The sequence below is a fragment of the Choloepus didactylus genome, chromosome 6 (assembly GCF_015220235.1).
Source record: "Choloepus didactylus isolate mChoDid1 chromosome 6, mChoDid1.pri, whole genome shotgun sequence".
Lineage (NCBI taxonomy): Eukaryota > Metazoa > Chordata > Mammalia > Pilosa > Megalonychidae > Choloepus > Choloepus didactylus.
This window is the reverse complement of record NC_051312.1, coordinates 80,412,006-80,484,094: the sequence shown is the minus strand read 5'-3', so window position 1 is coordinate 80,484,094 and position 72,089 is coordinate 80,412,006. Positions and strand designations below refer to the sequence as shown.

The following is a 72,089-nucleotide window of genomic DNA, read 5'->3' as shown; positions in this document are numbered from 1 at the left end:
TTGATCAGGATTGTGTTGAATCTATAAATCATTTTGGATGGTATTGACATTGCATTAATTAGGGTTCTCTAAGGAAACAGAATCAACAAGAAATATGTATAAATATAAGATTTGTAAAAGTGTCTCAAACAAGTGTGGGTATGCATGAGTCCAAATTCTATATGGCAGGCAGCAAACTGGCAACTTCCATGAGTATGTTCAATGAATTCCTCTTGAAATGCTTCACTGGTTAGCTGAAGAAGAAGTGAAGGTCCTCTATCTTGCTGAAAAGTCATCAGCTGATTGGATTAATTTCAGCTGGGGAAAGACACTGATTTGCATCTACCAAATGGGTCATTTTATCCACTTGGTTATTAAAATCATCTTCTGTTGAAGTCACCCTCTGGTGAGATTCATATGGGACACAAATATCTTCATGTTCTTTGCCCACTCACAAATGTCTATCCACATGCTTCTTCCCCAGACTTCCTTGTCATCAATTTTTCAATCATGTTCCTTCCAAGTCCCTGACCATCCAGCAAACCACTGGCAACAGCCCATAAATCAGTACACAGACACATCTCTGGTCAGTTCTCCTTCCAAGCAAAGTGAACAACCAGGTGCACTGCTCAAAGTTCTTCCCACTGGTAGGATTTCTGCTCACTACTGTCCTTTAGGGACATCTTAGAAAGGGGCTGCTGTGCTGCAGCTGTCCACTTTTGGGTGGTGCCTGGATATCATGCAGAACCATCTGTAAACCAGGCCTGAGTTTTCTCTTCTTCAGTCAACTGATTGTAAGGAACTGGGAAAGAGAAGGTAATGTGGCAGGAGTGGGGGTTAGGAGCATTTGGTCCACTTCTTCATGTAACTTTCTTGTGCCTTCAGGACACACTCAAGCTCTATCTTTTATATACAATTTCCATTTTATGATGGAGTGCTGCTGTGCATGCCCAGCTTTATGACTTGGTGGGTCAGAGACACCCAGCTCATGATAGGTAACTCAGGTCTTATGGTAACTTGGTGGCCCATGGTTAAGCATTTTGTCTCTACTTAGGCCCAGTAGCAGGCCAACAACTGTTTCTCAAATTGAAGGTAGTTATCTGCAGAGGATGGTAAAGCTTTACTCCAAAATCCTAAGGGTCTGCATTGTGATTCTCTAATAGGAGCCTGCCAAACTCTCCAAACAGCATTTCTATTTGCTACTAACACTTCCAGCACAATTAGATCAGCTGGATCATATGGTCCAAGTGACAGAGCAGCTTGCACAGCAGCCTGGACCTGTCACAGTGCCTGAGCTTCTTCCAGTCCCCACTCAAAACTAGAAGCTTTTCTGGTCACTTCGTAAATGGGCCAGTGTGGCACACCAAAAGGAGGAATATGTTGTCTTCAAAATCTAAAGAGACCAACTAAGCATTGTGCATCTTTTTTGGTCATAAAAGGGGCCAGATGCAACAGCTTATCCTTCACCTTAGAAGGGATATCTCAACATGCCCCACACCACTGGACACCTGGAAATTTTACCGAGGTGGAATGCCCTCGTATTTTTTGTTGGATTTATCTCCCATCCTCTGCCACATACTAGATTACCAACAAATCTAGTGTAGTTGCTACTTCTTGCTCACTAGGTCCAATGAACATGATATCATCAACATAATGGAGCCATATGATTTCTTGTGGGAGGAAGAAATAATCAAGATCCCCACGGACAATATTATGACATAGGGCTGGAGAGTTAATATACCCCTGAGGTAGCACCATGAATGAATGTATACTCCTGGCCTTGCCAGCTGAATGAAAACTCTTTCTAGTGGTCCTTACTAACATCTATTGAGAAAAAAAAAAAAAAAACATTTGCCAGATCAATAGCTGCATACCAGGTACCAGGGGATGTGTTGATTTGCTCAAGGAATGATACCAGATCTGGAATGGCAGCTGCAATTGGAGTCACCACCTGGTTAAGTTTATAATAATGCACTGTCCTCCTTCAAGACTGATCTGTTTTCTGCACAGGCCAAATAGGAGAGTTGAATGGGGATGTGGTGGGAATCACCATCCCAGCATCCTTCAAGTCCTTAAGAGTGGCATTAATCTCTGCAATCCCTCCAGGAATGTGGTATTGTTTCTGGTTTACTATTTTGCTAAGCAGGGGCAGTTCTAGTGGCTTCCACTTGGCCTTTCCCACAATAATAGCCCTCACTCCATGAGTTAGGGAACCAATCTGAGGATTCTGCCAGTTGCTGAGTGTGTCTGTTCCAATTATCCATTCCAAAACTGGGGAAATAACCACAGAATGGGTCTGGGGAACCACTGGACCCACTGTGAGCAGACCTGAGCTAAAACTCCATCCATCACCTGACCTTCATAAGCCTCAACTATGATTGGTTTACCAGAGTGACATTTTGGGTCTCCTGGAATTAATGTCACTTCTGAACCAGTGTCTAATAATCCCTGAAATATCTGATCATTTCCTTTTCCCCATTGCACAGTTGCCCTGGTAAAAGGCCATAGATCCCCCTGGGGAAGGCTGGGAGGAGGATCAACAGTATAAATTTTTCACAGTGCAGCAGGGTCCTTCCTCAAGGACACCCAGCCTTCCCTTCATTCAAGGGGCTCTGGATTTGTAAACTGTCTCAAGTCTGGGAATTGATTAAGGGCCATGACTCTGTTTTTGTAATTCAAGGTAGACTTTTGTTCATTTAACCTAGAATTCTTCTGCTTATCAGCTCAAACAGGAATTTAGTAGACTGCCCATCCATTTTACTGCTGGGTATTCCATGATCTACTAGCCAATGCCATAAGTCTCTTTGAGTCAGATTATTTCAACTGCTGCCCTGAGCCTGTTTTCCATTAAGGTAGCTATGGCCACCTTGTCTTTCATGATAAACTGCTGCCACACGGCTTCTGCCAACTCAGGATTCAATTATCCCCATTGTGTTTAAGGATTCCAGTTCAGTGACAGCAGTTCCCACAGTAATATCTGACCCACAGAGAAAGGTGACTACAGAGCTCTGCAGGGATGATGGAGCTAGATTCACAAACTTATTCTTCACAGTCCTAGTAAAAGGTGTGTCCTCTGGACATTCCAGTGGTGAGCAGGTCTCCCATGATAGATCCAGTCTAATATGCCAATCTCTCTAAGCCTTTGAATCCTCCACATTGGACCAGGGCAGTTCTGGCATTTTGACCTCAGGTAATGCCGGCTTTTTCTTTTTTTTTTTTTTTTTAATTATTTTCAGTTTATTGAGATATAGTCACACACCATACAATCATCCATGGTGTACAATCAACTGTTCATAACACCATCATATAGCTGTGCATTCATCACCCCAATCTATTTTTGGACATTTTGCTTACATAAGAAAGAAGCAGAATAAGAATAAAAAATAAAAGTAAAACAGGACACCCAAATCATCCCCCCATCTTACCCCATTTTTTGTTCAGTTTCTGTCCCCATTTTTCTACTCATCCATCCATACACTAGATAAAGTGAGTGTGATCCACAAGGTTTTCACAATCATACTGTCACTCCTTGTAATTGACATTGTCATGCAATCATCTTCAGGAGTCCAGACTACTGGTTGGAGTTTGATAGTTTCAGGTATTTACTTCTAGCTATTCCGATACATTAAAACCTAAGAGGTGTTATCTATATAGTGCATAAGAATGTCCATCAGAGTGACCTCTTGACTGCATTTGAAATCTCTCACTGGCTACCTTTTGATCCATGTTTCAGCCAACCACCCAAGCAAACTGTTAATGCCTTTTCTAACCCCTCAAGGTGCAACATTACAACATTGAATGCAGAATCTCTGCTTAGTGGGCCCATATCAGTAAATACAGCCTGATTCAACTTTATGTTCCTTCCACCATTATCCCACACCCTTAATATCCATTCTTATACATATTCCCCTGATTTTGTCTGTATAAGTTGGAAAACTCATGCAGTCTTTTTTGGAATATAGCATATTTTCCCATGAGTCACACTTCATACCTCACCCTTTGGGGCCTGTTGGGACTTTAGTCTAGTTATAGGTCTTGAAGCAAAGACTGATGGTGATGGTGGGTCACTGAAAGAATTAGAAGTATCCCTCAAGCTATTTGCTTCAGGACATTCTGTTGCAGTTTCATATCATGAAACAGGATTCATGTCTCCAGACAGAGGAGGAGGGCTGCTTCCTCATGGGAGGTGATTGGCAGGCACTGAAGGGTTACTCTCTTTAGGTGGAGGTTGGATGGGAGGCTCCTCAAGGCAGACTGGAGATGTGGGGGCTGTTTCCTCATGTCACACCACTGCAGGTATATCTAACAAAGATTCAGCACAAACCAGGGTTCCAGTGTCCTCACTGCCATTATTAGCAATCCATATATCTCCTTTCCAAGTTTCAGGATCCCATTCTTTTCCAATCAATGCCTTTACCCTACAAGGTTGAGATTTTACTTTATGTTGTAAATCTGCTACTTGCACAATGAGACTCTAGGTCTGGTTTTCAGAAATCTCAAGGCTGCAGCCACAGGAAATAAGATTTTCTTTCATGGCTTACCTTTACATCTGTCATACAGCACTTAAGTTTCCAATTGGAAACCTTTAGCTCATCCCTTTCTCTTATAACTTCATCCAGCATATCTTACAGCAACCAGCCAACATCATTATACCTCTTATCTCTGCAAATCTCTCTTAAGGTGTCAAAAACACTGTCACCCAGAGCCTTGCTTCATACAAAAGTATGATTAGGAGAATCAAATTGTGATATTTTGCATGTCTCCATTGCCAACTCACACCATGGACTGTCAGTGCCATCTTGATTTTTGGAAATGAAGTCACTAGTGCCTTTGAATCTAATCAGAGTAGAAAACCAATTGTAAAAGCCCATTATAAGTTTCTGTTTCTCAAGAACCACTCCTGTTACCAAGTTGTATTAGTTAGGGTTCTCTAAGGAAACAGAATCAACAAGAGATATCTATAAATATAAGATTTATAAAAGTGTCTCACACAACTGTGGATATGCATGAGTCCAAATTCCATAGGCAGGCAGCAAACTGGCAACTCCAATGAAGATATTTGATGAATTCCTCAGGCAGCTAACTGGCAACTTTGATGAATGTGTTCAATGAAGTCCTCAGGAAATGCTTCTCTGGTTAGCTGAGGAAGAAGTGAAGGTCCTCCATCTGTCTCACTTAAGTCTTCAACTGATTGGATTTAATCCAGCTGATCACATTCTCTCATTGAGGAAGACATGCCCTACATTGATATAATCAGTCATAGCTGCAGCCAATTGACAGATGATTTAATAAACCAGCTTTCTGGCTTATTAATCATCCACCAATATCCTTGCAGTAAGGGTTAGGCCAGTGCTTGTTTGACCAGACACCTGGGTACCATCACCTGGCCAAGCTGACATGTGAAACTAACCATCACAGACATCTTAACAATATTAAATATTTTCATACATCAACATGAGGTATGTTTCCATCTTTTTAACTCTTTCAATGGTTGTATGGATGAAGCTTAATGGATGTTTCAAATGTTGAATCAGAGGTGAAATGGTAATGAAGAAGTGGAATTGTAAATCTGCTTCTGGTTTGTTTGGAACTTGGTGACCTGCCTTGATTATTAAAAAGAAATCTCAAGGTGGTCTCATGTAGATGATATATGCTTAAATTTGATGTTTGAAAATTGACTGTACATAAAGCAAATTTTGAAAGGGCATTCTGTATTGAGGTATTTTTACAATACTTAGTAGTACACAATTGATAAGAACAGGTATAACATGCATTGTGATAAATAAAAAAGTAATATTTTATTGGAAATTCATTTTTTAATGAAAGAAATGGGTCTTTTTTTCCTTGAATCTAAAGTAAATATTATTTATTAATAGAATAAAAAACAGTTCAATATCAATTCTATTTCTATTCATATTATTCCCTATCTGAAGGTGTAAATACTGCAAAGCTTCAGCACATAAATAAGAAGATGATATTGCAACAGTTTTACCATAGTGTGTGGAATTAAATGGCAAAAACTGCATGATGTTCTATTATCAAAAAATATTTCTAATGACCTAACAAATGACAATTTCATTGGGTTTCATTTTACTTTTTTTTTTTTTTTTTAAAGTAATGATGTTTAAACCATTTAACTTACATTAAACTATGTTACTAAGTCACTGGTGTCCTTCATATGATCAAAATCCATGCCAGTTGTCCCTTTTTGGGGTTTCTCAAAGATTTTTACACTGTGGAGAAAGAGAAAGATTTAAGATGCCTTTGAATGCTGTGCTTTTTTTTTCTTTGTAAATTGAGGGAAGTATGATTATGAAAAGGGAGGAAAAAGGTGTAACAGAGACCCAATTAAACTGGGTACATTCTTGGGCAAAGTAAGTTAAGTAAAGAGAGTATACAGATGCTGCAAAGGAGAGGCTAGGCCTCCCTATAATTGTGCCTAAGAGCCTCCTCCCGAATGCCTCTTTGTTGCTCAGATGTGGCCCTCTCTCTCTAGCTAAGCCAACTTGAAAGGTGAAATCACTGCCCTCCCCCCTACGTGGGATGAGACACCCAGGGGAGTGAATCTCCCTGGCAACGTGGAATATGACTCCCGGGGAGGAATGTAGACCTGGCATCGTGGGACGGAGAACATCTTCTTGACCAAAAGGGGGATGTGAAAGGAAATGAAATAAGCTTCAGTGGCAGAGAGATTCCAAAAGGAGCCAAGAGGTCACTCTGGTGGGCACTCTTACGCACACTTTAGACAACCCTTTTTAGATTCTAAAGAATTGGGGTAGCTGGTGGTGGATACCTGAAACTATTAAACTACAACCCAGAACCCATGAATCTTGAAGACAATTGTATAAAAATGTAGCTTATGAGGGGTGATAATAGGATTGGGAAAGCCATAAGGACCACACTCCACTTTGTCTAGTTAATGGATGGATGAGCAGAAAAATAGGGGAAGGAAACAAACAAACAGACAAAGGTACCCAGTGTTTTTTTTACTTCAGTTGCTCTTTTTCACTTTAATTATTATTCTTGTTATTTTTGTGTGTGTGCTAATGAAGGTGTCAGGGATTGATTTAGGTGATGAATGTACAGCTATGTAATGGTAATGTGAACAATCGAATGTACGATTTGTTTTGTATGACTGCGTGGTATGTGAATATATCTCAATAAAATGAAGATTAAAACAAACAAACAAAAAAAAGAAATCTCAAGGTGGTCTCATGTAGTTGACTTTTTCTCTGTAAAAAGTAGAAATTCTACATCTATACAAATTAAACAAGAAAAGACTGGGAAGGAAAGCTTTGAGTGGCAGGAAAAAAATCAATGTGTATGTAAGTTCTGATAGGACAAACACATCAGAAAACAGGTAATTAAATTGGGAAATTCCCTCCAAATCTAAACTCTTTCCCTTGTAATTCTCTTTCTTGTCCAAGGGTTCATGACTTTTCTTTCATTGTATGAATATCAAATATTTTTTGAACATACAGATTGATATACCTTTGACGGTCTCCAAATGAAATATAAATTAAATCACAAAATCTTTCAAATTACACAATCTTATAATGGGATTTTTTTTTCTTTTTTGCTATCTAAGAGAGATGTATTTTTTTATTATTATTAAATTCAGTTTTATTGAAATACATTCACACACCATACAATCACCTTATAATGGGATTTTACAATTGGTTTTCTACTCTGATTAGATTCAAAGGCACTTGTGACTTCATTTCCAATAATCAAGAACTTTCTCTATTGACTTGCTGATATAAACTAATAGTCACTAATAAATCTAAGATGTGGGGAACTCAAGCATGTACAGAGAAAGGGGAAATTTAACTCCTAAATTGGTAATTCTGCTTTCCTTTTAAGAAAAACTCTCCTGCAAGGAAGTATTTACTCAAAGAGAGTCCAGCCATGATATTTGAATGGCTAGAACCTAGATTCCAAGAGAAATAAAGAAATACAAATAGATAACAAGTTAGAAATTTGTTGTCACAAAAATTCACTAATAGAATGCTCATATTAAGACTTATAAACATCATGTAAAATGTCATAATGTTTTTAAAATAAATACAGAGGGATTGAAGAAGTACTCAAGTTCAGTTAGTATTCCTACCAAGGTATTACACTAGATTGATATCTTTAAAAATGTTTTATTCTGAGTTTCTTTCATTGATATTAATCCTATATGGAAAATAATGCTGCAATATAATTTTGATCTATAAAGTCTTGGGTTTTTTTTTCTCATTACAAATCTAACAATTTGGGGTTTCAATATTTTCTATGCTAATTTAGTTCAGTACGTCAAAATTTTTTCCAAAAACATATGTTTATATTAATGCACAATTATGTATGTTAAACTGATTTGGAAAACTGATGTCTTGAAAAAAATGAGTGGTTCTTGAAAACTTGAAGTTCTATGACAGGCTAGGGATTCACTCCATTTAAGGCATTACAATGGAGTAGCTAGGTAGTGATAGAGCCAGGACCTAGGTGACATTTCCACAATACATTTTTCAAATAATGGGGTAACTATGATGTTAATTTTATGATGTTTAGTCTATGGAACAAGTAATGCTTGTGTTCTATCCGAGACCGGTCATCTCTCTCTCTTTCCATTACCTGCTAATACACACCCTCTCCCCCAAAGCAACTTCAGGAAATACAGACACACAAAGAACACAGCAAAGCAAGGGAACCTTTATTAGTGGCTGAAACTTTGACGTGACTTGGTTGAGAAACCTTTGACTCAGGAAAGGTTGGTTTGGGTAGCCTAAGCTCTAAATGGCCTCTGTATCTGCTTCTAAACCATAGCTTAAAGCCAAGTTTGGATCTTGCTGCCTTATTCATGTAGAGGCCATAACACACACAAAAGTGAGAAAAAAGAGACAAGGAATGAAGTTTTGTCACAGTCTGGATGAGAACTGGCTTATTTTAGAACTTTCTCTATTGAGGTGGAGCTGGTGGACCTTAGGTAACGGTGCTTCTCCAGATTACACCCATGTGTGTTCTCACCTCTGCAGTTTAGCCAGTAGACTTGAGCACTGTTTCTTCTTAAGGCTAATGTTTGCTGGTGACCAGGCTTAACATATTTAATCTTTTCTCCTGTTAACCTTTTGGGCTTAGCAACCATGCTTTTGTGGATCAAGGTTTTGACTGTCTTACTGGGAGAGAAAATCAGGATCCTGTCATATAACTATTTACATCACCTTTATGGGACCAAGCACCAAACTCTTGACAGAGCTCTGGTATTTCCATCTTGGACCAAAAAGACAACTATCCCCAGTCTATAAATGACCTGTTTTTAACTCCAGAATTTTCTGAAATGCTGCAAGACAATGCATTACTTTATAAAACCCAAATACACACATCACAGAAAGTTGAGATTTATCCACTGTTATATTTTCAAATATTCCCACTATTGCCTAAATAAATATCAGACAACCATATCAAAGGCAAAATAACATGATACCAGCAATTTTAGAGATAACATAAAAAATATCAGTGTAGATCCCCAACCACTGGCACTCACTATTACCACAGAAATCTTAAAGTTTGCATCCTCAAATCCCTCTTTCATTTCAGATTGATGAATTAATCACTGTACAAATGAATCTTTCTTCAATGGGATAAAAATAAATTATGACTTCCCCAAGTATTATTTCCTTTTTTATTTTTCTTTTTAATAAACCGTAAATTTTATTATAATTTTAGACTTAAAGAAATATTATGGCAGTATGTAATGTTCCTATATAATCCACACCCAGTATGCCCTATTATTATCCTATTGCATTAATATGGTACATCTGTCACAATTAATAAACAAATATTGATAAGCGATTACTCAAATTCCATATTATTTTAGATTTCCTTAGTTTTTGTCTAGTGTCCTTTTTCTGTCCCAGAATCCCATCAATTATAGCATAATACCCTTAGCCCTAATGCCTCCTTAGACTCCTTTTGGTTGTAGCAGTTTCTCACATTTTGTTTTTGATGACTTTGACCATTTTGAGTAGTACTTGTCAGACATTTTGTAGAATGTCCCTCAGGTGTAATTTGTCTGCTCTTTTTTTTCATGGCTTGACTGGAGATATGAGTTTGGGGGAGGAAGACCTCAGAGGCAAAGTGGTATTCTCATCAGAGCAAACCAGGGTACATACTTATAGTATGACTTATTATTGTTGATGTTTCTCTCAATCACAGGCTCAAGGAATGTTTGTGAGGTTTCTCTACTATAAAGTTACTCCCCCTAACATTTTTCATGTTGTATTCATTGGAAGAAATTCACTATCCATAGCACACTTAAGGAGTAGAGAGTTATGCTTTAGCTCCTTGAAGGCACAGTATCTAGACACTATTTGGAACTCTTCTACATGAAGGATTTGTCTATTCTCCCATTTAAATAATCTCCTGTGGTTTGACTACTGAACCCTCTACATGCCCAAGCCTATGTAAACTACTGATCTTTTTATTGTTTCCATCATTCTGTCTTTTGCAGAACTTCATATAATTGGAATTATAATAGTGTGAAACTTTTGTAGACCAGTTTCTTTAACTTAGCAATATTTATGTAAGATTCATCCATGTCCTTGCATAGATTGTTAGCTCATTCTCCTTTCATTGCTGGATAGTATTCAATTGTATGAATGTACCTTAGTTTATTCATCCATTCATGTACTGAAGACATCTATGTTGCTTCCAGTTTGGGGTTCATTTTTTTTATGCTCATTATTTACAAAAGGGTGCCTGAATGGAGCTGGGTTCCTTCTTCGGTAGCGGTAGCCTGACTGCCTTGCATTTGAACTAGTGTAATCACTTTAGGATCTCTGGAAATTGATATTCAATCTCATATCTTTTGTAGAGCTTATTTAAATCAACTTACAGATGGTCAATAAAACAAAGAATTTCAAATTCTTAAACAGATTCTACAAATTTTAAAACACACAAATACAAACAGATTTCCATAATAAAATAACCAGCATAGTAATCTACATCCTAGACAATGAATAACTATATAAATTCTGCTGGCTAAATTCCTGTGATCAGAACACATGTAGGTAGTCTAGCTTCTTTGCCCTGGTTACCCTATTGTGTTGGTATGCTCTGTGACTTTCCCTTGCAAGAAGTATTAAATCTTTAAGCAAGAGTAAATGTGGATTAAGCTTCTCATCCATTCATGTTTACCTAATCAACACTCAGCATAATATCAGCAGACCTAGTGGACACATGAAAGAAGTATAAGATTGAGGTGAGAGGGGTAAAATCCCCTGAATCTAGAGGTCCTTGGTGTTTAGAGTTTTTTAAATTCAGTTTTATTGAGATACATCCACACTATACAATCATCCACAGTGTATGATGAACCATTCACAGCATCATCATACAGCTATGCCTCATCACCACAAATTTTGAATATTTTCATTACTCCAAAAAAAGAAAAAAAATGAATAAAAAAGAATACTTGAAACATCCAATCCCCCCATCCCACCCTATGGTGTTTAGAATTGAAACTGCAAGTAGTTATGCTGACAATATTGGTTGGGATAGGAATTTATTTTTCAAACCAGGGTATCTTTTATCTCAAGGTCTTCATGAGGATCTACTTTGCAGATGCAGAATCCCTTGCAAATCACAAATTTTGTGCTAGAAAAGTTTCTGATAGAAAGGATGTGGCCTTAATGATCACAGAAAAACTTTTATAGGCTCTCACAGAACTATAAGTTTCACATGAGACAGGGAAAAGGAGCTACAGTTGCCAGAATGCCAAAGTTGAGAAGCCTGAGAGAATGAGTGATGAAGAAAACATAAGAGTTGTTTTCTATCTCATATAACCAAGCTTACAGGAAAGAATATCCAAGAAGGAGGCCAAAGCCTAGATAGAACATTAGTCAATGCAATAAAGCTCATCTCACTGGCATAGTTTATAATACAGGTTAAAGTTTCACCAATTCAGAACCCACCTTCTTTTTTGGATATTGTAGATGCCACCTGCTAAAAGCCAGGACCATGTCATATTGTCTTAGCAACATAATTGGTTTTGTTTTACAATCATTACTTTCCAATTCTGATTAAACTGTTCCATTAATCCTATCACTTTTACTCTTGAGTCATAATACAAACATATTCCAGCATCTCTAATGCATATTTCTTTGGGAAAAAAGGTGGAGAATTCCCTGTTGAATCTGCTTGGTTTTTACAATGTAAATGAGGGGGTTCACAGGAGGTGCCAGCAGGTAGATATTGGCCATGATAACATGGACAAGTGGAGAGGCATGCTTGGCAAAGCGGTGAGTCATAGATACACCAACCATGGGGACATAGAGAACCAGAACAACCACAATATGGGACAGGCAGTTATCGAAGGCATGAAGTCTCTCAGCCATGGAGGCTACCTGCAGGACACTTCTAAGAATCATTACATAGGAGAGCACAATGAGCAGTGGGTCCATCACAATAGAAAGCAAGAGCAGAGCAAATGCATACCAGCTGTTTACCCGAGTGTCAGCACAGACCAGGCGAATCATGTCCTGGTGGAGGCAGTAGGAGTGAGAGAGGTGGTGGGAGCGGCAGAAGGGCAGGCGCTTGAGTACGAACAGAGAGGGAAGAATGGCCAGCACACAGCGGCAAATGATGGCTAAGCCAATCTTCCCAATGACTTCATTGCTGAGGAGTGAAGTGTAATGGAGTGGCCGGCAGATGGCCACATAGCGGTCAAAGGACATAGCCAGTAGGACAGAGGATTCCATGAAAGAGAATCCATGGAGGAAGAAGAACTGGGCAAAACAGGCTTCAAAGCTGATCTTGCAAATGTTGAACCAGAGGAGCTGCATGACTGTGGGCAGAGTGGTGAGAGTGAGACCCAGGTCAGTCAGGGCCAGCATGGAGAGAAACAGGTACATGGGCTGGTGGAGGGATGTCTGTGTGTGGATGACAGTGAGGATGGTGGTGTTGCCCATGATGGAGATGGTGGAGAGGCGGCAGAAGGGGATGGAGATCCATATGTGGGATGACTCCAATCCAGGGATGCTGGTGAGGATGAAGTAGGTCTTGGGTGTTATTTACCTGGGACATCACTGATGAATGCAGGAGCAGAATCTGTGTATTCCACAGTAAGAAGTTCATCAGTGTGCTACTGCCAAAGAGTCAATCCAGGTCCCTAAGAAGCGTCTGGAATTGCCCTTCCTAACATCAGTGAGAAGTACACTTGCCTGATCTCTAATAACTGTGGATTCTAATGCCATAAATTTTTGTTTAAACCGAACTTTTTTAATATTCATGCCTTATGCTGTGTATGACAATACGGTTTTAAGCTTTCTGTAAACTATGGTAATACATTTCCAACCCACTTCTCTATATATGTATATGTATGTATATTTACTATATCCATTTACCAACTGAGAGTATTCTCAATATTTCAAATAACTTTCTAATAACCAATTTCAAATATTTGTCTTAGTCCATTTTTTACTTGAAACCACAGAAACAGTGGAAATGGTATTGAGAGAGAAGAAATATTCATAGAGGACCCAGGCTTCTTGCTTCAGAAATTGTGGGTTATAGTGATAATTACTTTTATTTGGGGCACCATGGTAGTACGGTAGTAGGGGTGTACAGGTTCAGTGTGAGCATGTTGAGTTTGGTGTTCATAATTGTTATCGCAAAGAAATGACAATAAAGCAGATAGATATAAGGCACAAGAGCCCAGGATATCTGATAGTAGCTATCTTTGGCATATTGATAGTAGTTGAGAACCAAGAATTTGGAGTGATAACCTAGGCAAGAATTTGGGGTGAGAAAATAAGTAGTGCTGGAATAAATATGAGGAAATTTAATTTATAGTATATTTAATATATATTAAATAATATATAACTTAGCAGCTGTGTAGATATAGAAGAAAAAGAAAGAAAATTGTAAAGGACTTCTCAGAGCTGTGAGAGTACAACACAGGACAATGGGAATCCCAGAGGCCAAGGAAGTAAAGGGAGTGGTATTAAATAAGATGAGCACCAAGAAGCATTGATTCAATTTCTGGACAAGGATATTGGTGAGAAAATTTTGGAAAGAAATTTCAGTAGAGTGATGTGAGGAGAAGCCAAATTAAAGTGAATTGAGAAGTAAATTGATGTGTAGAACTGGAGCAAATCTTAGGTGTAGCAATAACTTTACCTACTTAACTTCTGTGCACCTTTGTCCCTTTGTTTTTAAAGATAGAGCTGTTACACATACCTCAGACAGTTGCTCTGTGTATTTAATATGAACCTTGAGCAAACATTGGATGTTAGTATTACACCCACCCCCAACACCACTTGCCTTCAATTCTCTGAGGGTTTCTCAGAAAGCATCTATCACATATAAAGTCAGAAAGGAAAGAATCCTTTAGTTCTTATCCCCGACTTTCTATTAACAATGCTCTTTCCTTGCCATTGCTTCAACGATGGTCAGATCACAGCTGTGAGGGAGGCAAGGACTTATCACTTGACAGATGAGGCTTATAAATAAGACATATGCATTGTGTGATGAACCCAAGATCATACAAATGCAAAACTATTTCTTGAAACCATAGCATTCTCTGATTTTTCTTTGGTTTGCTATTGCTGACAGGGCAACACAGGAATGAGACATGGACACAAAGCTAAGAATTAAGGGAGCAGGGGGCCCACTTGCAACTCATGCTAAGTGGATGACAATGCAGCCTTGCTTCAGCTAGTTATTTCAGAAGATCAGGTGTATATGCTAAAGGTCCTCAGGTTGGGGAGAGCCCACCAGATACTTATGTTTACATCAGGTGTATTTACATCAGGTGCATACAATCTAGGTTTAAGACAATGGTAGTCACAAGACACACATCTTTACAGGGCGGGCCTGCATGGCATTCTATGCAGGCCTGTGGCTCAGCATTCCAAGCCACCACCCTAGATATGCCTTAGGCAACATGGAAGACTCAGTTGCCCACATGTCCTCCTTTTTATTTTAGCTGCTGGCCAGATCTCTGTCTGCCACTTGGGCTCCAGTCTGAGCTGGGCGTGGGAAACAAAGTAGCCACAGGGGCAGGAGACCTCCCTTAAAAAGGGGTGAGGGTTCAGACCCTCACAAAGCTGGGGGGGAGGTGAGGTTCTGTGCCCCATCTCTGTTGGCCCCCAAGTTTTCTCCTGATGGCCCCTCTGCGACTGTGCCTGTCTTAGGTTTTTCCTTCCTTGAGGAATCTTACCTGTCTCTGGCTAACCAGCCACCCTCTGGGGCCATACAGGGTGATGTAAGGGAGGGGTAACGACCCCCAAGAGGGTTAGTTTTGTCTCCTTGACAGCCTATGGCCCGTGGCCTCCATGCCCAACAATGGTTTGGACCCAGGCAGCCAAAATAAGGAGGAGGGAAAACTGAATGAACTGTTGCCTTGTTGCAGCAATGGGGGGTTAGGAATATAAGCCCAATAGGTATAATTTCCAGAATGAGCACATGCCAGAGATATACTCACAGCAATAGCAATAAGAGCCAACATTGCTTCCATCATGTTAGAACCTGTCATAGGCAGCTTGTCTCATTGGACTTGTTTTTCAGCATCCTGACATAATTTCTTTATCTGACCCCAAGTTGGATGTCGGGCTTCCCTAGTTCAGGGTGTTGGCCTGATCACTGTTGTTTTCAGTGTCAGACCCTGGAACAGCATCACTGGTGGCTCGACGTCCCATAGGAATTTTCTTTTCTTTGCTGGGTTCATGGTATGGCTTCAGTCGTCAGGCCGGTATCCAAAGTGGTGCTCGTCCATCACCTGGGAAAACACAAGCATAACCTCTTCCCCATGTTAATAAAGTACCCATTGTCCATTCATTAGTTAGCATGTCCTTCCACCATATAGGAGGTGCTTTCTGGAAATAATGTTTCCGTGTTGTTTTTTCAGCTGGAAATGTCATTCTGCGGCAGTGCCACCCAGTTTTTCATAAAAATTTAGAAAATTTAAAGTAAATAAAGCTTTTGATAATCATTCATGGGGAGTTCCATCATCTCCCCTTTTTTGTTTTGTTAACATAATTTTTAAAGTATGATGGGCATGCTCAACAATAGCTTGTCCTTGAGGATTATAAGGAATACCAGTGGTATGACGAATGCCCCAAGTCATAATAAAAGTAGCAAATTTTGCAGATGTATAGGCTGGGTCATTATCGGTTTTTAAAGCATGGGGCAAGCCCATAGAGGCAAAACAGGCAAAAAGGTGAGTACGAACATGTCAAAATGTTTCACCGGTTTGTGCTGTGACCCAAAGAAAGCCAGAGTACGTGTCAATGCTGACATGGCCATAAATCATTGGGGGCTAGACCACGAGGGTTAACACCAGGGTCCTGCAAAGGTGGAGCAGTAAGGAGTTGACAATTAGGACAAAGAAGAAACAATGTCTTTAGCTTGTGTTCTAGTAAGGGAAAATCGAGTTATGAGTCCTTGCACATTAAGATGAGTAAGTGAGTGAAAATGAGAAGCTTCTGAAGTAACAGGCAGTAATAATTTATCCACAGTGGCATTGCCAGCTGCTAAAGGGCCTGGGAGGCTGGTATGGGAATGAATATGGGTGATATAAAAAGGAGATACACGAGCATGAATAGCTGATTGTAGCTCAAGAAAAAGGTTAAATAAACAAGGAGGCAACTGTTGCTTAATGGATGCTGTTTCAATTTTGCTAACTACATGAACAACATAGGCAGAATCAGATAAAATATTAACAGCCTCAGAAAAATCTGTTAAGACGGCTATTACAGCAGCCAGTTCAGCTTGCTGGGCAGAGAAATGAGGAAGATCTAAAACTTTGGACTTAGGGCCAGTATAGGCAGCTTGACTTTTAGATGACCCATCAGTAAAAACAATGGGAGAATTGATTAAAGGCTCACAAGAAGTATACTTAGGTAGTATCCATTGTGTACCTTGAATGAACTGGAAAAGATCAGTTTTTGGATAATGATTATCCACCTGGCCAACATAGTCACCTAGAGCAATTTGCCAAGCTAGATGTTGTTGCAAAATAACAGTTCTTTAGCAGTTATAGGGAGCACAATTAAACGAAGGTCAAAACCATTGAGTTGTTTTGCCGTTTTTCTGGTTTGAGCAACTAAAGTAGCTAAGAGATCTAGATAAGGGGAAATGGATTTTACAGAACAATTGGGCAAGAAGATCCATTCTACAAGCTTATCATTTTGCAAAAGCAAGCCTGTAGGGGATTTGGGAGTAGAAAAGATAAGTAGAGAAAAAGGTTGTGTAGGATCAACACTGGATATCTGAGGTTGTTGAACTTTAGCTTCCACTAATTGTAATTCCTTCTCTGCAGCTGAAGTTAAAGATCTAGGGCTGTTTAATTTAGAATCTCCACAAAGTAGGGCTGTTTAATTTAGAATCTCCACAAAGGAGAGAAAATAGGTTGGAAAGCTCATAGTTAGCTATACCTACTTTGGGGCAAAGCCAATTAATATCCCCTAGTAGTTTTTGTAAATCATTTAAGGTGGTAACAGCATCTCTGCGGAGTTGTACTTTTTGGGGTTGAATTGTAAGTCTATTGATACTAGAACCCAAATACTGTACAGGTAAAGTATGTTGCACTTTGTCAGTAGCAATATGCAATCCTACATTCTGTAAAGCTTTTCAAACAGCATAGAACAAAGCTTCTACTTCAGTCTCCTGAGGTGCAGAGCACAAAATATCATCCATATAATGGATTATATAAGCTTTAGGAAAATTTAAATACACAGGCTGTAAAGCATGGTCGACACAATACTGACATATTGTAGGACTATTTAGCATACCTTGTGGTAAAACCTTCCACTGATATCGTTTAGAAGGGGTTTTATTGTTAAGGGACAAAATGGTAAAAGCAAATTTTTCCTTATCTTGATCAGCTAAAGGCATGGAAAAGAAACAGTCTTTAATATCAGTGACCACTAAAGCCCAGTTTTCAGGAATCATGCTAGGATTGGGGAGCTCAGGTTGTAAAGGTCCTATGGGCTGAATGACAGCATTAACACCTCTTATGTCAGTTAACATTCTCCATTTTCCTGATTTTTTTCCTTATTGGGAACACAGGAGAATTCCAAGGACTAAAAGACTCTTTGATATGTGCAAGGACAATTGTTCTTGAACCAATTCATGTAAAGCCTCTAATTTTTCTGCTCTACCCATACTGGTTTTGTTGTAGTCCATACTAATGGGACAGGTTAGGGAGGCAAATAAACAGTGGCCGCCACTAAAAAGGTTTATATCCTAAATGAAATTGATCACATTTTGGTGAGACTTGGGTGGGTGAAGGTGTATCTTGCAAACGTACCAGGCTGCTTTTGTGGAGATTTATTTTTTGCCGATTATGTGCAGCCTGTCGTTCTGCATGCTCAGTCCACCAAGTCCTAAATTGTAGATATTCTCCTGGGCTAAGGATTGTATGGGCTAATGTGGTCCAATCTATGGGAATTAGATGAGAACCTTCAGCTAAATTTTGCAATATGCCAACTGAAAAAGGGGAATGAACCCCATACGTTTGTACAGCTTTTTTCAATTCTTTAAGAACTGCAAATGGGGCATGCTCATGGAAGTAAGTATAAACTCCATCAGGATAATCAGTGTCTCGGCCAGGAGGCACTTCTTCACGAACCATAACAGGGAAGGCAACAGGACAACACATGTCCTCCAGATCTCCATGCCACCTGGCTTCTGCCAGACCCTGCTGCACACCAGAGAGGTGGGCAGGTTTAACTACCGGGGTACAGCTATGTGCAGGAAGAGGCAGCAGAGGAGGCAGGGGCCATTCCTTCCAGCAAGGCACAGAAGGAGGCTTTGGGCATTGACAAGAATAAAAAACTTTGGCAGATTTTAATGGATCTTTTTCACCCTTATCATTATCAGAAAGAGGATTGGGACCAGTATTGTCATCAGACTCATATTCTTCCTCATCATCATCAGTTTTTAAAGTCTCAAGAACAGACGTAACTAAAGACCATGTAGACCAAATAGTAACAGGTAAATCAACTCCTTGCATATGTTTTTGTTTCAATTCCTTACCTACCGGCTCCCAGTCATGCAGTTCAAGGGAGCCAAGGGTAGGGAACCAGGAGCAGTATTTTTCAATAACCTGTAGCAATTCTAAGATTTGTGACTCCCCCACTTTGACACCGCTGGCCCGCAGCATCTGCTGTAAGAGGGAAATATAGGAAACATATTTATTGTGTCCTTCAGCATTACCCATTACCCTGCTTATAATGCTCAGGGTCGTTCTACAAGGAACGCATACAAAAGACAGCCGTTACCTCCACCTGAGTTCCAGCACCGCTGTACCTCAGTCATTCAAGTGATTCTTCTCTCAGGAATCAGGTCTGGTTCTTAATGTCCCTGTTTGGGCGCCACTTATTGCTGACAGGGCGATGCAGGAATGAGACAGGGACACAAAGCTAAGAATTAAGGGAGCAGGGGGCCCACTTGCATCTCGTGCTAAGTGGACGACAATGCAGCCTTGTTCCAGCTAGTTATTTCAGAAGATCAGGTGTATATGCTAAAGGTCCTCAGGTTGGGGAGAGCCCACCAGATACTTATGTTTACATCAGGTGTATTTACATCAGGTGCATACAATCTAGGTTTAAGACAATGGTAGTCACAAGACACACATCTTTACAGGGTGGGCCTGCATGGCATTCTATGCAGGCCTGTGGCTCAGCATTCCAAGCCACCACCCTAGATATGCCTCAGGCAACATGGAAGACTCAGTTTCCCACAGTTTGCTCTTCACCTATCATCAGGTTTAAGGGGAGTTCCATCTCATCCTACCACACAGATACAGGCATTAGGGAGGTGACTACTGACTGGGGAAAATCTAGAGAGCTTCAAGCTGTGGGGTGGGGTTGGGATTTTTTGGAAGCTGCTTCAGGAGACAGGGCTGGAAGATCAAGGGCGCAGGCACTCACCAGAAACAGAGCTGACCTCTGAGTGTCATGTAGGACTGGGGGAGCTCATTCAGAAGTCCCTGCCACCCTGGCACAACATCTTCTTGGGCTGGAATCCCACCTGCCTTCATGTAGCTGCTGAAGGGCTCTAGGGAGTGGAGGAGCAGGGAGGGATCTGGCTTCCCTGAGGAGCAATTACCCAGGTAATCACTTTACCTTTTCTCGATGTCCAGGGATTCCTAACAGAAACAGGCAGGAGCCTGGAGTCAGGAATCCTGTGAGATGAGGATAATATAGTATGTAATTATTATGATATTTAAAGATGAAAATGGCTTAGAAATGTGTCTGGCTGGCTCATAAAAAGTGCACTGTAAAAGCTGACAAATATTATAACTATTACTTGAACAATGACTCCTGAAAAAAAAATAATAATCCATTATGGTCATCTACTATCACCCTTTATAAGCATAAATGTATCAAGTTAGGAACAGGGAGGGCACAAAATTATTAGTATTCAGAGAACATCATGAGTGTTTAATATCAGGACATGACAGAATCCAAGGATTTAAACCAATTTTGAGAAAAATGTTCAGATTGGGCTGCAGAGGAAGGTTAATCAGGAAGTTGTGCTTAGTGGGGCTTCCCAGAATATGACAGTACAGAGTGCTAGCAGAACGTGGTCATTTCCAGAAATCCATCCAAGGAGGATTTAAAATTTATGAATCAATGAGTTTTGATTGTTTATGGATGGCTGGTTGGCTGGATAACTGCTGGCTGACAAGACTCAAAAGAAATTATATTTGGCTTGAAACTATGCCATGACCCATTTATAAGACTTTCTAATGCTGTTCTGAAAACACACATCTTAAGCCGCTGATACAATAAGACAAGAGGGAGCTTCAGTAATGCTAAGAATATGCTTTAAATGGTGCACCAGGTGGTCTATGTTAGATCTATATACATATGTCAGGAGTGGGCTGAGACACTTGGAAAAAATTGAGGGCTTAAATGAAATGGGGCTTTAATAGGATCAGACAGAGCTAAGGAAATGAGGAAAATCAGGAGACAAACACATATGAATAGAAAATGTTTTACTAGAGGTTAATTGAAGAAGAGAATTATGTCTTGCTGATGACAAAGTCCAGAATAAGGCCATGAAGTGAGAAATCAGAATAGAATAGAATAAATGCCATTGCCATATTTTTTCCCAGACCTGTCAGTGCTTGTTTTAAATGTTTAACACACATATACACAACAAGGAAATTGACATTTCCAGTTTTAAATGAGGATGATGTTCTGGGAGATCTTTGGTGAAATTTCCCTTTGTAAGTCTCCAGTCCTTTAACAGTCATTACACATTAAGTCATCCTCTCTCTTCTTGACAACTGTATGAAAATTAGAGTTTGTGTCTATTAACTATTTTTCTGAAGTAACTCACAAGAAAACACACAACTTTCTCAGAAAGACAGATTGCATGTCACTGCAGCAAATGAAACAGGCAATGCTTGCAGTGTTTTCATTAGAAGTCTTTGCCCACAAATTGTTTTTCATTGTTATTGATTTTTTAAATTCAGTTGTGTTGAGATATATTCACATACCATACAATCATCCATAGTGTGCAATCAGCTGTTCACCGTACCATCATATATTTGTGCATTCATCACCCCAATCTATTTTTGAACATTTTCCTTATACCAGAAAGAATTAGAATAAGAATAAAAAATAAAAATAAAAATGAACACCCAAATCATCTCCCCCATCCCACCCTATTTTTCATTTAGTATTTGTCTGCATTTTTCTACTCATCCATCCATGTAGGGAGTGCAATCCACAAGGTTGTCACAATCACACTGCCACCCCTTGTAATGTACATGGTTGTACAATTGTCTTCAAGAGTTAAGGCTACTGGGTTGGAGTTTGGTAGTCTCAGGTATTTATTTCTAGCTATTTCAATGCATTAAAACCTAAAAAGTGTTATCTATGTAGTGCGTAAGAATGTCCACCAGAGTGATCTCTCGACTCCATTTGAAATCTCTCAGCCACTGAAGATTTATTTTGTTTCATTTTGCATCCCCCATTTGATAAGAAAGATGTTCTCAATCCCACAATACCAGGTCCAGATTCATCCCGTGGGTCACCAGGGAGATTTACACCCCTGGGAGTCAGGTTCCAATAGAGGGGAGAACACTGAGATTGTCTGCCAAGGTGGCTTAGTTAGAGAGAGAGTTTTGTCCACAAATTTTGTTAGCTTTCTATTTAAGTTTGTACATGGAGGATAGAAGAACTTGCCTTTTATGTCTATAGCTGTAAGATAATAAAGTTATGATTTTTATGTTATCACTGCTAATCCTATCTGCACCAGGGGATTTATAAAGAAAGCCTTCAATAAAACAAAAAGACAAACAACCCAATTGATATATCGGCAAAAGTCTTGAATAGACATTTCTTCAAAGAGGATATTCAAATGGTCAAAAAGCGCATGAAAAGATGTTCAATATCATAAGCCATTAGGGAAATACAAAGCAAAACCACCATCAGGTATCATTTCATACACACTGGCTACTATCTAAAAAAAATGGAAAATTACAAATGTTGGAGAGGATGTGGAGAAATAGTACACTCATTCATTGCTGGTGGGAATGTAAAATGGTGCAGCTATTGTGAAAGACAGTTGGGCAGATCCTCAGAAAGTTAAGTATACAATTACCCTATCACCCAGTAATCCCCTTTCCAGGTATATTTCCCAAAGAATTAAAGGCGGGAACTTGAAAAAATATTCACACACTGATATACATAGCACCATTATTCAAAATTGCCAAAAGATGGAAGCAACCCAAGGGTCCCTAAATTGATGAATGGGTAAACAAAATATGGTATATGCACAATAGAATATTATTCAGCTGTAAAGAGGAATGACATTCTGATAATTGAAACAGCATAGGTGAACCTTGAGAACATCATGCTGAGTGAAATGCAAACCCTAAGTTAAACCATGGACTATAGTTAATAGTACAATTATAAAAATGTAGTATCATCAATTGTAACAAATGTTCCACACCAATGCAAGGTATTAATAATTGGGTGGTTTATGGGAATCCTATATTTCATATGTAAGTTATAAACTCAAAACTTCTATAAAGCAAAGCACAACAAAACAAAACAAAGCCCTCCTGGGACCACACTTGACTTGTTTCTGAAGAATTTAGTTGTTAAGAATGCTGCTGCTGTGCCTCCATCCTGGAAAACCTCAGGCTTCTATTCCATTCCACCTTCTCTTTATCTTTAGGACCTTCATTTCCTCATGTGAAGGGGAACACTGTTATTTCACTCCTCAATCCATTACAGCTTATAGCTCAGCAATGGAGACACAAAGCCATGTGCCAATCTGAATGTCCCAAGCTGGCATCACTGCCATTCATAATGATCCAGGATCCCATAACCCAAAGGTCCTTTTTAGGCTAATTTCCATAACCTTTCTCAGGGTCAATGTGCAAAAATACTAGTGAATCCGTTTTTCATCTTGATGGTTTAAATATTGGGGTTAGTTTCAGATCAGAAAGACAGGACAGCATTGGCCATGGCAGCCTGCAAGTTACAGACACTGCACGGGCTATCCGAAGTAGTGCACCTGGAAGAGAGTGATCGTCAAAACCAAATGCAAGAGCAGAGAAGACATAATGAGGACTTTTGCCATTTTAACACGGATGCAAGGTCTAGAATCATGAAAAAATCATCGGTATGTACAGATCACACTGAGGAATGATTCCAGCTTTCAGGTGAGTCTTCCATTTCTAGAACACCCTCCTAGATGAGTGACTCAGGTGAGAGTGCCACAGATCTCGATGGTGAGAGCATTTGCAAGACAGATGTGTTAATGGATAATTGAGACAAATATGAGGCAGACAGTTACCACTGCATCATAAATCAGCACTATCTCTTCAGGGTAGAGGATGAAGCAAGTAGGTTGTAGAAGGGAAAGTGACATGCGGTTATCAAGTATATGTTATTTTTTTTCCCTTAAAATTGCTATTTCTTCATTGTCAATGTGCCTTGAACAACTCTTCATGCCAGGAAATACCAATCTGTGTCAGTTTTTTTTTTTTTTTTTGACTACTACAGAATAGTCTATATTAAAGACTGACTCTCATATAACTATTTGCCTACTCAGAGACCTTTGCTTTAAAAAATATATCCTACTTAAAGATTTGATAAATGATTTCCACCTCTGTGCTATGTACAAGTATCAGAGTATGAATCTAGGGTGGTGCTGAGAATTGTTAGTTCTGGGTTAAAGGAAATGTGCATTTTAAATAGATTCAACAAAATAGCCAACAAAATAGTATACCATACTAATTTAATTTACAACCAATAATGTGTGAATGTATATGTTCCCTGTAAATGCAGCAATATGCAGCATTATCAATCTCTCTAAGTTTTCCAAGGTGGTGAATACTCACTCACTCCCTCAGACTGCCTTTGGTGGTGAAAATTGTAGGTTTGAAGGAAACAATCTCATTTGCCCTAACCCTCTAATATTTTCTTTGAAGGAAGAGTTGGATCAATCCCTGGTGAATCTGCCTGGTCTTAACACTGTAGGTAATGGGATTGAGCACAGAAGGCACCAGAAGATAGATGTTGGCCAGGAGTAGGTGGAGAGCAGGTGCAGCGTGCTTCAGGAAGTGGTGAACAAGAGCCACACTGATCATGGGCACATAGTACACAAGCACTGCACAGATGTGTGAGACACATGTGTTGAGGGCTTTCCACTGCTCGTCCCCAGAGGTGATGCCCAGCATTGTGTGGAGGATCAGCACAGAAGACACCACAATGAACAGTGAGTCCAGCCCAAAGGTGGAGGTGATGATGCACAGCCCCAGAATGCTGTTGGGGCGAGTGTCCACACAGTGCAGCAGGATCAGATCTGAGTTCAGACAATAGGAGTGGGAGAGGGTGTTGTGGCCACAGAAGGGCAGATGCTTCAGGAGAAAGGGCAGTGGGAACAAGAGCTTCACACTCTTTAGTCCAAGGGCAGCCCCAATACCAGCAATGCGGGGTAAGGTCAGGATGGCAGTGTACTGCAGTGGCTTGTAGATGGCCACAAAGCAGTCCACAGTCATGGTCAGCAGAATGCCTGACTCCATGATGGAAAAGGAATGTTTAGAGAACATCTGCAAAAGGCAAGCTTCAAAGCAGATCTCATTGGCACCAAAAAGGAAGATGCTCAGCACGGTGGGCAATGTGGAGGCAGAGACCCCAAGCTCAGCAAAGGCCAGCATGGCCAGGAAGAGGTACATTGGTTGGTGCAGAGGCATTTCTCCTGATCACTGCCAGGATCAGACTGTTTCCCAAAAGGGCCACAAGATATGTGGAGCAGAATGGCAAGATGAACCAGGGATACAGGGCCTCCAGACCAAGGAGACCAGTCAGCACTAAATATTTTGGGTTGAATTCACTATTGTTGACCATTTCTCTATGTCAGGAGTCTGGAGACCTTGGCCTAGACAGTTGTCAAAGAAGCAACCTGGAGTGGCACACATGAAAGGCAACAGATTGGAGACTAGAAGATCTGCAAATTGGTCTGCCTAGTATTCCTGGCCAACTGAGGTCTCTCTTCCTTACATAGTCTTTAATAATATATAAAAATGTGGAGTCATGACTTAAAAATAAGTACATCTGCAGAAAATAAGGGACTCTGGTACAAAATTTTATCATTCATAATTCAGACTTATCCCCATAGTGATTTTACTGTGCACATCAGATGAGAATTGAATGTTCCCCAGGTCTCTATCAAGAGTTGATGTTGGATATTTTAAGGAAGACATAATTGGAAAGATGCTGACATAATCAGACCTGTGATCTATCAGAAATACTATAAATTCTCTCTTATAGCATGTTGGGTTTTCAGTGATTGATTGGGATGGTGTCACAATACAGAGTTGCTTCAGTGTAATATAGAATTACCCAGGGTATAAAGACTCTCAATGCCCATCCCTGACACTCCAGGCAGCATCAAAGATTGCTTTGATACAGAATTACCTGGCTTTACCTGAATAAAATATCCCTAAAATGGGTTCAATTCTCCATGCTCAATCCTCTTGGATTATCACTTTGGTTTTTACACCTGGGGAGGTAGAAAAATGTAGGGTTAATGGAAATAAGCATCTGCCCACTGGAATTCCTGTTGATGGGAGGAATATCCTGCCCACTGGTAACTTTCTGCTCTTCTCTCACAATGTGTGCCAACTCATACCTTGTTGCCTTGGACAAGAGTCTTAGAGTATGGTCACTTTAGACCATGTTTCTGACATTGCAGAAATGATGACAAAATATGTTACTCATGATGGCCCATTAAGTGCTGATGCCTTCTGAAACTTAGCCTGAGAAAGTAAACTGCATCTCCTTACATTGTGTAAATGAACTAGTTCTATTAGAGAGAGGAAGAGACCTCTGCATGCCAGGATATTCTTTAAGGAAACTATTACACCTTGGGCAGGAAGGTCAGTCAAAGGTTCTGTGTTAGCAAAAAAGGAGAAAGGAAAGGAAGTGATGTTTCTCCCATAAGGTGAAGAAAATAGATCTGACTCCCTGCTGAAAACAATTCAATATATGGGTTATAAGAGAAAATGCATTTGAGATAAGGAAGCTAGAAGTAGTGAAAAGTGTGATAGAGTTCAATCTGTAGACATGATTTTTTTGTTTGTTTCTTTCTTTTTTCTTTTGTTTACTTTCCTTTTTTGTATGTTTTTAATTTATTTTGTTTTGTTGTATTCTTTTAGTATTTTTATTGTAAACATGACTTTTAAATCTCAGATTTGCTCTTACTAGTGAGCTAAAATCTTTGAGCTTGACTTTTTGAATCTGAAATTGGAAAAAACAATATCTATAATAATAATTGATGGGATTAAATATGATATTGTGTATAAAAGCAGCTTATATTATACAATTATAGACAGCCATGAGAAAGTAATATTGGGTGTTGTAGGAGACATCAGGTCTTCAGAGTAGCCTGTAACCTCCTGCTAAGAGACAAAACCTTAGCAATGACATAAGACAGAACTTAGCATTACTTGAACAGGAGCAACTTTTGCTGCTGACACTCTCAGTCTGGTCTCTTTTCTAATTAATATTTTGGAATATATACTTCCTTTTAACTCAGCCCTCCCATACCTTAATTCAGAATATTAATAGTCTAAGTTATTTGCTTCCTGTTTATAGTGCTTATTTTTCAGCAACTTCCTTAGATTGCTTAGAGTGCACTACTCATTTACCTTGAGTAATTTATTTATTGTCCCCAGATTTCATACTCCATACTTGGTGATTTCAGATCAGTATCATAACTGGTTAAGACTGTTGACTTTGGTGTCAGATTGTCTCAGTTAGAAACTTGGATTGGTTATTGTCTTTCTGACCTTTCACTCCCCCAATGGAAAATCAAAGAGGAGTACTTTGTAAAAAAAAAAAAAAAAAAAGTAATAATTAAATAGAATAAAATAAAAATAAAGTAACAGGAAGTTCTGACAAATTTGCAGGGATAAGGACAGTAAAAAGATGCCAACCCTGAAAAGACCCTGATGTTGAAACTATTACACCATCACTCTAAAGCAGGTTATAACTATAGTAGAAGTGGAAATGGGAAAATTTGTTGACACAAATAGAGAAAGTTTAGCAGACATAAATATATTAAGTGGACATAAAGATATATGTAAATAGAATTCATATACATATATAGAATATATATTCATATGCTCTAAAAATTTTAGCTGTCAGTATTGGAAAAAGTTAAAAAATGAAAATCAAGGATAATTATATCTATTTCAATAGCCTTGTTTTGAGGCTTAAATGAGTTAATTTGTACGAAACAATTAGCTTATAATTTCAATAAATTTTACTATTGCTGGTGAAATAATAGTAATAATACTAATAAGGAGAAGAAGATGAAGAAGAAGAGGAGAAAAGATATCATTGTCATCAATACAAGATAAGCATTTAATTTTCATACAAGCAATTTTTCGTGCAGGCCTTTCCTCTATTTTGTGGATAATGGTTTATTTTTATTTTTTTATTTTTTTGTAATTAAGCAATTTTATAATTGCTTAAAATTTCCTAGACTGAAGATATTGACTTTGGATCTTTAACTCAGCCTTGGTAAACTGAGTCCTGTTGAGTACCTGGGATGTCGTTAAGAAATAATTTGTCTCTGCTTCCTGAACCAACAGGGGTATTGGCCTTGCACATATGAAAAAAGGTTAACAGCTTTCCATCAGCCTCTTCAAACATTTTTTAACATATTTTCAGAACAAATGAGTAATTGTAAAGAACTGCCAGAGTACTGAGTATCATCTTCCATATCAAAGGGAGCAGATAAATTTTGAGAGGGCCTATGTAAGGGAGAAGTGGTCTCTGAACACAGCATAACCTTTGTGTTTGTGATATTCAGCCCAAGATCATCACTGTCCCTTGACTGGTGTGTTAAATTTGGAGACATCAAGAAAAAAGGAGAATAAAATATTCCAAAATATGTGATACCCCTGGTATGTTAACTTCTGGTCTCTTTATCTAATTCATCAATGTGAGTTAGTAAGAGGAAGGATTTTTGTTTTTCATGCCACTGTTTAAGACGAAACAAAGATTTTTTTCTATCCCATGCATGTGTACTCTTTGCATGATAAATTTTTTGATGCCTGTGAAATTCCACTGAGGAGATTTAGCTCCTTTTCTCCTCTATAAATTCTGACCCATCTGAACTTGTCTTTTCTTTCCTGGTTATTCCTGGGCTTTTGGTTTCATTTTGCTTCTCTTCTTTCTTTTCCTTTTCTTTAACACTCTGGCACTCAGTTCAACTAAGAATCATCTCTTTAAACAAACATAGTCTCAATTTGGTTTAAAACATTTGGCTCAGATGTTAACTCTTCTGATGCCTCCCCCACTCATTCATGCAGTTAGTCATCTTATAAGGCAGCCACCCATAGCACCTCCCTCTAATCTAGCCCTCCCCTCCCTCTTTTGTAATTTAGCTGTTTAATGTGACTCTCCTACTGGTCTGCAAGATCCACTAGTGAAGACCAAGGGCTATAATCTTCAGCATATCTCCAAGGCTTAATACCTGAAAGGAGAAAGGGGTGGGAGGGCAATCCTCAGGAAGGTACACATTAATAGACAGTGATATTATTCTAGGCATCCTGAGGAAAAGACTTCATCTCCTCTTATCAAATGAGATCTTATTGAGGACAGGAAGATAGTGTCATGTCCTTTTTATGGCATTACACATGGAAAACTATAATTGTAGGAAGTCAGAGACCAGAGCTAATGAGTGAGATGTGAGGGTTGAGTGGGAAGTCTTGTAAGAAGAGATTTAAGCCTGCTGTTTGGTATAGAGGGCAAGGGAAGAATTATGAGAAAAGGAAATAAAATGTCTTGATTTTGTTTTATGTGACAGGCATTCTTAATGGGTGTATGGTGTATATTATCTTAATTGATTCTTGAAATTCCAGACCCAGTCACACACATTTTACAACTTGGGAGAGTGAAAAATTTGCATTTCAAATGAGTTGCCAAAGATACCTGGCTACACTTTGGCAAAACTGAATTTTAAGTTCAGAAAGAAAGGAAGCCTGGACAAAAGCCACATAAGGAAACCAGTGACATGGATAAGAGGTGGGGCTGGAGATGAGGCTGGGTCAGCAAGAGGGAGAAATGAGAGGGGAGTGAAAAGCCTTGGTCATCAAAGAAGTTGGGTTAAAGAGGGGCCAGGTCCTGAGGGATATGGAATTCCCAGCTTGGATGGAGGGGACAAGACCTGTGGCAGAGATGGGCCCTCTGACTTGGTATGGCAGGCAGAGAAGAGGAGGTAAAGAGAAGGAAGAGCAAAGACAGATTTGAGAACAGAAGATAGAGGGACTAAGTATCTAGTTGAAAAAGGACTGGTTTGGGGGACAAAATGGGGCTCCCTGCCCAAAGTTTCCTGAATTGACAGAAAGGAGCTAGATAAGATAGAGCCCAAGTCTTTCTGTAGGCCACTGTGAGTCCTAGACAAAAGTTAGCGTCCTTAAGGGAAGAGTCCTTCACAGCATGAGAGAGAGTGAAATAAATATGTGCTAAAAATGAGCTGTATCTCAGAACACTGTATTCAGCTCACTTGAACAGATATCTCATCCTCCAGATCCCATAGCCTGGACCTCCAGGGCAAACTCAATCCCTCCTCTGTGAGGACCCACCTGCCCTTCCATGTAGGTTGTCTCAGGCCTGGTCTCCAGCTCACTAGATGGAGGCAGGGGCAGACTAGACTTTGTATTTATCCTGAATTCAGAACTAGTCCTTCCATATCCGCAGGTTTGCTTGTCATGATCTCCTGGGAGACAAAGGCAAACCAGCCTTAGAAGAATACACTGCCTTTGGGCCTGCAGGGGTAACTGGGCTAACAGCAAATGGTCCCAGAGGGCACTCTTAGTGGAGCCATAAGTCAAATTCTGAGAAATTATAGAACAAGATGGTGTATGTTTGTGTGAACATGCTTTGGTTTCCACATGCAAGTATGTACATTTATGGAAATGTATATCTTAATGCAGATATGTACATATATGAATGTGTAGGTCTAAGCATAACCATGCTTCTTCATGTAGGATTTTGTTTTCAAGTTTGCATGAATACTTAAGTATATATATCTTTCCATATATTCATGTACTTATTGAATGTGTGTACATTCATGCCTGTATATGTCCTTGATGGCATTGTATTTCTCTATACACATATGCATTTGTATATGAGTATGCTTTATTTATAGCTCCTTCAAAAAACACTAATACTTGTCCCTAACTCATTCTTATACCCAAAACCTTATTAGTCAGGGATATTATCATTTTATGGACACTGGCAAAACTGCCTTGTGATAAATTGGTAAAGCTTGACCAAAGGGGCCCTGTGAATTCGTCCCTTTTAATTAGAGCTGGGGTTTCTTTTCTTAGGTTTAGAACTAAAGGAAATATCCCATCACATCACCCTATTCACTTCTGCTATATTTTCCACTTCAAGTTTTCTGTCTCTCACTCTATTCTAGGCTTTTATGTTTCTCTTGGCTATATTTTCTATGCTGTTTCAGCTCCTGAGGAAACAGGACACTTATTAACTGTGTGATTCTAGCTCAGTGTCTGGGGTAATTTGCCCTGCATTGACCTTTTCTGAACTTAGTCAAAGCACTTAGTTTCACTGGTTTCACTCCCTAATTTCACTTTCTAGTTGTGAAAATATGGATGCTTCCTGAAACTCAATTTCCTCCTCTTCAATATGGGAATAATAGTAGTTGCTTCATGCGTGGAGGGTGTGATCTGAGGAGAAAACTTATTTGAAAAAGTATAAAAAATGTAGGCACTCAAAATATTATTTGAATATACTTCTTCAGCAAAGCAGAATCCCCCTCACAAATAAATAATTCTTGCAGTTCCTTTAAGAATTAGCCCTTGGCCTTATCTAACTCTCCTCTTCCTCTTGCATTTCCCTCTGGTAACTGCCTTTGATTTTACCATTGTTGTCTTGGACAAGGCACTGGCTCTGCCAGTGCTTCACTTGATATTATATATACATACATACATATATATATCTGTGTGTGCATATATATATATATATATATATATATATATATATATGGGCTAGTGAAGACTATACTAAGCATTTTCCAGCTAAAGAACTATATTGAATATTTTCTCTACTTATCCAGCTACCAATACCTTGGATCTGATATAATATCTGCTCCTGTTTCCTCCTCAGTAAAAAAAAGGATATGATATCTCCTAAACTAAATAGATGTGAGCTTTATCAAATTATCTGTACAAAATTTAGCACAAATTCTAACAAAAGTAAACAATAAATTCTGTTGTTATTGTTCCCAAGCCAAAAACTGATTTCCTTGTCATTTTCTTTTAATGTTCCTACTCTTTCTGCTTCCTATTATGCAGAAACAAAACCCATCTCCTCTTTAATGTCATAGTGCTATGGGCTTTAGCAGTCAGTGCCATTATCTTTGAAGGACTAGAGATCATATGAGAGATCAAGGGGCTAAGAGTAATTGAGAGACAGTGAAAAAAGCAGATACCAAGGTATAGGTCACAGGGTGCAGGGAAGCACCTAAAGTAAAGCTGAGGGAGAGACGGGGGAGGGGGGAGGAGGAAGGGGTAGTTATTGTGAGGTCAGGTAAGGGAAGGAGGAGAGACCGTGAAACAAGTACTGAGGGGCCACATGGGAGGAGTCATGGTTCAAGAAACAGGGAGAGCCAGAGAGGAAAGAAAAGGAGGGGAAAATGCAGGGAAGGGCAGGTAAAAGCTGGTGAGAAATGTGTTGAAGGATGTAAAAAGGCAAGCTGAGTGCTAGAGAGAAAGGGGGGTTGGTAGCTTAGGGGAAGAAGCCCAGGAGGAGGGTAAGAGGAAGGAGTGGGACAGAGAGGGAAGGGAAGAAGGGCCTAAAGAATGGGGACATTGAGTGGCAGAGAGAGGGTTGCTGAAAGATTGAGATGAGGCAGACTGCTGGAAGAAAGGCATGGAAAGAGACTGGGAAGAGAAGGAGGAACAGTGAAGGAAAAGGCCAGGAGTAAGCTGAGGGGGAACTTAGGTCCAGAGAGTGTACGGGATGTGCTGGGGGACGGGAGAGGCAGAGGTGAGTAGTAAGAACACAGGCACTGCAGACAGACAGAACAACTTAAACACAGGACTGATATTGAGCAAGTTACTTTGCCTCTGAGACTGAGTTTTCTTATCTAAAGGTCCTCATCTCATAAGGTCTAATATCAAATTTAATTGAAATAAAGAAAGGCAAACCCCTAGAATAATTTCTGACTCATGTTGCTTTCATTTTTTTTAAATTGAAAAATTGAATCAATTTTATCTCATTGTATAGCTTTGATTCTTCCAATAATCTCTATGCAAGCCCCAGACTGTCCCCCTGTAATCTCTACCTATTGCTGTTAGTCTTCCCCTATGGACTCTCTCTTTACATCACTCATCCCCATCCATCTCCCATCTCTACTGCAGTCTTCTTTTCTTGGGAAAAAAAAAAAAAAGCACATGGGCTCTTTCACTGCTCTTCATATTGCTTTGTTGCTATTACCTTTGGAATGTTGGTTTATATCCTATCTAGGTTGTGGGACACAGAAGTAAATATACTTTAGTTATGGCCTTAGTAGTATATTCATGTATTTATTCATTCATGATTTCTTTTTTTTTTTTTTTTTTTTGCAAATAAAATCCCTTTACTACATTGAGAAAGATGATGTGAAGTTAATTCATGATTTCTTGAATGTCTCTGTGCCAGAATTATGTGAGAAGCTGGGGTCAAGGCATTTGAATTGAAATAAAATGAATGTACATTTTTAATGTATTAGGTAGAAATGAAGAGATTCCTCCAATAACGAAAGCTCTTCCTAGGAGCATGCTTATGAGTGGGATAAGCATACTTTCTGCTGGCCCCAGGTAGTCATAGTTTATACTGTTTTCTTTGGTATCATTAATAGTGCCCCCTTTCACTCTTGAAAATGTACTTATTTAGGCAATGAATGAATTCTGTAGGAAGTGAAGTGAATTCTGTGAGGAACCTGACTCTTCCACCACCCACCATCAAAAGGTCTCTACTTCCAGAGTTTGTGTATCAGGAAACTCTGGGATGAGGAAAACCTGATTAAATGGTCACAACTCAGACATAGAGAAAAATATGGACAACATCCAAACATGCTGGCTTCTGATTCTTAGAATTCTAGCAAAGAATTCTGCTATAGTAGAATCCTAGGCCCTATTTTTGGAAAAACACCCACTCCCAAATAGGTCTGGTACCACTGTGCCTGGATACGCCTACTCCTTTCCCCTTTCCTCTCCTTCCTTTCAGCCTTAGTTACTCCCTGTGCCCTGTGGGGGGCATATTCTCATTTGCTCCCTTTCCCTCTGTACTGATCCCTCATCCCCATCAGCATGAGCTTGGTTGGTCCTGCCTACCTCTGCCTGTGCCTTCCTAGGCTTCCCTGGAAACCTTCAGACATGGAGGAGACAAACCTGACACCTCCTAAATTACACAGATCTTTGGGGCTGATACACTATTCTGGTTGATTGGTAGCTGGTCTGTGGTTTTTAGCCTCGCTCACTTCAAGTCCTCCAATGATGTTTTCCTCACCATCTGCTGCTCCCCCAACCTCCTGCAGCTCACTGTGGTTGCCATCACAGAGTGATCTTTTAGATGTGCACAATCTGTTTAGAGCAGAATCTTCAAATACTTGTTTATGTAATCTCAAAAAAACTAAAGATGAAAATACATTATGCACCCTCTCATGCATTTTCAGATGGACTCAGACTTTTCATCATAAATGTCCATAGTTGCTGAGCATGCATTCTGTGGTATATTATAAATATATTCTGTTTAACATAAACTGTTTTAACACTCCTCTAAATATCCAATGGAATCTAAATATACATTTTCAAACCGACCTAATGCATTTAACACTACATGAACATATGATTTAACAGTCGATATTTTGCATGTCTCTTTCTCCTCTAACTCAAATTATTTTATCCTGCTAAAGATCATGTAAAGAATTTTTATGTGTCAAACTGTTTTAACACTGTATTATATATTTTTGCAAAAAAATATGAGATATGCTTAAATTTGATGTTTGAAAATTGACTGCACATAAAGCTATTTTTGAAAGTGTGTTCTGTATTGAGGTATTTTTACAATACTTAGTAGTACACAACTGATTTAAAAAAATCATAGCATACATTGTGACATATAAAAAAGTAATTTTTTTGAAAAATATTTCTTAATAAGATAAATGGGGCTTTTTTCCTTGGATCTAAAGTAAATATTATTTATTAATGGAATGAAAAATAGTTCAATATCAATTCTATTCCTATTCATATTATCCCCTTTCACTTCTGAAAACATGATTGCCTAGCAGAGAGCTGTACAGATTATTATGAATAGAGTTAGTTTTCTCACAATTGTTCAAGAATCTCAGACAGAAAAATCCAAAATGATAGTTGCATGACTTTTAAAAAATATTTTGTTAAAACATTATCCATTATCTATTAAATATTTGGGCCAAATTCTACCTCAAAATAGTACCTCAAAGCTACTATGACTTTAAGTAACAATCTCTCAATGACAAGAACACAGATGTTTTGCAACCCTGTTTGTTTGGACCTCTGCTGCACAACATGGTAGCTGCCAGCCACACATGGTTACTGACCACTTGAAATCTGGCCACTCCAATTTGAGGTGTGTGGTAAGCATAAAATACTCTGAAGACTCTGAAGATGAGTGCAAAAAATAATGTAAATTATCTCAATATTTCATACATTGGTGTCATGTTAAAATGATAACATTTTAGAAGTATTGGGTTAAAGAAAATATATTATGAGAATTATTTTCATCTGTTTCTTTTTAATTTTTTATGTGGATAATAGAAAATGTTAACTTATATATGGAGTTCGTATTATAATTCTAAAGGACAGCACTAGGCTGGAGGTTAAATTCTAGAAACTAACAAGAAATGATGAAGAAATATAAAAATGAACCTCAGTTGCCTGTCAATATTCCTTTGTTTAATGAATTCTGTGATTTTAATGTTGTGAAATTACCAGTGTGAATGGCAAAGAATGTAACATTATATAGCAGTCTGTCATGTGTCCGGAGAACTGGAAATATATATATATATATGTATATATATGTATATATATACACGCACACACACACATATAGACACACACACATATATAATACATTATATATATTACATAAAACATATATATGTGTGTGTGTGTGTGTGGACGTGTGTGTATATGCACTTATGAATTTTCAGCGGTCCACTTATTCATAGGGAACTTTTTTCCCTCTGCAGAAGTTGTTCATGTATTTATCCCTGTAAAGAATTTGCTTTTGTATTGATGTGAAAGACATAGCATGATGCTGCTAGTTTAAAATCATATATCTTTGTAAGAAAGAAAACAAAGCAAACAAACAGACCCCCTCCAATGCATGCAGGGATGGTATTATGGCTTATTCATAGTTATAGTCCTTTGAAGGTGGTTGGATATTTGTGGGGACATAACGTCACACGTGAAAACTAATCATAGGCATTTGTTGCATGTGCCACATTTTTAAAGCAAACACATCCACCATCAAAGGGGAGAAACCATATGCCCAAAATTAAAGAATCAAACAGGTTTTGTGTGATTATGTGAGCAAAGACATCTGGATTCCTCTAAGAGGATTTTTATGACTTTTTCATATTTCTTTTATTTATTTATTTTAAAAATTATTGTGGTAACATACTGTTCCAGTTTGCTAATGCTGCTAGGATGCAAAATACTAAAAATGGATTCACTTATAGAAAATGAGATTTATTTGGTTACAGAGTTACAGTCTTAAGGCCATAAAGTGTCCAAGGTAGTGCATCAACAATCAGGTACCTTCACTGGAGGATGGCCGATCATGTCCAGGAAACCTCTCTTAGCTGAGAAGGCACATGGCTGGCTTCTGCTCTGGAGTTCTGGTTTCAAAATGGCTTTCTCCCAGGATGTTCCTCTGTGGGCTGCAGCTTCTCTTCAAAATGTCATTCTCAGTTGCTCTTGGGGCATTTGTCCTCTCTTAGATTCTCTGGAGCAAAAATCTGCTTTCAACGACCATCTCCAAAATGTCTCTAGAAGTTGCAGCTCCTCTCAGCTCCTGTGCATTCTTCAAAGTGTTCCTCTTGGCTGTAGCAAGCTCACTCCTTCTGTCTGAGGTTATATAGTGCTCCAGTAAATTAATCAAGGCCCATGCTGAATGGGCGGGGCCACGCCTCATGGAAATCATTCTATCAGAGTTATCACCTACAGGTGGGCAAGTCACGTCTCCGTGGAAACACTCAAAGAATTACAATCAAATCAACACTAATATTTCTGCCCACACAAGATTGCATCAAAGATAATGGTGTTTTGGGGGACACAATATTTTCAAACTGGCACACATACATACTACAAAAACTTTCCTATTTTAACCACTTCTATGTGAAAAATTCAATGATAACAATTACATTCATAATGTTGTATGACCATCACCACTATCCATTACCATAACTTCTTCTTCACACCAAACAGAAACTCTGTAACCATTAAGCAATAACTCACCACCCCCCTTTCCCCAGTCCCTTGTAACCTCTAATCTACTTTTTGTCCGTATTAATTTCTTATTTAAGATATTTTATATGAGCAGAATCATAGGATGTTTGTAGTTTTGCATCTGGTTTATTTCTCTCACCCTAACGGACCTTCAAGTTTCACCCATGTTGTAGCATGAATCAAAAATCCCTTTGTTTTTAGGGCAGAATAATATTCCATTGTGTAAATATTTTGTTTATTAATTCCTCTGTTTATGGACACCTTGGTTGCTTCCACCTTTTGGCTATTGTGAACAATGCTGTTATGAACATTAGTGTACGAGTATCTTTTTAAGTCTCTGTTTTCAAATCTTTGAGGTATGTAGCTAGAATTAGAATTGCCACATCATATGGTATGGTAGTTTGAACTTGCATATACCCTGGGAAATATCATGTTCAGAAAAAATCAACTAATCCATTTCTGTGGGTGTAGAATTATTGTGGGTGGCAATTTTTGATTAGGTTATTTCAGTTGATGAATGTCCCAGGGTTGGTTGATCTTCTTATTAGAGTCCTTTACAAGAGGATAAATGCCCCAGAGAAGCTAAAAGATAAAATTAAGAGAAGCAGCCAGAGAAGCAGAGAGAGAGACCATCCAGAAGCTGAGAGCAGTGAAACCCGGGAGAGAAGGACCAGCATATGCTACCATGTGCCTTCCCATGTGACAGAGGAGCCCAAGTTTGCCCACAGCTGGCCTTCCAGTCCAAGTATCATCCTGTTCATGTCATGATTTGGACATTTTTTATGGCCTTAGAAATGTAAACTTGTAAGCTACTAAATCCCCATTACAAAAGCCAACCAATTTCTGATATATTGCATTTCATCAGTTATAGCAAACCAAAACATATGGTAATTCTATGTTTAATGTTCTAAAGAACCACCAAACTGTTTTCTACAGTGGCTGTACAATTTTTTACATCCCCATCACTAATGTACAAGTATTCCTATTTCTCCACATCCTCACCAACATTTATTTTCTGTTTTGTTGTTGTTGTTTTTAGTAGCCACCCTACTGGGTATAAAGTGCTATCTCATTGCAGTTTTGATTTGCATTTCTCTAATGGCTAATGATGTTGAGCATCTTTTCATGTGTGTATTTAGACCAAACAGAATTTAAGTCCTTTGATGATTTTTGTAATTGAGTTGTTCATCTATTTGTTGCTGAAGTGTGGGAGTTCTTTATATATTCTGGAAATTATATGCTTTCCAAATCTTTTCTTCCATTCTATAGGTATTCTCTTTATTTTCTTGATGATGTCCTTTGATGTACAAAGTTTTTCTCATTTTGACGAAGTCAAATTTATCTATTCTTTCTACTGTTGTTCATGTTTTTGATGTCAAATCTGAGAATCCATTGCTGGTTATGAAGATTTGCTCCTAAGTTATCTTGCAAGAGTTTTACTATTTTAGCTCTGTCATTTAGATCTTTTACCATTTTAGTTAATTTTTGTATATGGCATTAGATAAGGGTCTTATTATTTTGCATATGGTTATCTAATTTAATCAACACCATTTACTGAAGAGACCATTATTTCCCCATTGCTTGTGCCTGATACTCTTGTCGAAAATCAAGTGGCCTTAGATGTGTGGATTTGTTTCTTAACTCTCAACTGTACTTCAGAGGTCACATATTTGCCCTAATGTTAGTACCACAAGGTTTTGATTATAGTACCTTTGTGGTAAGTTTTGTAATCGGGAATTGTGTGCCCTCCAACTTTGCTCCTTTTCTTCAAATAGTTTTAGCTATTCAGGGTCCCTTGCCATCCCATATGAATTTGAAAATTGTCTTTTCCGTTAATGCAAAAAAGGTGGGTGGCATTTTGATCAGGATTGTGTTGAATCACTTTGGATGGTATTGACATCTTAACAATATTAAACCTTTTCATACATCAATATACATCAATTACATTTTTCTGACTCTTATCAATTGTATGAATGAAAGTTAATGGATGTTTCAAATATTGAAGCAGAGGGAAAATGGTAATGAAGAAGGGGAATTGCAAATCTGCTTGGTGACCTGCCTTGATTTTTAAAAAGAAATCTCAAGGTCGTCTCCAGTAGATGACTTTTTCTCCATAAAAAGCACAAATTATGTATCTATGCACCTATGCAAATTAACCAAGAAACGACTGAAAAGGAAAGCTTTGAGTGGTGGGAAAAAAAATCAATGTGGACATAAATTCTGACTGGACAAATGCCTCAGAAAATAGATAAGTAAATTGGGGAAAATCCCTCCAATTATAAACTCTTTCCCCTGTAATTCTCTTTCTTGTCCAAGTGTTTAAGATGTTTCTTTCACTGTATGAATATCAAATATTTTTTTAACACACAGGTTGATATACATTTGACTGTCTCCAAATGAGACATAAATTAAGTTACAAAAGCTTTCAGATTAAAGGAGTTCTTATTTTGACTTCCTTATATAAACTAATAATCACTTATAAATCTAAGATATGGGGAACTCAAGAATGTTCAGAGAAAGGGGAAATTTAACTCCTAAATTGGTAATTCTGCTTTCCTTTTTAGAAAAACTCTCCTATAAGGAACTGTTTACTCAGAGAGAGTCCAGCCATGATATTTAAATGGATGGAACCTAGATTCCAAGAGAAATAAAGAAATACAGGTAGACATCAAATTAGAAATTTGTTAACACAAAAATTCACTAATAAAATGCTCATATTAAGACTTGTAAAAATCATGTAAAATGTCATAATATTTTTAAAATAGATACAGAAGGCTTGAATAAGTATTCAAGTTCACTTAGCATTCCTACCAAGTGATTACCCTAAAATGATGTCTTTAAAAAAATGTTTTATTCTGAGTTTCTTTTTCCTTGATATTAACCCCATATGAAAAATAATGCTAAAATATGATTTTGTTTTATAAAGCCTTGGGATTATTTTCTCATACAAATCTAACAATTTGGGGCTTCAATATTTTCTATGGTAATTAAGTCAGGTAAGTTAAATTTGTTTCCAAAAATATGTTTATATTAATGCACAATTATTTATGTTAAGCTAATTTGGAAAAGTGAGATCTTAAAAAAAAATTAGTGGTTCCTGAAAACTTGAAATTCACTTTCAGGCTAGAAATTCACTCCATTTAAGGCATGACATTGGAGTAACTTGTTAGTTGTACAGCCAGGACCTAGGTGACACTACCACGTTTTTCAGATAATGGGGTAATTGCACTGTTATTTTCATGATGTTTAGTCAATGGAACAAGTAATACTTGTGTTCTATCCAAGACCGGTCATCTCTCTCTTTCCACTACCTGCTAATACACACGTTCTCCCCCAAAGCAACTTCAGGGAATACAGACACACAAAGAACACAGCAAAGCAAGGGAACCTTGATTAGAGGCTGAAACTTTGATGTGACTGGTGCAGAAGCCCTTAACTCAGGAAAGGTTGGTTTGGATAGCCCAGGCTCTAAACAACTTCTCTATCTGCTTCTAAACCACAGCTTAAAGCCAAGTCTGGATCTTGCTGCCTTATTTAAGTAGAGGCCATAACACATCCAATAGTGAGAAAAAAGAGACAAGGAATGAAGTTTTGTCACAGCCCAGATGAGAACTGGCTTATTTTAGAACTTTCTCTACTGGGGTGGGGCTGGTGGACTTTTGTTAATTGTGCTTCTCCAGATTACACCCACATGTGTTCTCACCTCTGCAACTTAGCCAGTAGACTTGAGCACTGTTTCTTCTTAAGGTTAATGTTTGCTGGTGACCAGGTTTATCATATTTAATCCTTTCTCCTGTTAACCTTTTGGACTTAGCCACCATGCTGTTGTGGATCGAGGTTTTGGCTGTGTCACTGGGAGGAGAAAATCAGGATCCTGTCATATAACTATTTACATCACCTTTATGGCACCAAGCACCAAACCCTTGACAAGCTCCAGTATTTCCACCTTGGACCACAGAGACAACTCTCCCAAGACAGTCTTTATAAATGACCTGTTTTTAACTCCAGAATTTTCTGAAGTGCTACAAAACAAGCCATTAGTGTATAAAACCCAAATGCACATGCTACACGAAGTTGACATTCATCCTCTGATATATTTTCAAATATTCCCAATGTTGCCTAAAAAGATAAGTATCAGGCAGCCATATCAAAGGCCAAGTAAGGTCATACCTGCAATTTTAGAGATAACATAAAAAAATAACAATGTAGGTCCCTAACCACTGACAAGCACTCATTACCACAGAGATCTTCAAGTTTCCATCCCAAATCCCTCTTTCCTTTCAGACTGACAAATTAAACACTTACAAATAAATATTTCTTTCATTGGGATATAAAATAGGTTATGACTTCCCCAAGTAATCTGTTTTATTTTTTATTTTTCTTTTCAATAAACTTCTAATGTTAGAATAGTTTTAGATTTACAGAGATAGTAAGATAGAAGAGAAAATTCTTATATAAACTACACCCAGTTTCCCCTATTGTATTATATAAACTACACCCTTATATAAACTACACCCTTATATAAACTACACCCAGTTTCCCCTATTGTATTATGGTACATTTGTCACAATTAATAAACCAATATTGATAAGTGATTACTAATCAAATTCCATATATTTTTAAATTTTCTTAGTTTTAGTGTAATGTCCTTTTTCTCTTCCAAAATCCCAAGAATTATAGCATAATACCATTAGTCCTTATGACTCGTTAGGCTACTTTTGTTTGTGGCAGTTTCTCACACTTACTTTGTTTTTGTTGACTTTGACCATTTTGAATGGCACTGGTCAGGTATTTTGTAGAAAGTCCCTCAATTGTAATTTGTCTGCTCTTTTTCTCATGATTTGACTGGAGATATGAGCTTGGGGGAGGAAGACCTCAGAGGCAAAGTGCTCTTCTCATCACAGCAAACCAGGGTACACAGTAACAGCATGACTTATTGTTGATGTTAATCTCAATCACAGGCTGCAGTAATGTTTGTCAGGTTTCTCCACTATAAAGTTACTCTTCCCAACCCTTTTCATTTTGTACTCATTGGAAGAAATTCACTATGCGTAGCATACTTAAGGAGTGGAGAGTTATACTTTAACTCCTTGAAGGCAAACTATTTAGATACTATTTGAAACACTTCTAGATGAGAGATTTGTCTATTATTCAATTCTAAATAAACAATTTACTTACTATTTATTTTTCAGTGGTTTGCTTACTGAATCCTCTACATACTCAAGCATATGGAAACTTATTTATTTATTATTCCCATGATTCTGCTTTTGCAGAATTTCATATAAACTGGAATCATATATGTGTATCTTTTACAGACTGGTTTCTTTCACTTAGCAATATGTATTTAAGATTCATCCATGTCCTTGCATAGATTATTAGCTCATTCTTTTTATTGCTGAGTAGTATTCTATTGTATGACTATACCTTAGTTTTTTTATTCATTCACCTACTGAAGACATCTTAGTTGCTTTCAGATTGGAGTTTATTCTTTTTCAGGCTCATTATTTTCAAAAGGGTCCCTGGATGGAGCTGGGTTCCTTCTTCTGTAGTGGTAGCCTGGCTGCCTTGCATTTGAATTAGTAGAATCATTTTAGGATCTCTGGAAATGCATATTCAACTTCATATCTCTTGTATAGCTTATTAAAAATAATTTACAGATGGTCAATAAGATGAAGAATTTCAAATTCTTAGACCAATTCTCCAAATTCTATAAAACACAGACACAGGACAAACAGATTTCCATAATAAAATCACCAGTACAGCACTCTACATTCTAGGTAATGAATAAATAAGCAATTTTCTGCTGGTTAAATACCTGAGATCAGAACACTTGCAGGCAAACCCTAGCTCCTCTGCCCTGGCTACCCTACTAGGTTGGTATGCTCTCTGACTTTCCGTCACAAAAAGTATTAAATCTTTAAGCAAGAGTAAATGTGGATTAAGCTTCTCATCCATTCAGGTTTGCCTAATCATCATACAACATAATTTCAGCAGACCCAGTGGACACTAAGATTGAGGTGAAAGTGGTAAAATCCCCCACATCTAGAAGTCCTTGTGTTTAGAATTTTTTTATTTCCATTGTATTGAGATTTATTCACACACCATACAAACATCCACAGTGTACACTCAACCATTCAGAGCAATCAAATTTTAAACATTTTTATTACTATCAAAAAAAAAAAATAAAAAGAAAAGAAAAAAGAACACCTGAAACAGCCTATCCCCCCATACCACCTACAGTGCTTAGAATTTAAACTGCAAGTAGTTATGAAGATAATATTTGTTGGGATAGGAATTCATTTTTCAAACCAGGATGTACACTCTACCTCAAGGTCTTAATGAGGTTCTAATTCACAGATGCAGAATCCCTTGAATACAACAAAATTTTGTACTAGAAAAGGTTGGTAGAATGGATGTGGCCTTAATGATTGCAAGAAAAACTTAAAGGGTCTCTATAGAACTTAAATTTCTCCAGAGACAGGGAAAAGGAGCTAGAGTTTGCCAGAATGCTAAAGTTGAGTTGGCTGAGAGAATGAGTGATGAAGGCACCATAAGAGTTTTCTTCGATCTCATTTAACAAAGCCAACAGGAAAGGAGAATATCTGAAAAGGAGGCCAAAGCCTACTCACTGGGATAGTTGATAAAACAGGTTAAAGTTTTACCAATTCAGATCCAACCTTATCTTTTGGATACAATAGATGCTGAAAGATGCCCCCTGGTAAAAGTCAGGAGGTTGATTTTACAACTGTTATTTTCTAATTCTCTCCTTAATCCTATCACTTTTACTCCTGAGCCATATTACAGATAAATTCCCACATTTCTATTGCATACCTCCTTGGGAAAAAAGGCGGAGAATTCCCTGTCGAATCTGCTTGGTTTTTACACTGTAAATGATGGGGTTCATCACAGGAGGTGCCAGCAGGTAGATATTGGCCATGATAACATGGACAAGTGGAGAGGCATGCTTGGCAAAGCGGTGAGTCATAGACACACCAACCATGGGGACATAGAGAACCAGAACAGCCACAATATGGGACAGGCAGTTATTGAAGGCGTGAAGTCTCTCATCCATGGAGGCTACCCGCAGGACACTTCTAAGAATCATTACATAGGAGAGCACAATGAGCAGTGGGTCCATCACAACAATAAGCAAGACCAGAGCAAATGCATACCAGCTGTTTACCCGAGTGTCAGCACAGACCAGGCGGATCACGTCCTGGTGGAGGCAGTAGGAGTGAGAGAGGAGGTGGGAGCGGCAGAAGGGCAGGCGCTTGAGTAGGAGTAGAGAGGGAAGAATGGCCAGCACACAGCGGCAAATGATGGCTAAGCCAATCTTCCCAATGACTTCATTGGTGAGGATAGAGGTGTAACGGAGAGGGCGGCAGATGGCCACATAGCGGTCAAAGGACATAGCCAGTAGGACAGAGGATTCCATGAAAGAGAATCCATGGAGGAAGAAGAATTGGGCAAAACAGGCTTCAAAGCTGATCTTACGAATGTTGAACCAGAGGAGCTGCATGACTGTGGGCAGAGTGGTGAGGGTGAGACCCAGGTCTGTCAGCGCCAGCATGGAGAGAAACAGGTACATGGGCTGGTGGAGGGATGTCTCTGTGCGGATGACGGTGAGGATGGTGGTGTTGCCCACGATGGAGATGGTGTAGAGGCAGCAGAAGGGGATGGAGATCCAGATGTGGGAGGCCTCCAATCCAGGAATACCCATGAGGATGAAGTAGAAAGGGTCTTGGATGTTGTTAATTTCCTGGAACATCGCTGAGGAATTGAACTCCAGATTCAGAGTCTTTGCTCAGAGAGAACCAGAAATCTTGGAAATACTCTCCCTATTCCCATAACTGTTTTTCCCCATTTGATCTAAACTCTATCCAAAGAATGGTTCAGAGCTGTTGGGGATACCAAAGGAAAGATTCAACATGATATTCACCCTTCCTTAGCCTATCCCAATAGAGATTTCACTCATAAAACTCATTGCTTCTCCATCATTAAATAGTGCTTAATTCATGGGAAACTCTTTTAAATTATTTTTTGCTTCTATTTCCCAATCCCATTCAATTCTTAGCACTCTGATATCTGCCTTACAGCAGATGACACTGTCAATATTATTCTCACAAAGAATTAAAATGACTTCTTTACTGCAAATGTAATGTTTAATATACAGTCATCATCATCTTTGAGTTCCTTATATCCAGTGCCTCCTTCTGAGCTTCTCCTTTGACTTTTGTAACAGCATTCTCACCTATTTCACTTGTTATGCATTCATTGTTATCGGTTTCACTATCTTGCCCTTTTTTTATCATATATAAAGTAATTATTCCACAGGACCAGGTCTGATTTCTAGTCTGCTTTTTTTTTTTTTTTTTAATTTTCATTATTTTAATTCATCTGAGATCATGGATTCTATTTCTGCCACATCAAAAGTAACTGGAAGCAAAGGGCAGGGTGACTAGGAGAGGAGTGAGAATGTAAAGAGAAGGAACAGACAGGCAGTTATGAGAGCCCAGGTAAGGACAAATGCATTAGTGCAATGCTTTTACTATTTATTCTTTTTGCCCTCTACATCAATAATCCTCCCTCCTTTACTTTGACCATTCACAGAGGAGTCTTACCAGTGGTTTTTCCTGTCTGCTGCCCTCTTCATTATCTGTGGCTTCTCTTTCCTCTACTCGACTCAGGGGGTCAGCTGTGATTATAAGCTTTTGCAGATCTCTAGGCTGGAGGGTGATGATGTGTGTCAGGTCCCTTCAGGATTACAGGAAGAAGCACCTTGAGACCTGCATTCCCACTGATAGTCCAGAAAGTCAGTTTTCCCGTGAGACCTTCTGCTGTACCTGGTGTCCTCCATTGAGCCAGGAGTCAAGAAACCACACTGAATCCTTGTGTTCACAGCTAGTTGAATGTGATCTGAAACAATATGCTTGTGCTTGGAATGTACAATCTCTTGAAAAGTAGTTCTGAAACACTTTCTTCCTTAGGCAGTCTGAAACTAGGGCAGAATTAGAAGGGGCAGGAGAGCTGTAGGCAACAGGAATGTTGTACATCTATTTCAGGGAACATTCATATTGCAGTGAGTGTCTGGAAATACTAAGAGAATTTTTTCAAAAATATTTATAAAATAAGTAAATGGCAAGACATATCTAAGTTGTAGAGGAAAATTTTTCAATAAGTAGTTATTTGTTGACTCATCTCACAATACACACAAAACTAATTTCCAAATGAATTAAGTAATTAAATGCAGATAAGAAAAATAAAATAAAACAGGGAAAAATATATACATTTAAATCTCTAAATAGACAAGACTTTCTAAAATTAGCAGGAAAAAAGTCACAAAGAAAAAGACAAATGTTGTGAAAGAAAAATAATGCATTTTTCTCTACAACAGAAAATGATAAAATTAAGACACTCCCAAGATAACATTGATTAAAATATACCATAGAAGGAAATAATATCTTAAATATAGAAAAATTAAATGTATCAATATTTATCAATATTAATGCCACAATAGCTTAATAGGAAAGAATATGACCGTGTTCACAACAAAAGAAAACATGCAATTATAAACAAGAATAAAATGGATCAACCTGATTCAAGAATCTAATAATGGAAAATTAAAGAATCTAAATGGTGTTTTAACCTTTCCAAACAGCAGAGGTCTTTAAAAAAGCAGTTTTATTGAGCTATATTCACATACCATGCAATACATCCAAAGTGTACAATCAATGGCTTTTAGCATACTCACAATGTTGTACATTCATCACCACAGTCAATTTTAGAACACTTTCATTACTCCATAAAGAAAATCCCTATACCACTTAGCAGTGACCTCTTAATCCCTCTATCTTTCCCCAGCCCTGCATAACCACTAATCAAATTCTGTCTCTATAGTTTTATTTATATTTACATTTTATAAAAATTGATTCACACAATATGAAGTGTTTTTATGTCTGGTTTCTGTCAATTAGCATAATGTTTTTAATTATTGTTTTTGTTATAATTATAGAAGCTGTAGACTCACATTAAAGTCATGAAAAAATACAATGTTCCATATACCCCCCATTTTCATAGTTTGCATTGGTATATTGCCTTTCTTCCAATTAATGGAAGACTATTAAAAGATTACTGATAACTATATTCCACAGTTTGCGTTAGGTGTATTTTCCCATATACCACCCTATTATTAACACCTTGCAATAGTGATATACATTTCTTATAATTCATGAAAGGCCATTCTTACATATATGCTATTAACCATGGTCATTGTGCACACAGGTTTCACTGTGCCACACAGTCCCATGTTTTATCTGCAGAGGTCTTTTTATGACCACACATTATGCAGGTTAGTTCAATGCTATGAAACATTCATTTCCTGATGGAGTGCAATTTGTGTATTAATTTCTGCAAAAGAATTTCACCATGTACTTCACTTCATTTTATTCACATACTTTAATTCAATAAATTTACTTTTGGGACTAAATGGTAAGGAACTCATTTTAAATGAGAATAAACCATTATTCTGTAAATATAGTCACTTAGACTTATTTGTAATGGTAAAAAAAGTAGAAACAGATCAAACAGTTAAAAATATTAAGATGTATGTCTATATTACATATATATAACATGGGCATTAAAATAATAAACATCCTGCAACAGTATTTGTTTTATAAGGATTATAATTACAGTTTTTATGATTTTGCAATATTTATAGCAACATACCTACTCCTGTTCAGCCTCTAAGTGCTATCCTTACATTGTTTCCATTAGTGTTACTAAAGAAGGCTAGAAGAAGGGGCTATTGTCATCGTCTTTTTATATATACTGGGGATTAGAGAGGTTAAGTTACTTGCCAAGTCACATAGATTTTAAGGTAATGGCAGAACTAGGATTTGAAGGTAGTTCTGGTGAGATTTCAAAGTCAAAGTATTTAATCACCATATTCATAAAATCACTTTCTTTTCAGTTATGCCTATATCTTCTTATAAATGGAATTCTGAAGATATTTCTTGCTCATGGATGAAGATATAAATGGGACAGAATTAGTAAAGCATATTGTTTTCAGTTAAGTTTGGCTAATTGAATCAGAATGGGTCATAATCCTATTACTGGAAGCCCCATAAAGAGAAAGGTACAGGGCAGAGCTGGAAGCTGAAACCCAGTGGGAACCCATAAGAGAAAGGAGAAAAGATTCTCAGGTGCCCAGAAAGCCTAGGAACCCAATGATTGTTAGCCAGCCAGAATGCTACCAGCCACTTGAAGGAAAAAATCCTTCAAGCCTCTGAAACTATGAGCCAATAAATTCCCAATGTTGAAGCCAACCTCTTGTGTGGTATTTGTCACAAAGGACTGGAAACTATGACAGTGCCCAAAGTTCCTGTGCTAGCAAACATGAAGAAAGCAAGCAATCTTTTGCCCTTTAAATGTTTAAAGGGGGGATATTTTAGAGAAATTGAAGGAAACTGAAGACATTCCAAAAGTAAACTCACTGAAGCTGTATGAGGTCATCTACCAGCACATGGCTCAAGAAAGTGAATAACCAGCAAGTGCCCATCACTGATCTCAAGGATCACACACCAAAGCATAAAGAGCCAGTGATGCTGCAGTGTCCCAGGGACTTCTGCTGAGCCCTGGTCAAGTTTTTAATGCTTTTCCTTAAACAGTAAATGTTGGGGAACCCTGCAAGTAGACAGGCATTTATGATTCCCTATAAAGATACCACCATATTCTAACAATTATTTTCCACATCAAAGTGACTTCCAAGTCTGTAGAGCTGCATAGATGAAGAGTTCCTCTTCCTGAGAAACTTGATTTTGAGAAGGGAAAGTTTTGTATCACTCTACTGGTTTTCCATGGCTCCTGAAGAACTCACAAATTAGGGACTTGAACACAAATTTATCTTACAGCTCTGTAATTCAGAAGTCTGAAATGGGTTTCACTGGACTAAAATCAAGGTGCTGAAACACCTGTCTTTTTTTCTGTAACCTGAGGGTGAGGATCCATTTCTTTGCTTTTCCAGCTTCTAGAGGCTGCCAGCATCCTAGGCTGCTGGCCCTAACTTTAAAGACAGTGATGTCAGGCTGAGTCCTTCTCACGTCTCCCTCTTCTTCTCTTAAGGACCCTTTGTCATTATATTGTGGCCATCTGGATGAGAGCATTTCTAAGGATAAAATTTAAAGGATGAGAAGCTGATAGTCTCTGTGTTTCTGTTTCTATAGATTTGTTTCCAGTTCACAATGGCCATTTTCATTCATTTAATGTTCTGTTAAACATTTTTATCAATTTTTCTATTTTAGGTATTGCATATTTCAGTGTATAATTTCCATTTCATTATTTTTAAACAAACTATGATTCTTTGGTGAAATTCTCCATTATTTCATCAATTTTCTCCAGCTCTGTTTTTGAACATGATTATTAATAATCAGAATTACTATCACTATTTTAACGTTCTTTTCTATTTACTCCAATATTGGATCAACATGCTTGAAATGGTTTCCCTTTTCCTTAAGAACTTCCTTTTGTCTGGAAAAAGCCCAGATTCTCATGTCAGCCTGGCAGGGAATGGGCAAATGCCTCCAGGGCACAAGTGGCTGCTGATAGATGTCAGCTCACCTCTGTAAGGTTCTTCCTTCTGCAGAATCTTAAGCTCTCTTGACCTCATTGTTTCAAAACTTGCTGATGCCTTTAAATACACATGCATGCATGCACATATAAACATATGTATGTGTGTATGTAATGCATTTATGTACATATCTATACAAAGATAGACATACATAAGTAGATGTGCCTATTAATTTATTTCTGTAATTATTTTTAAACCTATTTTTTCATGTTTTCAGCAGAAGTATTGGTTTGACATAGGCTACACTACCTTGCCATGATGTGGTAGTCAGGGAATCTATAAAACAGCCTAAAACCACCAGGAATATAGCATATAGCTGCAGCTGAACAAGTTGTATTTTTTGCTTATTTTAGCAAGGGATCATGCACATGATTGGATCCCTGATGGATCTCAGTAAGACAGTGTTAGAAAAGCTTTATTATAGGATATGGGTTGTTTTAGGTGATTTGGAGCAGGCTTAAGTATGCAGAGCTTAGCTCAGGTTTAGATGCTATCGGGGGGGGGAGTTCTATGATTGCTTATCATAATTTTTATGAGTAAGGAGAACAGGAAAAAGAGGTTCAAGCTGTAATTCCTAAGAAGTTAGAAATATTAGTTAAAGGGAGGATATTCATATCTTTTTGTCTTGGAAAATGTTCATGTTTCCTCTGTACTCAGACATGATTTGGAGCAATCTTTTTTTGTTGTTGTTGTTCCAGTAGCTATAGTGAGAAAAAAAGGAATTAGAACATAAGTTTAGACTGCTAAGATATCTCCTCATTTATTAGTACATATTTAAGGCCATGCCAGGCAGAGAGTTCTGAGGGTTAAAAAAGGTGAAATAGAGGCTATTTGAGAGAGTTTGTCTAAGAAATTTTTTCTAGTACATGGAGTAAAATAATATTTCAGTTATAAAGCAATTGTAAGGTTAAAATATAAAGGCTGAGATGAGGATAGTCAGGTGGGGACTGCGATGGGCAAAGAAGGAGAAGTGATCATTACAGAGGGATGGAATAGCATGCAATAAACTGTGAATGGAAAGCTAATTTGGAGTTGTAAAGAATGAAAGAAGCCCAAGATTGCTGTAGTTCAGAGAGATAATGTGACATAAAATACAGCTGCAGAGTTCAGTGGCAGATCACAGTCTTGTAAGCCCTGTTGAAATGTTCTAGTTTTACATTAAATGCAGAGGGGGCATCGTCAAATGTTATTTTCTAGAGAATTAATATGATTATCTGTAATTTTTTTTCTAAAGATTGTTGCAGCTTTAAGAATATATTGGAGAGGTGACAAGAGCAAATGCAAGAACAACTGTGAAAACTGAAATATTTCAGGCAAGAGATGATAGTTTTATAGACAGGTTATTGAGGCAGTGGAGATGGAGAAAAATAAAAGATTTCAAATTTATTTAGTAAGCAAGATCATGTTAACTCTTTGAAGGGGAAGGTGTGATGACAGAAAAGGCAATGTCAAGAGTTTATGCATTTAATCAATGCATATTAATTAGAAATTGAATATAAGCCATGATCTCTGCTTGTCTCTGGAGATACAGTGATAAACATGTTCTGGGGTACTAATTTAGTAGCATATGGGAAAAGTTGGCATTTACTAAAATAGTGAATACTTCCAAAAAAGTTATTGTGTATTTTGTACGTATGTGTCTATGTGAATATGTGTGTGGGTGGGTAGTAGATGTGGTGAATAGGTCAGAAGGTAGAAGGACATAAGTAAAGATTTTGACATATTGAGTTTGAAATGAAAGTAAGCCATCATAACAGAGATGAAAATTATGTCTATGATTCTGGAGAGCAGGCGATAATTTTTGTCTTGGGATATACATTTGGGAGTTACAGGCACACATAAGGTAATTGATCCATTTGGAATCAGTGAGACTGCTAGAGAGGGAACTAAGGAGGGAGAGAATGAGGGGCCCAGGAACATTCCTGAAAATTGTGTCACTGGACCACATAACGATGGGAATTTCACTTAAACTCTCTGAGACTAAATATCCTAATTTTCAAAATAAATATAATGTTTAAATATCCAGGACTGTTGTAGGACTGAATACTGTAACTTAGACAACCCCAATTATCAGTGACTATTTATCTTCCCCCATTAAAATATAATAAAAAACCACATTTACATAATGAGGAGAGACAATGAAAGTTTCCATGTTTTGGAGAGAATTTTAATTATTATTTTAAGCCTGCTATTTTGATTATCTCTCTTTATGACAAGGGAAAATGAGGGCCATGACAAATATATTATAACTATATATTCTTTGATTTTATATTCTTAGTGATAAAAGCAGATGGTACTCTGCAGCAGATTTCCGTTTCTATTTTGGTGTAACTGATACTTAATTTACACATCAAAATAAGGTATATAGTAAGGAAAAGAAACCTTTCTAATAGTCTTCTCTTAAAAGGACACAGTTAAGCCATTGGATATGTTCTCACAGTCTTGTCAGGGTCTAGACTTTGTCACAAGAGTGTAGGGAAATCCTAACTAAATGGTTTTCACATTGAGACCAGCTTCAATTCTGTCTTACTCCTTGAAAATGGGCTCCAATACTGCTGGAGGAAACCAATTGAACATAAGACTATGTTCAATGTGTGGTGAGGCACTTATTTAAGAATTTATTATAGATTATTAACAGATTAAGATTTTTCTAGAGGGATTCTTAATCCACATGCAGTTCCCAGACTTAATTCCTGGATGTTCTCTGTGATTGAGAATACTTAATATATTCTTATTTACAGTCTGAAAGGTATGAGGTGGGAGGTGCCGGTAGGAGATATCCCAGGTGGTTAGTGGGCGTACTTCTCTGGCACTTCATCTTTATTTTAACATGGGGAGGACAATGGAAACTGTCATAGTTAGAATGGGATCCATGAAGGGAAGAAAATATTTATCAAGGATGATATTCTCTTTAAACAATGGTGTCTCCTTCTGTGCCTTGAAATCTCTTAACTCAGCTCCCAATCCTTACACCCGCTGATACTATTTACAGTTCCATGAGTGGTCCTTCTTCTTGACTACATGTTCCTTTAGCAAAAGCATTGCTGCATACTTAAGGCAGTGTGTATGTGTTTCTACTTAATATTCATTAAAATCAGTTATGGAGTACAATTATGCCCTTTCTACAGATAAAGAAACTGTACCTTCCCAGATTTAATCAACTTTATCAGCTCTTTTGTTAACAAGCCATGATAATGAAGCAAAGGTGTCTACTGCAATAACTGAGCACCACTTGAGCCAATTTACAATAGGAGTCTACTCTAGACAATTGTCAGTAGTTTCACTATATCCACACTTCCAAGACGCTGGATCTTTTCATGCTTATCTTCTGGTGGTTTCTCTCTTATAGGTACTACCAGCAACTACAATCTTCTCCCAACAGTAGTTTCCACCTTTCTTAATCCCAGGTTCCTCATGGAGTTTTGGAAACTCTATCTTTAAAATTAACTCAACTGTTTCACAAACCCTCCAAGTCCTTTCACTTTGACTTTTGGTAATTAATGTTCATTTTCTTTCTCATGGAGCACCAATATCCAAAACTGCCTTTCTTTTTCAGTATGACTTCCTAATTTATGAAAGTTGTATTTCATTACTCCAGATTGAAATCACAAGAGCATCTATGTTAAATTAAAAGCTGATATTTGCTTTAGAAATTACTAATGAGGGCATGAATATACTGCAGATTCAAAAAGCATTTCCATACAATTAGCAGCATTTTGAGCTTATAAAGCAGCATCTTTTACCTCATTACATACTTAATAAGAACACCTCTTTGACAAAGGCAGATAATTGTATCCTAAATTATTTTTTCAAATGATTTTCCCAAAATGATGCAGCTAATGAAGGGCAAATCAAATTTAAAAAATAAGAAAGCCTAGCTCAGTTACTTTCTAGTCCAGAAATAATGATGTCTTTTATTTAATTAAACAGTTCTGATGTACTATCAATCCTCTTGCCCGTGTACAGTTTGATGTCAGTGTTCTTTGATGTTGACTCCAGGATACTGAAACAAATGTGTTCTTCAAACCTACATTCTAATCTTTAGTGCACCTTCTCCAGAAGACAAAGTGAAAGATTCCCTGGTGGATCTGCTTAGTCTTTATACTATAAATGATGGAGTTCATCACAGGAGGTACCACCAGGTAGACATTGGCAATGACCACATGGACAAGTGGAGGGGCATGCTTGGCAAAGTGGTGAGTCATGGACAGACCCACCATGGGCAGATAGAGAACCAGAATGGCCAGAATGTAGGCCAGACAGTTATTGAAGGCATGGAATCTCTCAGTCCAGGTGGCTGTGATCAAGATACTTCTCAGGATCAGTGTAAAGGAGAGGAAAATGAGCAGTGGGTCCATCACAATAATAAGCAAGAGCAGAGCAAATGCATACCAGCTGTTTACCTGAATGTCAGCACAGACCAGGCGAATCAAGTCCTGGTGGAGGCAGTAGGAGTGAGAGAGGAGGCTGGAGCATTCAGAAGGGCAGGCACGTGAGTAGGAAATAGAGAGGGAAGAACGGCCAGCACACAGCGGCAAATGATGGCTAAGCCAATCTTCCCAATGAATTCATTCGTGAGGATAGAGGTGTAATGGAGCGGCTGGCAGATGGCCACATAGTGGTCAAAGGACATAGACAGTAGGACAGAGGATTCCATGAAAGAGAATCCATGGAGGAAGAAGATCTGGGCAAAACAGGCTTCAAAGCTGATCTTGCAAATGTTGAAGCAGAGGAGCTGCATGACTGTGAGCAGAGTGGTGAGGGTGAGACCCCGGTCAGTCAGGGCCAGCATGGAGAGAAACAGGTACATGGGCTGGTGGAGGGATGTCTCTGTGCGGATGACGGTGAGGATGGTGGTGTTGCCCATGATGGAGATGGTGTAGAGGCAGCAGAAGGGGATGGAGATCCAGATGTGGGAGACCTCCAATCCAGGGATGCCCGTGAGGATGAAGTAGGAAGGGTCTTGGGTGTTGTTAGTTACCTGGAACATCACTGATGAATGCAGGAGCAGAATCTGTGTATTCCACAGTAAGAAGCTCATCAGTGTGCTACTGCTAAAGAGTCAGTCCAGGTCCCAAAGATGTGTCTGGAATTGCTTTTCTTAACATCAGTGAAACATACAATTGCCACTTTTCTAATAACTGTGGGTTCTAATGCCATAAATTTCTATTTAATGCAAACCCTTTTTTTAAACTTTGATGTTCTCTGCTGAGTACTACAAAATAGTTTTAAGCTTTCTGTTTACCATTGAAATACACTTCCAGCCCACTCTTCTACATATGTATATGTATATATATTTACTCTATTCATTTATCAACTGAAGGTGTTCTCAATAATATTTAAAATAACTTTATAATAACCAATTGCAAAAATTTCTACTATTTTTTTACTTGACACCACAGAACCAGTGGAAATGGTATTGAGAGAGAAAATTTCCATAGAGAACCCAGGCTTCTTGCTTCAGAAACTGTGGTTTGTAGTGACAATTACTTTTATTTGGAGTACTATAGAAGGAGAGTACAGGTTCAGTGTGTGCATGTTGAGTTTGGTGTTCATAGTTGTTATCCAAAGAATTGACAGTTAAGCAGATGGATATAACACCCAAAAGCCTAGAGATGTCTTATGGTAGCCGTCTTTGGCATATTGATAGCAGTTGAAAATCTAGAATTTGGAGTGATATAGCCTAGGCATGAATTTAGGGTGATAAAAAATGTGCTGGAACAGGTATAAGGTAGTTTAATTTTTAGTATATTTACTACATATTAAATAATACATAATTTAGCAGTGGCATATATATGGGGAAAAAAAAGAAAATTTGAAGGACTTTTCAGAGATGTGAGAGTACAACACAGGACAATAACAGTCCTGGAGGCCAAGGAAGAGAAGGGGGTGGTATTAAATAAGGCGAGTACTGAGAAGCATCGATTCCATTTATGGAGATGGATATTGATAAGAAACTTTTGGAAAGGTATTTCAGTAGAGTGATGTGAGGAGAAGCCAAATTAAAGTGAACTGACAAGGAAATTGATGTGAAGAATTGGAGTTTCTATAGATCATGCATTTAGTATGTCAATGATTAGTTTTCATTTAAATAAAAGAATGAGTATGACTTGACTAACAGTAGTTGTAATTTTTTAGAACAATGTGAGTATGAACATTCTTGTCAGAAAATAAACATAGCATATAATGGGTTCCTGGACCCCATGAAATCATATGTCCTCTTAAGTGCCCACACATGCTAAGCTAGGAATCCTGGAAAATCATTAAACTCAAGAATTTGGATATGAAAAATATCAGAAAAGGAATTAAGGATATGAAAATATCAGGAATAAAAGGAATTCCTTTTATTCCTATTTTATTCCTAAATATCAGGAATAAAAGGAATTAAGGATATGAAAAATATCAGCAAAGGAATTAAAAAGTAAACTAAAGCATTATAATTTATTTATTTGAACAGGATGAAATATGTTTTGAATAACTTTGAGTTTTGTAAGCTGTATATGTCAATTTTTTACCCATAATTATAGATGTGCAATTTATATTTCTAAAACAAACAGGGAAACATGATTTTAAAAGAATAAATCTGACAGAAGACAAAAAAGTAGCAAAATACATAATCAAATATGGAAAGCATGTGGGTTGAACAATGCATTTATCTAAGTTAGTAATAATAATACAACTTTAAACTCATGGGGACAACTAAAATAGGTGAGAAAACAATAGCAGGGAAAAATTATAAAAAAAAGAATATGGAAAGTATATGGGTAAATTGTAACTGATATTACAGAGCAAAGAGGGCTGCGTCCGCAGAAGGGTAAGTGCACAAGACATCAAATATTTCTGCTAACTCAAAAAGTTTCATGAATTTGAGACATCTGGATTTCAGGAAGGCAGTATGATGACCCATGGAGCTCGAAACTGAAGGTTTGTTGAAAATCACTATGAGGCTCCGTTGGATAGAAACTTTTACTTCATACCACCACACAGCCAGATGTTTATTCCACTCTCTCTAATGATGTGGAGTATCAATACTTTTTTTAAATACTCATTCTTATTGGGATATAATATTCTCAGATATAAGTTCCCACTTTATAAGTGTACTGCTCAATAGTTACCACAAAATAAATCCCTCCTGTGTCCTTGACCCAGATCAAGAAATATTACTAAGCCCTGATGGTCAATTTTGGTAGGTGTTCCACAAGTGCTTGAAAGAAATGTATAGTATGCAATTGTTGGTTTATTATTCTTTAGTTGTTAATTCCATTAAGGTTTTTAATCATGTTTTTCAAACATTGTAAATCCTATTGATTTTTTTTCACCTACTTATTACATTAGTAGTTAAGAAAGGTGTAGTAAAATCCTTCACTATGTGAAGGGTTTGTCTGCTTTTTTTTGTAGTTCAGATGATTTTTGCTGTAGATATCTTATGGCTATGTAATTGGGTGCATGGAAATTTAGAAATGTTTTATCTAATGTGCATATTATTTTTATTATGCAATGTTCATCTTTATCACTAGGAGTTCTTCTGACTTGTAGATTAATTTATCTGATATCTATATAGCTATCCAGTTTTCTTGTGGTTAGTGATTGCATGGAATGTATTTTTTAATCTCTGTGCTTTATATATCTCTATGTATGTATATGTAAGTTATCTGTTAAAAGAAGTTCATTTAATTTTAATTATGTATGATAAAATTTGTTTTTAGCTGGAAAATTAAATTCTTTTATTTTTAATTAAATTAGTAATATAAGTGGCTTTAAATTTGATATCTTACTATTTTTAATAGATTTATCCCATTCTTCTCACATTTCTTGTTTTATTTTAGATAATTTACTGTTTTATTATTCCATATTTTCCTTTATATCACATCTTGATTAAATATTATTTTACTATTCTTCTAGGGGTTATCTTTGAGATAAAAAAACATGTCTTTGGCTTTATTAAATCTAATTTATATTAGTTTTTTACTTCTTCCTGGACAATGTTGGGCCTGAAGACAAATTTAACTCTTTACCTTCTCCAAACTTTTGTTCTTTCAGAGATATGTATTTTTTATATATATAATTTAAATATACACATTATAGTTTTCATACTATCAATATTCATTTATATTTACTCAAGTAATGTTCTTTATTACCTTCTGCACCCTTGTATTCTATCAAAAGTTCACACTTGAAATTATCACTGTGATGGATCTCTCAGTTTACTTCAATTCTATTTTTAAATTACATTCTTTTTGTATATAGAATTATGGGTTGGCATTTATTTTCTTTAGATACTTGATGATATCATGCAGTTCTCTTAATTTCACTGTTTAAGTTGATATATAAGCTTTTAGTCTCTTTTATTGATGATTTCATAGTAATGCTTTTTTTCTTTGATTGCATTTAACATGTTTTCTCACTTTTTTTAATTGAGATTGTTCACATACCACACAATTATCCAAAGATCCAAAGTGTGCAATCAAATGCCCATGGTACCATTGTACAGCTGTGCATCCGTAACCACAATTATTATTTTTTTGAAGTTTTAGAACATTTTCATTACTCCAGACAAGAAATAAAGACAAAAAGGAAATTTAAATACTCCAATACCCCTAACCAACCCCCCTGCATTGTTGACTCATAGTATTGGTACAGTGCATTTGTTATTGTTGATGAAAGAATGTTAAAACATTACTAACAGTGGTATGTAGTTTGCAATAGTTATATTTTTTCCTATACGCTCCCTGTTATTATTTTCTAGTTATAGTGTCATATATTTGTTCCAGTTCATGAAAGAGATGTCTAATATTTTACAGTTAATCATGGACATTGCCCACCACAGGATTCACTGTTTTACACATTCCCATCTTTTAACCATCAACTTTCCTTCTGTTGGCATATGTGACTCTGAGCTTACCCTTTCCACCATACTCACACACCATTCAGCACTGTTAGTTATTCTCACAATGTGCTACTGTCACCTCTGTCCTTTTCCAAACACTTAAGTTCACCCTAGTTGAACATTCTGCTCATAATAAGCAACTACTCCCCATTCTTTAGGCTTGTTCTATATCTCAGTAAATTATATTTCATGTTTATGAGTTTACATATTACAATTAGTTCATATCATTGAGATGATTCAATATTTGTCCTTATGGGTCTGACTTATTCTACTCAATATAGTGTCCTCAAGGTTTCTTCAGCCACCCATTTTTTTAAGATGGCTTTGTTCACACCCCATACAATCCATCTTAAGTAAACAATTGATGGTTCCCTATATAGTCATGTATTTATTTATTAACCATATGTATTTGTGTATGTCTATATAAGGACATCTCCATTTCTTCCACAAAGAAGTAGAAGAATCAAGGAAGACAGAGAGGAAGAAGAAAAAAAAAAGAGAGAACAAACAAAAAACATGACAGCAAGGTAGCAACAAAAGGAAAGACAGCATTAAACTAAAGTAGAATAAAGACTCAGACAACATCACCAATTCCAAGGGTCCCATACCCCACCCTTATGTCCCCCTCCTATATGCATTCAGTTTGGTATACTGCCTTTGTCACATTACAGGAAACATAATATAATGCTTTTGTTAATTATAGTCTCTAGTTTGAATTGATTGCATATTTCCCACAATAGCATCCTATTTTTAACACCTTGCATTGTTGACATTCATTTGTTCTCCCTCATGTAAAAACATCTTTGTACATTTTATCACAATTGTTGAGCACTCTAGGTTTCACTGAGTACTATGGTCCCATTCTTTATCTTTTCTCTTTCCTTCTGGTATCACACATACTCCTCACCTTCCTCTTTCAAACATACTCACAGCCATTTTTGTTCAGTGTACTTACATTGCTGTGCTCCCATAACACAAAATTGTTCTCCAAACCTCTCACTCCTGTCTTTTCCTTTATGTCTTCAGGGCTTCCTTTAGTATTTCCTGTAGAGCAGGTATCTTGTTCACAAACTCTCTCATTGTCTATCAGAGAATATTTTAAACTCTCCCTAATGTTTGAAGGACAGTTTTGCCAGATATAGGATTATTGGTTGGTGGTTTTTCTCTTTCAGTATCTTAGATATATCACTCTACTTCCTTCTTGCCTCCATGGTTTCTGCTGAGAAATCTGCACATAGTCTTATCAAGCTTCCTTTGTATGTGATGGATCACTTTTCTCTTGCTACTTTCAGGGTTCTCTCTTTGTCTTTGATGTTTGATAATCTGATTGTTAAGTGTCTTCGTATAGGTCAGTTTGGATCTGTTCTGTTTGGGGTATGCTGCACTTCATGGATCTGTAATTTTATGTCTTTCATAAGAGATGGGAAATTTTCATTGATTATTTCCCCTTTTCTCTTCTCTTCTCCTTCTGGGACACCCATGACACATACATTCTTGCATTTCATGTTGTCATTCAATTCCCTGAGACATGGCTCATATTCTCCCATTCTTTTCCCTGTCTATTATTTTGTGTGTAGAATTTCAGGTATCTTGTTCTCCAGTTCTTGAGTATTTTCTTCTGTCTCTTGAGATCTGCTGTTGCATATACCCATTTTGTCTTTCATCTCTTGTGTTGTGCCTTTCATTTCATAGATTCTGTCAGTTATTTTTTCAAACTTTTGACGTGTACCTTATATTTGCCCAGTGTTTTCATTATACATAGCATGTCTTTTGCCATATCTGCCCTAACCTTTTTGAATTGATTTAGCATTAGTTGTTTCAATTCCTGTATCTCAGTTGAAGTATAAGTTTGTTCCTTTGACTGGGCCATCACATCATTTTTCTTAGTGTAGGTTATAGTCTTCTGTTGTCTAGGCATCTGGTTTCCTTGGTTACCCCAATCAGGTATTCCCAGACCAGAACAGGCTCAGATCTCAGAAGGGGGCAATATTCAGTGTCTAGGAGATTGACATTCCCTGTGAGGCCTCTAGCTGCTGTGCTTTTCCTAACCTGCCCAGCAGGTGGTGCCTGTCAGCCTGTCATTCCTGACTGGTATAAGGAGTGGTGGACCACTTAGTTTCGGTTTTGGGTGTTTTCTCCCAGGCTCTGGGGTCTGGTTCTGAATGGGAGGCTGGTAGCAGGGCTGGGCACCACTTCCTTACTCTTATGGAAGATACAACCACTAGGGAGTGATCATCAGCATTTAAATAAGTTCTTTATCTCTCTGCCTCTGCTTTCTCCACCCTTGTCTGGGTCAGAGAGCTGTGAACTGAAAATGCCAGTGGCTTTCTCCACTGAGCTGCCCAGTTTGAGAGAGAGAGAAAAAGGGACAGAAAGCCCCTTTAAGGGCCAGTCCACACCCCTCTGCTAGCTTCCCCCTCTGGCCAGAGGTAGCACCTGGTCCACTGGGCTTCCCTCCTGGTACAGAGAAGTCCTCTGGCTCTTTAAGGTCAGTCATCACTGAAAGCCTCTGTCTGCTTGTTGGAGATTCATAATGTGTATTAAGCAGTCAATGTTTGTTAATTAAAACCCCAGTGGGAACTAAACTGAGGTATATTTGCTTGTTCAGAGAATGCTGCTATCACAGTGAGGTTTTGCAGTTCAGGATGCTGTGGGGGGAGAGGGATCCCAGCTTGGGTTCTCAGTTTTTACTTACAGATTTTATGCTGTGATCTTAGGCATTCCTCCCAATCCAGTTTGGTGTAGGGTGTGTGGAAAGTCATGGTTGTCCCCCAGCAGTTATTCCAGATTATTTTCTAGTTGTTCCTGATTGTTTATTAGTTGTTCCAGGGGGACTAACTTACTTCCACTCCTCTCTATGCTGCCATCTTCCTGGTCTTTCAACATGTTCTCTTTATTTTTACTTTTCAGTACTGAGACTATGAAATTATTAAATGTTACTTTCTTTTCATTTATCCTCCTTACAGTTTATTTTGCTTTTATCTGAATCCTTGGATTATGTTTTATATCAGTTTTGGAAAAATTATAAGGTGCTATCTCTTCAAATATTGCTTTTGCCCTCATACCTACTGTGACTCCAAACACATGTTTATTAGATATATTCCATGTGTGCCTTTAAAATATTTTTAAATTTTTAATGTTTTAACCTTTTACTTCTCTACATTTTGGGTATATTCTTAATTATTCTCCAATACCTTGGTTCATCCTTCAGTTGTGTCTGTTATGTTTCAACCTATATGTTAAGTCCTTAATTTAACTTTTTAATTTATTTATGTGTTTTACTTCCATAATTTTCATTTGCTCTTTTAATAGTTTCCAGGATGTTACTTAAATCTACACCGTGAGCTTTAACTTTGAAGTTTTCTTAATAAAAACAATTACAGGGGCTGTGTATGATAATCCTAATAGCTGGATCTACTGTGGATCTAATCTATTTCTCTGTTTACTTTTTCTCCTAACTTTTGTTCAAATCCTGATATTTTCATGTCTGGTTTGATTGGTGGTTTTTACATTTTAATTTTTTTTTTATTTTAAGTTATAGTTTTACAGAAAAATCTTGTAGGGAGTACAGTGTCCCCATATCTTCCCACAAAATTTTCCCTATTATTAACATTTTGCAAAAGTGTGATACATTGTTAGAATTTATGAAATAATTTTATTGTAATTATAACATTAACTATAGTCCATAGTTTATTTTAGGATTCATTATTTGTGTTGTACAGTTCTATGGTTTTTTGAATATCATATATACAACCTAAAATTCCCCAATTTGACCACTTACAAACACACAATTCAGTGGCCTTAATGACATTCACAAAATTGTGCCTCCATCACTACCATCCATTACCAAAACTTTTACATCACCCCAAGTGAAAACTCTGTACCAATTAAGCATTAACTCTCCAGTCCCTATCCTCTGACAGACTCTGGTAACTAGTATTCTAGTTTCTGAATATATTAATTTGCATATTCTAATTGTTTCATATAAATGAGATCATACTATATTTGTGCTTTTTTGTCTGGCTTATATTACTCAAAATCTATTCACGGGTCATCCATGTAGTAGCAAGCATCAGAACTTCAGTCCTTTATATGGCTTAATATTATTCTATTTTATGGATATCTTTGGCAACTGTGAATAATGATGCTATGAACATGGTGTGCAAATAACTGTTTGAATCCCTGCTTTAAGTTCTTTTGGGTATATACCTAGATGTGGGATTCCCAGATCATGTGGTAATCCTATACTTAACTTTCTGAGGATCCATCAAACTGTTTTCCACAGTAGCTGCACCATTATACATTCCCACCATGAACTAATGTTTTTGTTTCTCCATATCTTCTCCAGCATTTATTTTCCTTAAAAACACCATAGCCATTCAAGTGAGTGTGAAATGTCCTGGTTAGATTTTTAATGAATGCCATGAAAAGTTATGATGGTATATGAGATGCTGGTTGTTGTCTTCTTGCTGAGAGTATTTGCATTTCTTTCTTATTAGAGTGACTATCTATTCCAGTTTGCCTTGGATGAGGGGTTTCCCAGGATGTATTTCTTTCTGTGATAAATCTGGGAAAGTCCTGGGAAAACTGGGATGGTTTTTAACCCTAATTCTTATAGACAATTAAGGTAGTGAAATTAGGTGGTGAGGTGATTTAATAAAAATTGTGAGGGCTGGTCTATTTCTGGTTTTCCTTTACATCATGGTATAGATGTTCTAGAATACAACTAAATACCTCTGATCTCTTTTCCTTTTAGGTCCCTGTGTTCCCTCTTTTGCCCCCTGTTTCTGTCTCTTTAAAGACTGCTGTAATCTCTTCTCATTTTATCAGCTATTACTTTTGAATTCACAGAGGCCTTATGGGGAAATGGAACCGAACACCTGGCTCAGTTGTCTAGGTTTTGCTTTGCTTTGGTTTCTTGGCTTTTTCATTCTCACTGCCTTCACTGCTCACTGAAGTAATTTAAAAAAATGTATTGTTGATTTTTTTTAGTTGTTCATGGCAGGAAAATTGGTCTGAAACAAAACAAACTTCCCTTGGAAAATGTGGAAATGCTTATAATATTTCATGCATTTTTCTCACATTTATGATTGTGAGTTAAGCTTCATTGCATTTCTACAGCCTACCTGCATGAGATGAATAGTAATTATTTTCTGTGGAGGAGAAAAAAGATTAAGGTAGTTTCAAAAAACCTAGATCTTAAGTTAGAAGGGCAAGTATAAGTGTAGAGAAAGAAGGATGTGCTTTATATTTTCCCAGAGAGTCATACTGGATTCTTCTCATTATTCAAATTTGTAATGACCAGAGACTTCTAGACATTTCTCACCATGGAATTTTCCAAGATTCTGTCTGATCCTGAAGTTTTCTCATAGTTTCCTTCTTAACCTGGATCTCTGGACAGCAGAGATGAAGATTGCAGAAAATGAAGCTAAGAGGGGCATTATACATGAAGTAGTATTTTCTAAGAAGGTGCTGACAGATTTCAACCAAATTGAATATGATCTGACAAACATCTAAGGGCAACCTCTATCTACCCTTAGAATATCAAAGGCTCTAATGGCCTTCATTAGAGGAATAATCAGGTTTAAGAGTTCTGAGGATTCACATTGCAATCTCAGAGAGAAAAGAGAGCCTAAGATGATTCTCATTTTTTGTCTAACCACCTGACAGCTGGTCCCACCCTCTCTCCCTATACCTTTGTATTCAGACACTCTAAAGATATCTTTTCCTCTCTTCCCCTGCTATGGAATCATTATTCCCTCATTTCTTTGGTCATTTACATCTTGGCCTTTCCTGTGGGTTTCCCTGCTTGCTTTCCCTGAATAATTCTGAGTCCTCTGCATAGTTCTGTCATCCAACTGTGGCCAGTGAAGCCAGGATGTGGTTATAGGCAACTTCAGGTCCACAAGCAAGAACCCACGATATCTGGGTTTCTGGAAACTTGATGGGAGACTCACAAAATTAACTTTTACAAAAAGTTCCTGTCTGTTTTTGGCATCACTACAATGCACGGTAGAAGTAAACCATTTAAAATTAATAATCAAAATCTTTATTTTCTTATTGTTAATTTGCAGGTGGGATGTATAAATTCTTTTCAAAATTGGTTCTGAACAACATTCAAGGAAGAACAAAGTAGAGCAGAGACAGACAATGTAGGAAAAAAAAATTTCTAAACTCCATGAGGGAAAGAAGTTATCTTTTGTCGCTATTTTATCTGTAGGGCCTGGAATTGTGACTAGCTAAATAAATGTTACCTGAAGCATTACTGAGAGGATCCAAGGAACTGCAGATTTTGCTCAACTAACAGTATACTTTAGAACATTGCAGCTCAGACTCGAGTCTGACCTGGATTAATTCCAATTCTAGTTCTTTATTTTTTTAGAAAGATGCTTACTATGTCTAAGCCCAATTTTTTATCTGAAAATAATTACAGTAAGTGTGCCTCATATGGATGTTGGGGTGTAACTGAAATAATAATATAAAGTGCTTAGTATACATTTGCATCTCAAAAATTTTAGTTTGCTTACCTGAAAATATAAATGTAAACTTCTTACATTGTTTCAAGTATCTACATTTTCTATCCAACCAGAAAGAAAGTATTAATGTTATGAAGAAGAGTATTGCCTTAAAATGGTTTCTGCATCCTGGATGGAAGGCCTCCAGAATTTCCCACAAGGACAAGATTTGGAACCTTTGAGATCCCCAACTTGGAACTGGGTGAGGTTGGGTGAATTCCAGTCACTGCCAGTACTGCCTCCCTTGAGATAGCTACTATGTCCTCCTGCTATTGAGTTTAGACAACAAAAATTCAGGAGAATGTAATTCACTTTACTTCATCTCTCCCTAGCACAGAAGGGCTCAATAAGTTTTCTAGGACACTTTCCAACTCTAGATTACATTTTCCTCATAGAGAATGCCATGTTTTAACAAAAACATTCTTGTTGCATCCCTGCTCCAGGCATGCCAGGAAAACCTCATGTCATACAACACATTTGAATACAACACCAATTCTGTATACAGTTCTGTCACATGTAAACTACCCCCATTGTACCCAAACACTAGTTTACTGCCAGGTTATGGGGAAACTCCTGTCAGACACCGTATTTTAAAGCAACATCAACTGAGCAACATGCAATTCAGGACCCCTTGTGATTACAGAAAGAATTCCCCTCTTTACATTGGCCCTTGGCTAAACAATAGCCCTCTTCTCTAATACCATTCAGACAATGCCACAACAGATCTCCTTGGTTTTAATGCTATAAACAATGGAATTGACAACTGGTGGGAAGAAGAGGTAGGAATTGGCCAACATGATTCACAGCAGAGGGGACACATGGTGTCCAAAGTGGTGCACCATGGACAATCCAATGATAGGCACATAATAAGCAAGTACAGCACAGGCATGTGAACCACAGGTGTTGAGTGCTTTCCTCCACTCTTCCCCAGTGGCAATACGCAGTACTGTGTGGAGTATGAATCCATAGGAGACCACAATGAGCAGGGAATCCAGTCCAAATGTAGAGAAAACAATGAAAAGCCCATAGATATTGTTGATAGAAATGTCCCCACAAAGTAGATGGATAAGGTTGGGGTGTAGACAGTAGGAATGGGAGAGGGCATTATGGCCACAGAAGTTCAGATGCCACAAGAGCAAGGTTAATTGGGCCATGAGCATGATGCTCTTCAGCCCAATGACAACTCCTGTGCCAGTGATGCGGGGCAGGGTCAGGATGGCTGTGTAGCGCAGGGGGCTGTAGATGGCCACAAAATGGTCCACAGACATGGCCAGTAACACAGCTGACTCCATGATGGAGAAGGAGTGGATGGAGACCATCTGGAAATGGCAGGAATCAAAACTAATTTCAGTGACACCAAAAAGGAAGATACCTAGCACTGTAGGCAGACTCGATGCAGAGACACCAACCTCAGCCAGTGCCAACATGGCAAGAAAGAGGTATACGGGCTGGTGTAGTCCAGGGTCTCTCCTGATGACATGAAGAATGGTGCCATTCCCAAGGAAGATAATGCTGTCCATCAGGCAGAAGGGGATGGAGATCCAGATGTGCTCTGCCTCCAGTCCTGGAATGCCCACTAGAGTAAATGTTGTAGGTAAGAATCCCAAAGAGCTATTGAAATTCTTCATGTTAAACCTCATCCCATGAGATCACAACCTGAAAATTAGAAAGAAACTGGGGAGTTTATAATATCATAAAGAAAAGTTACTGGGCACTAAGGAAAGAGAAGAAGAAAACTAAGCTCGCAGCTTCCTGTGGTTGAAGTCCTCATGCCTGAAAACTGATAGATGGCCATTATCAGAATATCTTCAGATTGAAGGTGGTATAGTCTCCATCAAAGGGAAGTTCTAGGCTGATGGAGAATTATGCCCTTAAGTTGTATTGCACCCTGTATCAGCTAAGCTAGAAATGTCTGTTTTGTTTTAGAGAGACCTGAACCTGGGAAGCTGGGCAGACAGATATGAGAAGAGAAACCCAGCATATAAAATGGGATGATATCAGGACAAGGTGGAGATACTATTGATAGATATATAGATAAAAGGCACATAGCACAGTATGTAAAAACTTCTCAAATATATCTGATGAATGAATATAAATATATGAATAATTGAGGCCAAAGCAAGGCTGAGAAAATTGCAGTGACCAGAGCCTAGAACAGGTGATAAGATAACTACACCCGTAAAGGATGGAGCTTGGACCCACACTGGGCTTAGCAGTTATGAGCTTTGAAAGGACAAAGAAGCAGCTGGAATCAGGTGAGGAGTCTTGGATGAGGCAAGAGGAGAGGCAGGTTGGTAGATTTGTACACTGACTTTAAGACTGACTAAAATAATCTCCAATCATTATGTCCAAAATCTCTCTACTCACAAAGCTTTAAGACAACCTACCTTACCCACTGGGACTTCTTTCTAGCTAAAACATGCCCCTTAATATACTGAATCAATAATGTTGCAAACTTAAAGAGATTTTCATGGGAACCTCTTCTGGTCAAGAAAGAAAGCAGCACAGAGAGAAGAAAACTGTCTAGATATTTAGAAATTTTTTAGGGGTGTGTGTGAGCTCAGCACTGACTGGGACAGGGGAAGTATAACAACAGAATCCTGAACTTGCAGGGATGGAGGCATTCAACCTGTCAGCCTCCCTTTACACACACCCACACATACACACAAACTGCTCACCTAATTGTACATACACCTATTTGCTCATATGTTTGCTGAAATCCTGTCTGTGTCTTGCCTGATGTGAACCTCTGTTCAGCCTTAGCTGAGTTTCCCCAGCAACAGGCACCTAACTATTCCATGCTGGTTATTGCTAAGTTCTTCCTTGATCCACAGCACTCCTGCATAACAACCACCGTGCAGAACTCTGGCAACACAGAAAGTCCTGGCCCTACTCATGAAATTTTCACTGCATCTTTCAACCTCACACCCAGAGAACACCTCTTCTTCCACAGACATTCAATTACAATCATCAGACTAGCTGCTATTATGCTAAGTGCTGCAAAGTAAAAGGTCAGGATACAATTAGAAGGATATAGGGTTAAAAATGTAATTTATTCCTGAAAGTTAGAGAAAGCTTCCCTTAGGAAGTGACATTCAATATGAGACCTGATGAATTAATAGAAAATTCCCTGTCTAATGGCTTGTGGATGTACTGGGTACAGAAAAAAAGATTACCACAGCAATGAGTATATAAGACTGCACTTTGACAAGAAATTAAAGAAAACCTGGAAAAAATGGAAAATAGTTGATATATGAGGGTATTACAATTATTGATTTTTCATAATAATTCCTTTCATGTAAATAGAACTTTCATGGTGTACTGTAGTTTTGTTCAGCAGATATTGGCTTAAGAAAAGCTCTGTGCTAAGGACTATGCTAGGATTTAGGGTGGGGGGATTCAGGGACAAATTTTTGACTTCAAGAAATGATCACACATTTCTAAACACCCCATGGCAGAGGCACTTGGGACATTTCTGTTTCCCATTTATCATGCACCTCTCTATGCTGTTTTCTCACCTCTTGAAGCACAATATATTTTTCTCAGCTTTTTAAATGGACTAAATATTGTTCTGCCTCTGGGTTGAGGTGCAGTTCCTCCAGTTTGTTGTCTACTATACTCTTAACCCCATTGTACCCTCTATCTGTCTTGTCATATCCCAAATGACCTGACAGAGTAAGGCACAAATCTTGAGAGATACTTGAAACCTGGGTCTTTTGTTATCAGTAGTCCTCTGTACCCCATATGTTCTCTTTTCATATCCCTCTTAGTTTTTTGCATCCTTCTCATTCCCAACCTCCAGAAACAAGACTTAGTTCTCTTTGAGAGAGGTCCTGAAAGTCAATCACTAAATCCCCCCACCCCCAGTTTTTGATTTCTTTAAAAAGAACCTTTCAAGATGAATGGGAAAAAGAAGGATCATTCAATCTTTCACCCACCATTATAGGATACAAATAAAAGCAGGAAGAAGAGTATGTATCACACCCCTTGAGCTGGACAGAATTGAATGTGAATCTTATGTGCAGCATAACTTTACCTAATTAACTTCCGTGCACCTTTGTCCCTTTGTTTTAAAAGATAGAGCTGTTATCCTTACCTCAGACAGTTGCTCTGTGTATTTAACATGAGCCTTGAGTAACCATAGCCTTCAACTCTCTCAGGGTTTCTCAGAAAACATCTATCACATATAACGTTAGAAGGGGACCAATCCTATAGTGCTTATCCCCAATTTTCTATTAACAATGCTCTTTCCTTGCCATTGCTTCAGTGATGGTCAGACTACAGCTGTGAGGGGGGAAAGGACTTACCACTTGACGGATGAGGCTTATAAATAAGACATATGCATTGTGTGATGGACTCAAGGTCACCCGAATACCAAACTATTTCTTGAAATCATAGCATTTCTTATTTTTGTTTTGTTTTGCTCTTCACCTATCATCAGGTTTAACAAGAGTTTCATCTCATCCTATCACACAGATACAGGCATTAGAGAGGTGACTGCTGACTGGGGAAAATCTAGAGAGCTTCAAACTGTGGGGTGGGGTTGGGATTTTTTGGAAGCTGCTTCAGGAGACAGGGCTGGAAGATCAAGGGCTCAGGCACTCACCAGAAACAGAGCTGACCTCTGAGAGTCAGGTAGGACTAGGGGAGCTCATTCAGAAGTCCCTGCCACCCTGGCACAACATCTTCTTGGGCTGGAATCCCACCTGCCTTCATGTAGCTGATGAAGGGCTCTGGGGAGTGGAGGAGTGGGGAGGGATCTGGCTTCCCTGAGGAGCAATTACCCAGGTAATCACTTTATCTTTTCTCAATGTCCAGGGATTCCTAACAGGAACCAGCAGGAGACTGGAGTCAGTAACTCTGTGAGATGAGGATAATATAGTATGTACTTGTTATAGTAAATTAATGTATGGAAATGGCTTAGAAATGTGTCTGACTGGCTCATAAAAAGTATACTATAAGAATTGGCTAATATTATAAGTATTACATGAACAATGAATCCTTAAAAAATAATAATCTATTATGGCCATCAACTGTCACCCTTATCAGTGTAAATGTATCAAGTTAGGAACAGGGAGGGCACAAAATTGTCATTATTCAGAAACATCAGGGTGTTTACTATCAGGGCATGACAGAATGTGAGAAAAATCATCAGATTGGGCTGGAGAGGGAGGTTCATCAGGACCTTGTGGTTAATAGGGCTTCCCAGAATATGGCAGCTACAGAGTGCTACCAGGAAGTGGTCATTTCCATAAATCAACCCAAAGAGATGTTAAAATTGCTGAATCAATGAATTTTGATTGTTCTTGAATGGCTGGTTAGTTGGATAATTGTCTGGCTGACAAGATTCAAAAGAAATTTATTTGGCTTGAATATAGGCCATGACCCATTTATAAGAATTTCTAATGCTGTTCTGAAAACACACATTTTATGCTGCTGATATAACAAGACAGGAGGGAGCTTCAGTAATTGTTGAGAATATGATTTAAATGATGGACCATGTGGTCTATGTTAGATCCATATTCATCCATCAGGAGTGGGCTGAGACAAGTGGACAAAAGGAGGGGTTACATGAAACAGGGCTTTAATAAGGTCAGATAGATCTACGGAAATGAGGAAATCAGGAGATAAACATTTGTGAATAGCAAATGGTTTACTAGAAGTTAATTGAGGAAGAGAAATATGTCTCATTGATGACAAGGTCCAGATTATGGCCATGAAGTGAGATGTCAGAATAAAATAGAATAAATGTCATTGGCATATTTTTCCCAGACCTCTCAGTACTTGTTTCAAATGTTTAACACACATGAACACAACAAGGAAATTGTCATTTTCAGTTTTAAATGAGAATGATGTTCTGGGAGATCTTTGGTCAAATTTCCATTTATAAGTCTCCAGTCCTTTAACAATCATTACACATTAGGTTATCCCCTCCCCTCTTGGAAACTATATGAAAATTAGAGTTTGTATCTATTAACTATTTTTCTGAAGTAAGTCACAACAAGAATGTACACACCAGGGCAGGGCAAGATGGTGGAGTGGTGAGGAGCAGAATTTCGTCTCTCCCCTAGAGCAGCTCACAATTACCCAAGAACAATATGAAACAGTGTTTTCGGGGTCTCCAGTAACCAGTCACACATTGGACACAAGTTTGGAATTGGAGGAAAAGCTGAGATTGCAGCGAACATTGTAAGTTCCCTGGACCAGGGGTCTGGCGCCCCTCCCCACCCAGACCTCACAGACTGTCTTGCTGCCAGCTCCCTGAAAGGGGGGGGGGACAAAAAAAAGCAATCTGCTGAGGGCAAGAAGGGAGGCTCAACCCAGCCTCAACTGCAGAATTAATTAACAAATTAATTAACTAACTTTGGGAGCTGGGGTGCTAAAGAAGGGCTGGGTTCCGAGAAGTGGGGGCATGTAAAAGTGGGCACCCATTCCCAGACTCCAAAAAAGCCATTTTTTTTCCCCTACATTTTGTCCCTTCTGCCTTCTCACTGATCTCTTATCTTTTTGCATTTCAATAGCCCCCTGCAGGGGTGGAACTGAAGCTGTTGGAGAGTAATTATCAGACAATAGCCCAAAGCAAATCTTTAAATGCTCTATTCTGACACTGACAAAACTTCCAGGCTGGGGAAAGACTTTTAAAAGAGACTCTTTTTTTTTTTTTCCTTTTTTCTTTTTCTTGATTTCTTTTCTACTTTTTTTTTCTTAAATCTAAAATTAATATATGTGGTTATTTTCTATCGGAAGGCCCAGGTTGAGGGACTAGGCTGGGCTTGGGGGAGACAGAGTACCCACAGTGTCTTTGAATTCTGTATTCACTACTGAAGGCCTTCACCCCCATCTTTAATTGGCAACTCAGGCTGACCAAGAAATCTGCCTGGAGAGGCCCCAAAGAGGAGAGAGGAGAAGGGAATAGTGCCTCTGAGAGACAACTGGAGCTCTGAGGATTGGGAGAGTGGAGGGAGGTCCAGCTCAACTGGCCATCCTCCTTCTGGGAATTCAGACCCCAGGGGCTGGAATTCAGATTCTGGCTTCAATCAGCCATGCCCCTGACAGGATCAG

General features: G+C 38.0%; 2 protein-coding genes and 3 pseudogenes across 2 annotated transcripts; all 5 read right to left on the bottom strand.

Moving 5' to 3' along the window:
• Positions 1 to 12,104: 12,104 nt before the first annotated feature.
• Positions 12,105 to 13,053, bottom strand: LOC119538678 (annotated as a pseudogene).
• Positions 13,054 to 24,400: 11,347 nt separating this feature from the next.
• LOC119538845 (olfactory receptor 51I1-like) lies at positions 24,401 to 25,337 on the bottom strand. Its single transcript, XM_037842034.1, is given in 2 exon segments — positions 24,401 to 25,178; positions 25,180 to 25,337. Coding segments are annotated over 2 exon segments (936 nt in total).
• Positions 25,338 to 43,820: 18,483 nt separating this feature from the next.
• Positions 43,821 to 44,768, bottom strand: LOC119537073 (olfactory receptor 51Q1-like). The gene has a single exon (XM_037839683.1). The coding sequence runs from the start codon at positions 44,766 to 44,768 to the stop codon at positions 43,821 to 43,823; it is 948 nt and encodes a 315-aa protein (XP_037695611.1).
• An 8,891-nt stretch (positions 44,769 to 53,659) lies between these two features.
• On the bottom strand, positions 53,660 to 54,627 carry LOC119537072 (annotated as a pseudogene).
• Positions 54,628 to 65,701: 11,074 nt separating this feature from the next.
• Positions 65,702 to 66,655, bottom strand: LOC119538699 (annotated as a pseudogene).
• Positions 66,656 to 72,089: the final 5,434 nt, after the last annotated feature.

Coding starts and splice junctions, on each gene's coding strand:
- LOC119537073 (XM_037839683.1), bottom strand. CDS start 44,768: ATGTTCCAGGAAATTAACAACATCCAAGACCCTTTCTACTTCATCCTC.